Below are 62,238 nucleotides of genomic sequence, written 5' to 3'. Positions count from 1 at the left end.
CGGAAGGACTCCACAGTGTTGACTGGGGAGTCACACAGGGTGATGGGGGTGAGTGAGGCTGTGTTCTTCTTGAAGTCCACAACCATCTCCACTGTCTTAAGAGCATTGAGCTCTAAGTTGTTCTGGCTACACCAGGTCACCAGGTTGTCAGCTTCCCACCTGTAGTCAGACTCGTCCCCGTCAGAGATGACCCAATGAGGGTGGTGTCATCCGCAAACTTCAAGAGTTTGACAGACGGATGACTCGAGGTGCAGCTGTTGGTGTACAGGGAGAAGAGCAGAGGAGAAAGAACGCAGCCCTGAGGTGATGAGAGAGAGAGTCGTCACTGTAGAGGGGGGGAGGGGGGAGGCCTCATGGATGGGAAGGGGTAGTTCAGGACTTTCCAATTGTTTTTCAAATCTGCAGTCGAACTTGTTCAGGTCGTTGGCCAGGCGGGAGTCGTTGGTGGAGTGGGGGGCTCTGGGCTTGAAGTTGGTGATCTGCCTGAGCCCTCGTCGTTAGCAGAGAATTGACGCTTCAGTTTCTCTGAGTACAGTCGTTTAGCCTCTCTCACCGCCTTGCTAAACCTGTTCTTTGACTCCTTGAATCTGTCTCTATCCCCACTCCTAAAAACTTCCTCTTTCTCTGACCTCAACCTTCTCAGCTCTGCTGAGAACCAGGGCTTGTCGTTGTTGAAGCTCACCCTGGTGCGTGTTGGTATACAGCAGTCCTCACAGAAGCTGATGTATGATGTCACAGCCTCAGTGAGTTCATCCACTATTGGTAGCAGTCGTGAACATATGGCTAGAATTCCCACTAAATCTGCCGCTGGAAGCAGAAAAGTTGGAAATAAATCCACAGGAGTTGTGGTCCTTATGTTCAGAAGTACTTCTCTTGTTAGAGAACCCTGGAAATCTTGGCAGAACACTGAATTAACAGACAAAACAAGACAAAACTGAGCGCATCTAACAACCACGGCAGCCCTCACCGGCGCCATCTTAACATGAACAGTTGTCTGTTGTCTGTAAACATAAACAACTAACATGGCAGTGCGTAAAACTATCATTTCATTACACACACACCTACCCACACACTCATATACTGGGACTTAGTCGATATCACAATGCTGACCTGTAGTCTCTGGAAGGGAAGGCCAGGAGACCCTACCCCTGACCCCTGACTCTCTCCATGAACTCAGCTCCTCCCCAGGTCCAGCTTCCTGGATCAGTCCTACAGAGCAGGAACACCCGTCTGAATAACACAAATTCACACCAAAGCCAATGAGAGGAGGAGGGGGGGGGAGAGGAGGAGGAGCAGGAGGGGGAGGATGAGCCTTGCCTGCCTGCCTCCCCCACTCCTCCCCCTCGCCTCTTTCTCTCCCACTCTTCACCCTCGCCTCTCTCTCCCCTTCCCCCTCCCCTCCTGCAGTGGCTGAAGAAGCAGAGCAGGAGGACGGCGTTATTAATAGCTCTTTATTCTGGCCTTAAGCAGAATGGTGCTCCTCCTCAGGTAAAGGGCATGCTGGGGCTTCTATTGTCAGAGCTGGTGCTAACACACACACACACACACACATGGGGGCAAGAGGGGGAGAGGAGGAGGAGGAGGGGAGTGGAGGGGAGAGAAGGAGGCTGGGGAGGGGAGAGGAGAAGGAGGATGAAGAGAGGAGAGGAGGGGGAGAGGAGGAGGAGGAGGAAGAGAGGAGAGGAGGGGGAGAGGAGGAGGAAGAGGAAGAGGAAGAGGAGGGGGAGAGGAGGAGGAGGAGGAAGAGAGGAGAGGAGGGGAGAGAAGGAGGCTGGGGAGGGGAGAAGAGAAGGAGGATGAAGAGAGGAGAGGAGGGGGAGAGGAGGAGGAGGAGGAAGAGAGGAGAGGAGGGGGAGAGGAGGAGGAAGAGGAAGAGGAAGAGGAGGGGGAGAGGAGGAGGAGGAGGAAGAGAGGAGGGGAGAGGAGGAGGAAGAGGAGAGGTCTTCTCACTATCCTGCAGTAGTAGCTACATCACACCTTAGGGCAGAGCAGACTGGAGACATCACATCAGCACACAGTCAGTCAGTCTGCCTGTATGCCTGTCTGCCTGTCTGTCTGTCTGTCTGCCTGTCTGCCTGACACTAGATGGGGTGTCATTAAAGACAAACACGTAGTTATGATCATTAAGTGACATTTATTCTGTGTATGTATTGTGTATGTATTAAAAACATCATTTCTAGATCTGTGCCTGGGGTGGTTAGCTGCCAGCTCTGATCGGTGTCTCTTGGTTCGCTTCCAACAGAGTGTGTGTGTGTGTGTGTGAGTGTGTGGGGGGAACGTCTGTATGTGTGTGTATGTGTGTGTGTCTGTGAGAGAGAGAGAGAGAGAGAGAGAGAGAGAGAGAGAGAGAGAGAGAGAGAGAGAGAGAGAGAGAGAAGAGTAGCCTCATTGTTGAAACAAAACGAATACATTCGGCAGACTGGTGTAAAAATTGACCTAATCTCTATGACTTAAACGTCATTTAAGGCTTAACTTATAGTTCAGTGCAGCTTAATTGTTTTCCGTGATAATTAAATGGTAGCGTGATAATAAATGACCATTTCAAATCATACAAACTGTCAAAGTACATTATTTTGATGCAAGAATTTCTTCTAAAATAGTATCTGCTGGTTTACATGGACTAACATGAGAATATGATATGTGTTTGTGTAACTGAGTGTGAACCATGAAACTAGCTCCTCAGGTATGTAAAAGGCCAATGCGTCAAAAGCTAGCTTTTCTTTGGCGAAGCTGGTAGTGGTTGCCCTTGGAAGTCGAGAGGTGACAGGTTCGACTCCCAGTGGGGGTGGACATTGGCCAGATACCTCTGACGGAGCTTGTAAGACCACATCCGTTAAATACCTGTTACATTTGCAATGGGCGTATTTAGGCCAGGGAATTGGCTATAAAATGTTGAGCAACAGGCTGTATACAGTGTGATATAACACACACAGGCAACAGGCTGTATACAGTGTGATATAACACACACAGGCAACAGGCTGTATACAGTGTGATATAACACACACAGGCAACAGGCTGTATACAGGCCCGGTTCGTGCCAGCTCTGGAAGGGCGTTCTGGCAGATATCTGGAGTGAGATGGTGATAAATTATCCAGATTTGTATCCAGAAATTAAACCAGTTCCAGTGATGAAGCAATAAACCAAAAGAGGGTGTAGTATGTCTCTTTGATAGAACACCCCCCAAGCCATGTCACAGTTCCATGTAGGTTTACACAAACACAACATTTACTGTGGCAGAAAGGGGCAAACAATAAACCCATCCAGATCTTAAATTGCAGGTTCATTATTGTTCATTATTATCCACAGCGGCTTCCTATAACTCATTTGTGCGACCAAATCATATTTTGCGCCAGTAACTGAAAAAGTTAGTAGCGCAAGTGTCACCAGTGGAAAAGGTTATGTAGAGACCTGTAAGCTTCAAAGGGGGTTCTTTATTAATGAATGAATGCAATATGCTAAATGCCTGAAAATATCAGGAGAAGGGAAAAACATAAAATTAGTTTAAGTCATAGAGATTAGGTCAATTTTCTCACCGGTCTGCCAAATGTATTCGTTTTGATTCAACTATGAGGCTACTGATCACCATTCCCTATTGCAGGGGAAATGAGAAGACAACCATTTCATTCTACTCTTCACTCTTAATATTTTGAGTTGTAAATGATCAGAAAAAAATATGCTTTTAAATCTATGTACTCTTTATAAATAATAAGTAGCTATGCATTTTTTATATAAATTATACAGAAATATCAGTTGTAAAATTTTCATTAAAAAACGGACCTCTCTGCAACCGACTCAAGCAAGCAAACCCTACAATTTCCCCAGAAATTGTACCCTCTGTAGTTTGAAGTTGTAATTATATTCGCTGGTTAAATCGAGATCTCGATTTGCATTGCCCTCGCTTGGACAAACGTTAGGCTGTAGTCTCCACGGCATCGCCATCAGTCACAAGTAAATATAGAAACATTTGAAAACAGTCAAATTGTATCTGCTCCATAAATTCTAGAAACGCCTGCAGAAACGGTCAAATAGACAATGAGACGTTTGAAAAGACGGATTCTATTTTAGGTTACCAAGGTGAAATATCACCAAGCTTAAGAACAGACGAACACCAATCCGTGATGAGCAGTGCGTCATTGCTCAAGGTCTCGTGCCAGCACGCCTCCTGCCTCTATAAAAACTCCACAAGTTTCCCTTCGGCTCAGATCGCGCTCTCCTACAGTTACGCACGAAGTCTGCTTCCCTCCTCAAACAAATGGGTTTTTATTGACACCATTCCATAAATGTGCCATATTTCTGTTCACACCGACAAACGGGCTAATTTATAATTGTCTGTTTACATTGAAAATCATGGATTTTAACTTTACTCTGTCAGAGCGCGACTTTAAAAGCCTGCGCGCGCTGGCTCAGGAACCCGGGAATAACTCTCTGGCGCCCGTCGTTAACGGAACCGAGATTGCGTCGGAAGAAGATTTGGACGTGAATACCGACATCTATTCCAAGGTATTGGTTACCGTGATATACGTCGTTCTTTTCGCGGTCGGTTGCCTGGGAAACTCAATCACCCTGTACACGTTACTGACTAAGAAGTCCCTTCAAAACCTCCAGAGCACCGTCCACTACCACCTGGCCAGCCTTGCGGTGTCTGACCTGCTCATCCTCGTACTCAGCATGCCCATCGAACTGTACAACTTTATCTGGTTCCACCATCCCTGGGTGTTCGGACAGGCGGTGTGTAAAGGATACTACTTTCTCCGCGACGGCTGCTCCTATGCCACCGCGCTCAACATCGCAAGCCTGAGCGTGGAGCGGTACATGGCCATCTGCCACCCGTTCAAAGCTAAGAGCATCATGTCCCGCAGCCGCACGAGGAAGCTGATCAGCGGCATGTGGCTTGCGTCGTTCCTGCTCGCCACGCCAATGCTGTTCACCATGGGGCTCGTGGACAAGGGAGAGAGCATCTGCACCGCGATCGTGTCGTCCGTTACCATAAAGACCGTGCTGCAGGTGGGTGTGCTTATTTTACGCGCAGGTTTAATGTTGTACTACATGGGAGGTGATAAGCTGAAAGGTGATTGATTAGGATATGTCTTAGCTCATCGATGCCGTGGCAACTTGTTGATTATAGCCTGCATTAGAAACAAGTCAATTCAGTGTTGAGCTAACAAATGTTTTATAGATTCATTATTTTTATGTAGGTTTATTTTTGTGTAGTGTGTAGAGTTACATTTATTCATTGATCAACACTCTAAAAAGAGCCACCGTTTGAAAGAGTTAAATAACTCCTGTTGTGTTCGTTTCATCCAAACTACTTCTGTGTTCCCCGTACAAATGACAGCCCCAATTATACCTGATTATAAAACCATAACGTGATGTTTTTATCAACTTAATTTTGAGATGTTACAATAACTTATCTTGTATTTGCCATGTATTGCCTATAGGCCACATTGACCTGAGCTCATATAGCCTAACTAGGCCTATTTTTTTTTTTACCATAATACCTACTTAGATTAAACATATTTATGCTTGTATGCTAGTAGACTTGAGCCTGAATACTATTTTAATTCTAAAGTCACACTTGTCCCGGGAGTACAACGGTACTTAAGAAAGATTTGTTGTATCAGATGTTAGTGTATTTCCTCCAGGAACACTATCACACGTATTGAGGGACTTGCTGCACTTGCCCGGGTTTCCCAGATTCGATAAGAAGCTCTTAACGCGCTCTTAGAACATTCCTAAGAAGATCTTAGCGTAAAGAGCTTCTTAACGAATCTGGGAAACCCTGCCATTAATGTTACTCGCTTTCCTCCAGGTACACTCTAGTACTTTGAGGATTATGTTGGTTAACTGAAATTGCTCTTCTGGTTTTACCCGTTGGAACTTATTTCCTTATATGATTTGCATTTCTAGAGCTTGAGTAAAATAAGTAATCCTGTAACATGATCCAGATTGTTGTGTGTTTCCTGATGCCCAGGGTTCCACTGCTAAAGCACTCTAGCAGTGAGTTTATACACCTATAAACATCAACAGTGAGTTTATACACCCATATACATCAACAGTAAGTTCATACACCTATAAACATCAACAGTGTAATCAGTATCAATTTGGATTGGGCCTAACCGTTTGTAAACTCCGGATTGATTTTCCGTCCGTCTTCTGGACTCAGATTCAGAGCGTGCACGGACAGAGGGGGGCTGTTCACAGACGCTCTGTTGCAGTGAGAGAGAGAACGTGAGCGGGGCAAGAAGGGGCTGAGCAAATCAATTTGGCGGTCAATTGTTAATTGTGGCGGGCCTCTCAAAGTTTACATTTACATTTAGTTATTTAGCAGAAGCTCGTATCCACAGCGACTTACAGTAAGTACAGGGACATTTCCCCCCGAGTAGGGTGAAGTGCCTTGCCCAAGGACACAACGTCATTTTGCTTGGCCGGTAATTGAATTGGCAACCTCTTGAGTTATAGCCCGATTCCCGAACCACTCAGCCATCTGACTCCCTCTGACTCTCTACTGGTGTATAGATTCATGGTTGGTGTATTGACTCCCTGCAGGTGTATTGTCTTGGTGTATAGACTCCCTGTTGGTGTATAGACTCCCTGCTGGTGTATAGACTCCCTGTTGGTGTATAGACTCCCTGTTGGTGTATAGACTCCCTGTTGGTGTATAGACTCCCTGCCGGTGTATAGACTCCCTGTTGGTGTATAGACTCCGTGCTGGTGTATAGACTCCCTGTTGGTGTATAGACTTCCTGCTGGTGTACTGTATAGAATCATTGTTGGTGTATAGACTAAGCTCCAGTAGCTGGACAGTGTGGAGCTAGTCCACTAACACACCTCCTCCATGTCAATGTAATGACTCCATCAGAGTGTGTGTGCACGTGAGCATGCGCGTGTGTAAATTACATGTGGAGGGCAATTTCAGAAGCAGTTTACGTTTGTGTTTGTCCTCCTGCTGTTCTAGTGCCTCCGAACACTTAGTTTCCGCAGAGAGGGGGAGACAGAGGGGGGAGGCAGAGGGGGAGGCAGAGGGGGGGGCAGAGGGGGGGGCAGAGGGGGGAGACAGAGGAGGGAGGCAGAGGGGGGAGGCAGAGGGGGAGGCAGAGGGGGAGACAGGGGGGGGGTAGAGGGGGGAGACAAAGGGGGGAGGCAGAGGGGGGGGCAGAGGGGGGAGGCAGAGGGGGGAGACAGGGGGGGGGCAGAGGGGGGAGACGGGGGGGGGCAGAGGGGGGAGACAGAGGGGGGAGACAGAGGGGGGAGGCAGAGGGGGGAGACAGGGGGGAGGGCAGAGGGGGGAGACAGGGGGGGGGCAGAGGGGGGAGACAGAGGGGGGAGACAGGGGGGGGGCAGAGGGGGGAGGGGAACACTTAGCCTCTGTAAAGAGGGGGACACAGAAGTAGGAGATTTGCAGTCGGGTGGTGAGAGAGAGGTGGCCCTGGTGAGGGGCTTGGAGAAGAGAGAGAGGTGGAGAGAGACAAATGAGAGGTTTTCTGTTTTTCTCTCATGCATGACTGTACGACCAGGGAAGGTGACCATCACTCTCTCTGCTGGTGGTGCACAAACAGATGACCCTCAGCACTGTGGAGGTATTAAGAGGAGCGGAGGGATAGAGGAGAGGGGTAGAATAGAGAGGAGAGGGATGGAGGGATAGAGAGGAGGAGAGGTAGAGAGGAGGAGAGGTAGAGGGATAGAGAGGAGATGGGGTAGAGAGGAGGAGAGGGGTAGAGAGGAGGAGAGGTAGAGGGATAGAGAGGAGATGGGGAAGAGAGGAGGAGAGGGATAGAGAGGAGGAGAGGTAGAGGGATAGAGAGGAGGTGGGGAAGAGAGGAGGAGAGGGATAGAGAGGAGGAGAGGGGTAGAGAGGAGGAGAGGGATAGAGAGGAGGAGAGGTAGAGGGATAGAGAGGAGGTGGGGAAGAGAGGAGGAGAGGGATAGAGAGGAGGAGAGGTAGAGGGATAGAGAGGAGATGGGGTAGAGAGGAGGAGAGGGGTAGAGAGGAGGAGAGGTAGAGGGATAGAGAGGAGATGGGGTAGAGAGGAGGAGAGGGATAGAGAGGAGGAGAGGTAGAGGGATAGAGAGGAGGTGGGGAAGAGAGGAGGAGAGGGATAGAGAGGAGGAGAGGGGTAGAGAGGAGGAGAGGGATAGAGAGGAGGAGAGGTAGAGGGATAGAGAGGAGGTGGGGAAGAGAGGAGGAGAGGGATAGAGAGGAGGTGGGGAAGAGAGGAGGAGAGGGATAGAGAGGAGGAGAGGTAGAGGGATAGAGAGGAGGAGAGGTAGAGGGATAGAGAGGAGGAGAGGTAGAGGGATAGAGAGGAGGTGGGGAAGAGAGGAGGAGAGGGATAGAGAGGAGGTGGGGAAGAGAGGAGGAGAGGGATAGAGAGGAGGAGAGGTAGAGGGATAGAGAGGAGGAGAGGTAGAGGGATAGAGAGGAGGAGAGGTAGAGGGATAGAGAGGAGGAGAGGTAGAGGGATAGAGAGGAGGAGAGGTAGAGGGATAGAGAGGAGGAGAGGTAGAGGGATAGAGAGGAGGAGAGGTAGAGGGATAGAGAGGAGATGGGGTAGATGGATGGAGGAATAAAGGTAATAGTCAGTACCTGTGGTAAAGTGAGTGATCTTTAGCAGCACTGGGCTCCTGAATGTGTGTGTGTGTGAGAGAATGTGTGTAGTATATGTGCTACTGGCTGTCCTACAGGGAGTATGTGTGCCCTGTTGTGTATGTGTGGGTGTGCATGTGTGTTTGTTATGTAGGTAACAGTATAGACGGTGTTATGTAGGTAACAGTATAAACTGTTATGTAGGTAACAGTATAGACGGTGTTATGTAGGTAACAGTATAAACTGTTATGTAGGTAACAGTATAGACGGTGTTATGTAGGTAACAGTATAAACTGTTATGTAGGTAACAGTATAGACGGTGTTATGTAGGTAACAGTATAGACGGTGTTATGTAGGTAACAGTATAAACTGTTATGTAGGTAACAGTATAGACGGTGTTATGTAGGTAACAGTATAGACGGTGTTATGTAGCTAACAGTATAAACTGTTATGTAGGTAACAGTATAGACGGTGTTATGTAGCTAACAGTATAAACTGTTATGTAGGTAACAGTAGCCTGTAACTGTTCTGTGTGCATCAGAATGGCTCCACCGTGTTCCTCTAGACATGTCCTTGGGTCCTAGGTAAGTGTGTCTACTGTGAAAGCCGACCATCTGTCTCTAATAATACTTGCTTTCATACAGTCTCTCTCCCTCCTCTCAATTTCTCTCTCTTATGCTGGAGACACACTATACGATTTTTAAAATCTTATAAGATTTTAAAACCGTGAGAGACCACAAACATGAGGACTAAAAATCCTAGATTTAGCCGTTTTGCTCCTACAGTGTGTGGTCACTCTTAACACACCTCACACCACGGGAACATCTGATGAAATCTGCGGAACCATCAAGATTATCGGGACATATGTTACCTAGGATTGTGGGAAGGTGGTGTGTCCCCAGCACCACTCTCTCTCTCCCTTTCTCTCTCTTACTCTCTCTCTCCCTTTCTCTCTCTTACTCTCTCTCTCCCTTTCTCTCTCTTACTCTCTCTCTCCCTTTCTCTCTCTTACTCTCTCTCTCCCTTTCTCTCTCTTACTCTCTCTCTCCCTTTCTCTCTCTTACTCTCTCTCTCCCTTTCTCTCTCTTACTCTCTCTCTCCCTTTCTCTCTCTTACTCTCTCTCTCCCTTTCTCTCTCTTACTCTCTCTCTCCCTTCCTTCCTCATAGAACATACAGTATCATTTGTATAGCATCATTATCCAAAGTTCTTCACAGCAAATAAACAAAACACATTGTGTTTGATTTCTTAAAAATCCAACAGTAATAAACTAATGTAATACAGTAATGAAACAAATATAAGACAGACAATAAGACAGAAATTAAATGAAAATACTAGTTATTAAATGAATATATGGAAGTAATTAATCATATACTACAGTAATTACATTGATATACTACAATAATTAAATTACTGGCTGGTTATGTGGTTGGCTGGTTGTGTGCTTAGCTGGTTGTGTGGTTGTGTTACTGGCTGGTTGTGTGGTAGTCAGGCTGGTTGTGAGGTAGTCTGTCTGGTTGTGTTACTGGGTGGTTGTGTGGTAGTCAGGCTGGTTGTGAGGTAGTCTGGCTGGTTGTGTTACTGGCTGGTTGTGTGGTAGTCAGGCTGGTTGTGAGGTAGTCTGGCTGGTTGTGTTACTGGCTGGTTGTGTGGTAGTCTGGCTGGTTGTGTTACTGGCTGGTTGTGTGGTAGTCTGGCTGGTTGTGTTACTGGCTGGTTGTGTTACTGGCTGGTTGTGTTACTGGCTGGTTGTGTTACTGGATGGTTGTGTTACTGGCTGGTTGTGTTACTGGCTGGTTGTGTTACTGGATGGTTGTGTGGTAGTCTGGCTGGTTGTGTTACTGGGTGGTTGTGTGGTAGTCAGGCTGGTTGTGTGGTAGTCTGGCTGGTTGTGTGGTAGTCTGGCTGGTTGTGTGGTAGTCTGGCTGGTTGTGTGGTAGTCTGGCTGGTTGTGTGGTAGTCTGGCTGGTTGTGTGGTAGTCTGGCTGGTTGTGAGGTAGTCTGGCTGGGCCGCTGGCTCCACACCAGCAGGAGGGAGCTCTAAGCTGGACCGCTGCTGCTGTGTCTTAGCTGTCTGGTGATGGCTGGATGGTTCTGCGGTCTCTGGCTGCTGCACACACACATCATTTACACACACACAATATACTCACACACACGCAAAAAACACACACAATATACTCACACACGCAAAAAAAACACACAATATACTCACACACACGCAAAAAACACACACAATATACTCACACACACGCAAAAAACACACACAATATACTCACACACGCAAAAAAAACACACAATATACTCACACACACGCAAAAAAAACACACAATATACTCATACACACGCAAAAACACACACACGCTCACATAATATATTCACACACACACACATAATATACTGGCATACATAAACACACGCCCAGCAGGCATAGAACAGAAAGCTGGCGTTGTCTGGGTAATTGGTTTTGCAGTTATCTGGTGAGCCATCTTGAGGTTGAAACATTGGTGTTGTAATCTGAACTGTTCAACTAAAACATTCCTCATCTGTCTGTCCCTTCTCCTCTGTGCTGCAGAGTGCTGAGTGGTACACTCACTTCCTGGGACTAGAGCAGTGTTGGCGGAAGTTACTGAAAACAGTAATATATCAGTTATTACTTATTATTGTTCAGTAAGAGTAGTGTGAGTAGTGTCATGCAGTAACTTGGACAAATACTTTAATAAGTAACTGCAATAATATTAATCAATGTCAAAAACGAACGCGTTATATTACTTTGTTACTCACTTAAGTAATAATATTATGTAACGCGTTATATTACATAACGTGTTACCCCCAACAATGGACTAGAATGGTGTAACATCCTCCTCTCCTCCTCTCTTCTTCTGACCTGTGATGGAAGGGACATAGCTAGCAGTCAGATGGCTGAGCGGTTTGGAAATCGGCCTATTAATCAGAAGGTTGCCGGTTCGATTCCCAGCCGTGCCAATTGACGTGTCCTTGGGCAAGGCACTTCGCCCTACTTGCCTCAGGGGAATGTCTCTGTATTTACTGTAAGTCGCTCTGGATAAGAGTGTCTGCTAAATGTAAATGTACCCCAGCCTTTGCAATGTGTGGACAGGAGATAAGTTTATTTTGTGTGTGTGGAAGGTGCTGTGTGTGTGTGGAATGTGTGTGTGTGTGTGGAGGGTGCTGTGTGTGTTGAGGGTGTGTGTGTGTGTGTGGAGGGTGTGTGTGTGTGGAGGGTGTGTGTGTGGAGGGTGTGTGTGTGTGTGTGTGTGTGTGGGGGGGGGAGTCTGCTGAGTTGTGTGAGTGTGTGTAGAAGACTAAGAGGAAGTCTTGGCTGGTTGGGGGTCTGTGTTTCCCAGAACAGCGTGTCTAATAATACTCTGGAGGATGTCCTGCAGAGAGTACTGTAACCCCAAACCCTGCACACCAGCCTGTCTGTCTGCCCAACTGCCTGTCTGTCTGCGCGTCTGTCTCCAAGGTCAGAAATGCGTGTTTGAAAGAGCAGAGCATCTAATGCATGATGCTCCAGTTGGAACAACGCAGCATGTTATTATACTGCAGATGCATTTTATTTTTCTGCAGGAGCAGAAGAATGACCAGTCCTCCCCTCTCCCCCTCGCTCCTCTTCACTTCCCCTCCTCTCCCCCTCGCTCCTCTTCACTTCCCCTCCTCTCCCCCTCGCTCCTCTTCACTTCCCCTCCTCTCCCCCTCGCTCCTCTTCACTTCCCCTCCTCTCCCCCTCGCTCCTCTTCACTTCCCCTCCTCTCGCTCCTCTTCACTTCATCCCCTCTCCCCCTCGCTCCTGTCTTCACTTCCCCTCCTCTCCCCCTCGCTCCTGTCTTCACTTCTCCCCCTCGCTCCTCTTCACTTCCCCTCCTCTCCCCCTCGCTCCTCTTCACTTCCCCTCCTCTCCCCCTTGCTCCTGTCTTCACTTCCCCTCCTCTCCCCCTCGCTCCTCTTCACTTCCCCTCCTCTCCCCCTCGCTCCTGTCTTCACTTCTCCCCCTCGCTCCTCTTCACTTCCCCTCCTCTCCCCCTCGCTCCTCTTCACTTCCCCTCCTCTCCCCCTCGCTCCTGTCTTCACTTCCCCTCCTCTCCCCCTCGCTCCTCTTCACTTCCCCTCCTCTCCCCCTCGCTCCTCTTCACTTCCCCTCCTCTCCCCCTCGCTCCTCTTCACTTCCCCTCCTCTCCCCCTCGCTCCTGTCTTCACTTCCCCTCCTCTCCCCCTCGCTCCTGTCTTCACTTCCCCTCCTCTCCCCCTCGCTCCTCTTCACTTCCCCTCCTCTCCCCCTCGCTCCTGTCTTCACTTCCTCCCCTCTCCCCCTCGCTCCTGTCTTCACTTCCTCCACTCTCCCCCTCGCTCCTGTCTTCACTTCCTCCACTCTCCCCCTCGCTCCTGTCTTCACTTCCTTCCCTCTCCCCCTCGCTCCTCTCTTCACTTCCTCTCCCCCTCGCTCCTCTCTTCACTTCCTCCCCTCTCCTCCTCGCTCCTCTCTTCACTTCCTCTCCCCCTCGCTCGGCCTCTCCTCTAACCTCTCCCTCCCCCACTTTCTCCTCTCTCCAGTCTCCCCCAACTTCCTCTACCTTTGTATACATTTAAAGATATTAAAAAAAACGAATCAATGCCCCATTAGAGGACAGCAATAGGGAGAGCGAGCGAATGAGGACTACAGTAACGTAACCATGGCAATGGACGAACGATTAAAATTCTGAAGGCGTTTGTATTGGGCAACGTCAATAGCCTTATAAACTCTCCCCACACACAGAAATATGTTTTATGTTACTTTATTTGATTATTTTTATGTGATTATTAGGGCTGTCACCACTCAGTCGACTAGTCGATATGCTGTTGGTCGACTAAGATTTTTTTATTCGAGCTGCCGTATGGCAGATCTGATTCCCGCTTGTGTCATCATTGCTGAATTAACTAAATGTTCAACAGATATTGTAGATTATATTATTTAAGACAAATAAACCAACTCTGAAAATATATAATTTAAAAGGAAAGGTGTTTCTGTTTTCCCTTTCGTTAATCTGCGCTTTGTTTTGGTTTGGTATTTTGCACACAGCACAAGCACAATTGGCTGCAGAACTACAAACTCTGCCATAGCCTACTTTGACGGTGTTATTAGTCAAAATAGCAAAGAAATCTGTGGTATGGCAGCATTTCATGAAAGTACATTTACATTTACAAAGTACCGTGTGACTCAAAAAACGTTGAATGCAAACTCTGCCAACAATGGTTTATTTTTCATAGTTCTACGTGGAATATGATGTACCTTACCACCTGAAAAACGTAAGTTTGCCTAGCCCTACTTTGCTCATGCTAACGCGCTGGGTTGAAAAATGAATATGCCTATTATAAGAATCACATCCAAATCGAATGACATTATCTTCTCTGGCCAAGACAACAAAATCTTTCTCTGTTGCACCGTTCCCCACTCAGCTTCTACATTTGTTCGCATGCTGCAAGTTCAGGCAGTAATAAGCGCGTTCTGATGATTTGCATGTTAAACAAACAATATTTTTAATTTGTAGTACATTGTAAGAGATACTAAATACCATCGGTATTCGGCTACAACAGGACTGGTGATACGAGTCTTATTATTAGTAGGCTATTAGCGGCTGAATCAGATTGCGAAAATGTTTGTAAGTTTTTTTTTTTCTAAGTGTTTCAAAGTTCGATTAGGCGATTTCCAGACGTTTTAGTCGAGTTTTGATCGACCAAAGAAAATCTTAGGCGGGGACAGCCCTTGTGATTATATTATTTTCTAATTGACTGCAATTTATAACTGACTGTTATTTATATTGAAAGTTGTATCTGGAGATGGTAGACCGGTCTCCTCCAGCCTACCTTCTGCTGGGCGTGTCTGAGGACTGACAGGTAGCTGGAGTCCTGCTGGGCGTGTCTGAGGTCTGACAGGTAGCTGGAGTCCTGCTGGGCGTGTCTGAGGACTGACAGGTAGCTGGAGTCCTGCTGGGCGTGTCTGAGGTCTGACAGGTAGCTGGAGTCCTGCTGGGCGTGTCTGAGGACTGACAGCTAGCTGGAGTCCTGCTGGGCGTGTCTGAGGTCTGACAGGTAGCTGGAGTCCTGCTGGGCGTGTCTGAGGACTGACAGCTAGCTGGAGTCCTGCTGGGCGTGTCTGAGGACTGACAGCTAGCTGGAGTCCTGCTGGGCGTGTCTGAGGACTGACATCTAGCTGGAGTCCTGCTGGGCGTGTCTGAGGACTGACAGCTAGCTGGAGTCCTGTTGGTGAATGACTGGTTCAGGACCACAAACCAAAGGCTTCCATTTAGTATTGATGATACAGAACACAGACATAATCCCCTCAAAACACACTTCAGAAGGACAACATCACAGGAAGTATAAACATCTCGATTCGGGTCTAATAATGTACATCAGAAGAAGCCAGGGTGGAGTCTGCCCTGGAGGGTGGAGGGTATCTGTGTGTGAGAGTAGGTATCTGTGTGTGAGAGTAGGTATGTGTGTGTGAGAGTAGGTATGTGTGTGTGAGAGTAGGTATGTGTGTGTGAGAGTAGGTATGTGTGTGTGAGAGTAGGTATGTGTGTGTGAGAGTAGGTATGTGTGTGTGAGAGTAGGTATGTGTGTGTGAGAGTAGGTATGTGTGTGTGAGAGTAGGTATCTGTGTGTGAGAGTAGGTATGTGTCCGTCTATGTCGCTTCACTCCATCATCCCTTATTGTTTACAACGTTAACAGGGCTACTTGGTTGGTGTTGCCTTTTTAGCTTGAGATATACAAGGTGTGGCGTGAGAGTGTGTGAAATGGTTGAAATGCGTGTCTCACGGCCAATGCGTGAGAGTTGTCAGCCCTGTGTTTGTCAAAAGTTTTTTTTTTTTACCGTGTTTAATGGCTGCATCTCTTTGGCTATAGAGCGAGTTACGCTATCCGTGAGTGTGCGCCATTTCGCGCTGACATGTTTATATTTGCACTGTCGGGAAAAGGCATCTGTAACAGAACTGTATGGAAGACCCCTTTCCAGCTCCAGCTGCAGTTGTTGTTCACAGGTTCAAAAAATAGGTCAGATAGAAACTTATGTATTGCTAGGTGAGATGTTAGGTTAGCCAGTTGCCTCTTTTCGTTTCACCTAAACAAAGTTGACATACCGGCTCGTTCACGTTAATTGGCTCTCATCTCATTCGGCTTGAAGACAAAATGTTCCCACACCGGAGCTGAAGATTACGGCTTTGAAACCAAGTCCATTTTAACTTGTTCTTCCTAACTAGCTGTAGATGTCAGGAAACAGAATACTTTATAACACAGTGAGTTCACGCCTTCTCTTCACCTGTCGGTGTCCGCTCTGTGTGTGTGGAGACGCTAGTCCCGCCTACGCTTTCGACACAGAAAGCAGACAAGATGACTGAGGCAGCGGGATCGACTAAAATGTTGGTGACATTTGTTCTTATGTAAAATTGAATATAATCATTATTTATTATTATAAAAATGATCAGTTGCAATATATTGCAGCACCAAAAATTATTGCGCTCATTTCCATATACCGTGCGATAAGTCAATATATTGACTATCGCGACAGGCCTATGTGAGAGTAGGTATGTGTGTGTGTGAGTAGGTATGTGTGTGTGTGTGTAGGTATGTGTGTGTGTGTGTGTGTGTGTAGGTGCCACCATGAATCAGGCCCTGCCAGCAGCACATTCCATGGACTGGAATGCAAACAAACCAGAGGGTGTGTGAGTAACTCTCTCACACACACACACACACACACACACACACACACACTGTGTGTCCCTGTCATCACTGCATCTGTGGGGATGGCTACCTCTTCAGACACATCTTTTCTCTCACACACAGACTTTCCCACTGAAACACTCTTTCTTGCACACAGTCACACCAGCGCACACACACACACACACACACACACACAGCCTGCCTCTTATAATTTCTGTAATTTAGTGTAATGGTCTGAGTGCTTAGCTCAAAAATACAATTAAAAACTTCAATAACAAGATGTGTTCCGTCTGATGCTCGTTAGCGTGCATCTCCTCTAATTGGCTTTTCCAGCTTAGCCTCGTTTGGGTTAACAGGTCATGTTGTCCCAAAGCAAGCTCTGACCCTTCTCTGGGCCTGTCCATGAAGCAAACCTTACCCGTAGCCTGCTATCCTGCAGACTACACCCAACCAGACACTAACATACGCTGGTGTTAGGGAAGGAGGGGGAGAGGCTGTTAGCGAGGGAGGGAGGGGTAGAGGGAGGGAGGGTGTTAGGGAGGGAGAGAGGGTGTTAGGGAGTGAGGGAGAGAGGGTGTTACGGAGGGAGAGAGGGTGTTAGGGGGGGAGGGTGGTATGGAGGGTGGTATGGAGGAAGGGGGTGTTAGGGAGAGAGGGGGGAGGGTAGGAGGGGGGAGGAAGGGGGTGTTAGGGAGAGAGGGGGGAGGGTAGGAGGGAGGGTGTTAGGGAGGGAGGGGGAGAGGGTGGGTGTTAGGGAGTGAGGGGGAGAGGGTGGGTGTTAGGGAGGGAGGGGTGTTAGGGAGAGGGAGGGAGGGAGGGAGGGGGAGAGGGAGGGGGAGAGGGAGGGAGGAAGGGAGGGGGAGAAGAAGGGAGGAGGGGAGGGATGGGGAGAGGGAGGTATGGTGAGAGGGAGGGAGGGAGGGATGGGGAGAGGGAGGGAGGGAGGTAGGGCTCCTCTCTGGGGTGTGATCTCCGTGTGATGGCTCTCTTGCAGAGCTGCAGCTGGATGAACAGTTGCCACCATTCTTCTCGTCGAGCATTACAGCGAGCCTGCCGGCCGTCAGCTGCAGACAGGAGGATCTGTTCCAGACAGGGCTAATCATCCCCCTCACTCCAGCCCCAGCACAGCACCCTCACTGGGGCAGGGGGTGAGGGGCAGGGGGGGGGGTGAGGGCTGAGGGGCTGGGGTTAAGATGTAGCATGGGGGGAGACAAGGGAAAGATGGACAGAGGAGGAGGTAGAGGGGGAGAGAAAGGGGCAGAGTGAAACTGGGGTTAGGATGTTGCAGTGTTCTGCTGGAGAGGGACAAGAGGAGGGAGATCACTCGAGAAAGAGAAAGACAGAGAGAGAGAGAGAGAGAGAGAGAGAGGGTATAGTCTTCAATCCATATTGTTCCTTTATTAAACTGAGAAATAATCCATGTTTGTCTGTCAGGCCACAGCTGCTCAGATGAAACCGCATTACAGGAGGAGAGCAGTCACAACTCTCAATCCCCCTCTCTCCCCCTTCCTCCCTGTCATACTCCTGTCCTCTCTCTCTCTCCCCCTTCCTCCCTGTCTTACTCCCGTCCTCTCTCTCTCCCCCTTCCTCCCTGTCTTACTCCCGTCCTCTCTCTCTCTCCCCCTTCCTCCCTGTCTTACTCCCGTCCTCTCTCTCTCCCCCTTCCTCCCTGTCTTACTCCCGTCCTCTCTCTCTCTCCCCATCTCTCCACCTCTCCATCCCCCTCTCTCCCCTTCCTCCCTGTCTTACTCCCGTCCTCTCTCTCTCCCCATCTCTCCACCTCTCCATCCCCCTCTCTCCCCCTTCCTCCCTGTCTTACTCCCGTCCTCTCTCTCTCTCCCCCTTCCTCCCTGTCTTACTCCCGTCCTCTCTCTCTCTCCCCCTTCCTCCCTGTCTTACTCCTGTCCTCTCTCTCCCCCTTCCTCCCTGTCTTACTCCTGTCCTCTCTCTCTCTCCCCCTTCCTCCCTGTCTTACTCCCGTCCTCTCTCTCCCCCTTCCTCCCTGTCTTACTCCCGTCCTCTCTCTCTCTCCCCCTTCCTCCCTGTCTTACTCCCGTCCTCTCTCTCCCCCTTCCTCCCTGTCTTACTCCCGTCCTCTCTCTCTCCCCCTTCCTCCCTGTCTTACTCCCGTCCTCTCTCTCTCCCCCTTGCTCCCTGTCTTACTCCCGTCCTCTCTCTCTCCACCTCTTCTCTGTTTTTTGCATGTCAGGGAGACAGACTCTCCTCCTCCTCCTCCTCCTCCTCTCCACTGTCTCTCGTTCCCCAGACTCATCCTCACAGCAGCATCACACCAGACAGGAGGGTAAACACTAACCCTTCAGCACGTAAGCTCTGAAACATCCAGCACCCCAAGTAACCTCTCGATGCTAACCTGACCCCAGAGTGACCTGTGACCCCAGGGTAACCTCTCGATGCTAACCTGACCCCAGAGTGACCTGTGACCCCAGGGTAACCTCTCGATGCTAACCTGACCCCAGAGTGACCTGTGACCCCAGGGTAACCTCTCGATGCTAACCTGACCCCAGCGTGACCTGTGACCCCAGGGTAACCTCTCGATGCTAACCTGACCCCAGAGTGACCTGTGACCCCAGGGTAACCTCTCGATGCTAACCTGACCCCAGAGTGACCTGTGACCCCAGAGTAACTACTAGCAGCAGAAAATCAAGGACCAGAAGTGCAAAGTGCTAACTCTCCTCTTCCCTCCCCTCAACAGGTCAACGCCCTCCTGTCCTTCCTGGTTCCCATGGCAGCCATATCAGCTCTGAACGGAATCATAGCCAATCAGCTGCTGCGGATGTTCAAAGAGGCGGAGCAAGACAACCGTTTGTGTATCGTCGGGGGCAACCCCACAATGCTGAGTGTTACTGTGGAGCCCAACCGCGCCCAGTCACTGCGTCACGGAGTGCTGGTCCTACGTAAGCCCACACACACAATGACAACATCTAGTGTTAACCACATACATGAGCGCTACAGTGGGTGAAAGTCTTGAGTGCACCTCAAAGAGGCGTAGCGGTATAACACTTACCCTAAATACCCTCAAAAAAGATATGCTTACACAGTCACATAGTGAGAGAGTGCTTCTCAGTGCAGTGAGTGTCCTGTAGGGTAGCGCATTCACTCTGCTCTCCACTGGGCCCATCTCATAACAATCACTTTACATTTGACAGTCTATTTGTTTTGCAGATGCTTTTATCCAAAGCAACATTCAAATAGAAGATAGAAAGTGCAGCAGGAGGTAAAGGATCATAAGTGCAGAGATCGACTCTAACAGACGTCTGTACACAGAGTGCACAGAGCAGTGTGCAGCAGTGACCAAGGTACAGACCAGAGCCCCAAAAAGTGGAGCCACCGAACTGACGTCAGTTTGGTGTCTTTTTCAAAACCTACCGTTTTACAGCTACATTTTTTAATTGTGAGATTTGCATAGGAAAGAGGTGTCAATGGACTTTGGGGTTCACTGTATGTCCATTTTACCCACTGAACTGTCGTTATTCAACTGTGACAAGGTAAACTCGGTTTTACAGTCAATGACCCCTTTAAGAAATATTAACCTCTGGTCTATAAACTACCCTGGCCTTGTCACTATGGTAACCCTCCACCTAGCCTGGCCCTGTCACAACTCTCTCTTTCTCTCCCTCCCATCTACCTATCTCTCTCCTCTCTTTCTCTCTCTTATCTCACACACACCCAGCCTGGTCCTGTCACTACGGTAACGCCCCCCAGCCTGGTCCTGTCACTACGGTAACGCCCCCCAGCCTGGCCCTGTCACTACGGTAACGCCCCCCAGCCTGGCCCTGTCACTACGGTAACGCCCCCCAGCCTGGCCCTGTCACTACGGTAACGCCCCCCAGCCTGGCCCTGTCACTACGGTAACGCCCCCCAGCCTGGCCCTGTCACTACGGTAACGCCCCCCAGCCTGGCCCTGTCACTACGGTAACGCCCCCCAGCCTAGCCCTGTCACTACGGTAACGCCCCCCAGCCTGGCCGTGTCACTACGGTAACGCCCCCCAGCCTGGCCCTGTGCCCGGGGTCCCAGCGCTGGGGCCAGTGTTTGTGTTGGGCCGTCCTGTCCTAATGGACACCGTGAAGCGGAACTAAGGGGACTTAATGTGAGTTAACGTGTGTGAGAGCGCTGAAAATGTGTTTAGACGTGTGTGTGGAGTGGGGGAGAGGTCTCCTGTGTGTGTAGGAGTGTTGATGTGCATGTGTGTTGTCAGTGTGTCGCAGAGAGATGTGTGTGTGCAGTGGAAGGGTGGTATGTATCTGTGCGTGTTCATATCCTGTCGAGGGGTCAGTATGGGTGAAGCCCCCAGGTCAGTCCTTTCATCTAGAAGTTTCTACCAGAGTCACATAGTTTGAAAGCAGCTCTGGATCAGAAGGTCAGCTGGACTCTCTAATGACAATGCCTGAAGGACAGAAAGATTAGCGGCAGAGATGTTGTGGGACGATATTAACTGCAACATAGGCAGCAAAAGAAATGACACAAGAACATAAGTGTTGGCAGTAGCAGTCTGAGCATCAGCAGCTGTAACAGGAGGTATAATTAGGATCTACATGATCAATAAGCATGGCAACACATCAACTGTGCCCTGCCCTGATAAAGCTCACCGCAAGACAGCCTGCTAACCCTCTCACACACACAGTTATAGACAGCCTGCTAACCCTCTCACACACACACAGTTATAGACAGCCTGCTAACCCTCTCACACACACAGTTATAGACAGCCTGCTAACCCTCTCACACACACAGTTATAGACAGCCTGCTAACCCTCTCACACACACAGTTATAGACAGCCTGCTAACCCTCTCACACACACAGTTATAGACAGCCTGCTAACCCTCTCACACACACAGTTATAGACAGCCTGCTAACCCTCTCACACACACAGTTATAGACAGCCTGCTAACCCTCTCACACAGTTATAGACAGCCTGCTAACCCTCTCTGTTACGTACGCCTCTTGGAGGAGGGAACGCGACGCCCCGCTGCAAGTAGGCCCCCCCAGTGGAGTCAGAGAACGGATATGGGGTCGCAGGTGTGAGGACACAAAGACTGTGGTACCGTTCACGGGGATGTTTATTTGCCAAAACACGGTAATATGGGGGAATTCAGGGAATTCAGGGAAACAGATTTCTGCAAATACAAAGATAGAGGGAGGGAGAAAAGAAGGGAATGAAAAAGAGAAAGAGAGAGTGAAGGATCAAACAAAGACAGGGGTGGAGAAGGAGAGAGGGAGGAGGAAACAGGGACAGATTAAGTATTGATTGTTGGGTTCCCCAGACTAGAACAAGTTTACCTGAGTCTGTTGTGCCCCATGTGTGTGTCTGTGTGTGTTTGAGTGTGTGTGTGTTTGAGTGTGTGTGTGTTTGAGTGTGTGTGTGTTTGAGTGTGTGTGTGTTTGAGTGTGTGTGTGTTTGAGTGTGTATGCGTAGGTGTGTGTTTGAGTGTGTGTGCTAACCAGTGACGATTTCTTTAAGACTGCAAGGGCAGCTCGGCTTTCCCTAAAATGCCAAAAAAACATATACACCTTAAAACCAAGTAAGATCGGGAACTTACTTGAAACCTAGGGCTATGTGATTACTGCGCGACCGGCAACAATGGCGGCCAGATCATCCAGAGTCCTGAAAAATGTTATATTTTCGGCTTAATTAATTGATAAAAAAATTATGACAGTCTTGTTTTGTGTTATACACAGTCCTGAACATATATATTTGCAACCATTTTCCTAATTGAAACGTTTCTAAAAATCGCTAGCTTGCTACGCTAATGTTACAGTGCTGATTGCACCACAGTCCTGCATTTCTCTGACTAGCATGTCTACAGTTTAAAGTAAACTCCATTAGCAGCGAATTTCGTTTGATATCAGTGCATAACACTACTTGCTTTGGAGATATTGATACGTGCTAGATGACATACCTGTAACCAAGTGGTGTCCCATTTCTTAGGGATATGTAGCCCTTACCCCTCAGTTTCGAGGGCCAAGGGCTAGGGGTAAACTAAGGGCTAGGGGTAAGGGGAAGTATTGGGATTGGGCCTTAGGCTAGAAGTACTCCGGTGATAACTAAACTGAGCTTGACAGTCAGTACACAGCCTTAAGGCTGATTTATACTTCTCTGACTCCGTTACGGACAGACGCATGCATGGAGTCGGACAGATTGGTTGAATTTATACTACTCCGACGGCTCTGCGTGCTGAAAGCAATTCACTCGGTTATCGAAAAGTCGGAGCAAATTTACAAATGAGCTGTTTCATCAATAAAATAAGCACATTTTCAGCAACTACACTGCCCATTTCTCGTTACATTTTAATTCAGATTTACATGTACTGTTTAGTGAAAACTTACAACAATGGCGGTCAAAGGATTCTGTTCTCTTGTTGTTACAGCAACCCCGCCCCTGAAGCAAGCGGTTCTTAATATAGACCAATCACAGCCAAAGGGGTATCCGTAAAATGACGGACGGATAGTCAGGAAAATCAGGAGGTGAACGTAGAGCTCTGCGAGGGGCACGGAGAGGGAGTTCCTTGACGGAGAGGGCGTTCCCTGTGTGCGTGTCCGTAAAAACGCAGAAGTATAAATTGGCCTTAAGTTTTGTCAACCGAGCCGTCTCGCAACTTTTTGAAATGGAACTTCCCATCTAGCCCTCTCTCCATCAGCCACCGTCGGCAGTTGAAGTCATGTGACCACAGGTGATTCCCAGGGTCAAAAAGAAACCTGTGTTAACTGCATTTTTTTGTCGCGTTAAAGTGAGATTGCGTTAACGCGATATTAACTCATTAACTTTAACAGCCCTATTTAAACACGTTTAGAGTCAGCTACATATAGCAGGTTGACTGACTTGACTTCCTTCTCATACATCCCCGTAGTGCCACAGTGCATTTCCCTGTGGAAGCTCAGCTTCCATGGACTTCAATGGGGCTGCTTTGAACAGTTGTTTTCATTGCTTCGAAACTATACGGTCATTGGATGAATGCTGCGATTATGTCCCGCCCTGGACGCTCAGCGTCTCTGGGGGTGAATGGAGGAGGGGGCTGGCCTGGACGCTGGGCTTCCGCATGATGATTGGAGGGTCTGTAGAATGACTGCATCTCCTTTTGACTACAAAAAGTTTGTCCTACAAAAAAGTTGCCGAAGCTATTCGAGCTCAGTCCCATCGCAGATTTTGCGAGTGGAGTTGAAAGACAAACTGCTGCAACTTATTTCTTGCTATTTGCTTGGCGAATTGGCAAGCCAATTTTCATCATACATTTCATACAATTATACACCACATTTCTTGTTTCAGTTTAACCTAATTCCCACATACAGTACCAGTCAAAAGTTTGGACAGTTTTGAATGGGAAAATGTGTCCAACCCTCATCTGTCCAGCTCAGCTAGCAAGAAAAACAACATTCAAATTAGTTTTCAATTACTTTAGGTGTGCTTGGTTTCACTCTCTTGGCTCACTGAGTGGTCACTGCTTAGCGTCAGTTGATGGCACAACAGACAGTCTGTATTAAGCGCACCGTCAGCACTTAAATCTCTAGCGTATGTCCTCTCTCCTCTCTTCCAAACTTCCTGCTTCTCTCTGTTCTTATTGTTTTCTTCTCTTCCTCCTCCTCTCCAGGGGCGGTGGTGATAGCGTTCGTGGTGTGCTGGCTGCCCTATCACGCTCGGAGACTCATGTTCTGCTACGTCACTGAGTGGACGGAGTGAGTGATCTGACACACCCCTCACTTTCTCTCCCTCTCCTTCCCTCTCTCCTCCCGTCTCCTCTCCGTCCCCTCTCTCCTCCCGTCTCTCCTTCCCTCTCTCCTCCCGTCTCTCCTTCCCTCTCTCCTCCCGTCTCTCCTTCCCTCTCTCCTCCCGTCTCTCCTTCCCTCCCTCCTCCCGTCTCTCCTTCCCTCTCTCCTCCCGTCTCTCCTTCCCTCTCTCCTCCTGTCTCATCTCCCTTCCCTCTCTCCTCCCCTCTCTCCTCCCGTCTCTCCTTCCCTCTCTCCTCCCGTCTCTCCTTCCCTCTCTCCTCCTGTCTCATCTCCCTTCCCTCTCTCCTCCCGTCTCATCTCCCTTCCCTCTCTCCTCCTGTCTCTGATCATATAGATGAGACAGATATAAACAAAAGATAAAGACAAAGATAAACTGATATTTAGATATGCAGACAGGCAGATCTCACCTTTTTCACCTGACTAAATGTTCTAGCTGTGTTCACTGTCTGTTTTACCTGATTGTCTTCACAGTGAGCTGTATGACTGTTTTACCTGATTGTCTTCAGAGTGAGCTGTACGACTGTTTTACCTGACTGCCTGTCTTCACAGTGAGCTGTATGACTGTTTTACCTGATTGTCTTCAGAGTGAGCTGTACGACTGTTTTACCTGACTGCCTGTCTTCACAGTGAGCTGTACGACTGTTTTACCTGACTGCCTGTCTTCACAGTGAGCTGTACGACTGTTTTACCTGGCTGCCTGTCTTCACAGTGAGCTTTATGACTTGTACCACTACCTGTTCATGGTGACCAACGTCCTGTTCTACGTGAGCTCAGCCATCAACCCTGTCCTGTACAACTTGGTGTCGGCCAACTACCGGCAGACCTTCTTTTCCACGCTCCGACACTTCTGCCTGCCCTGCAACCCCCGTCACCATGGCAACCGCCACCGCAGCCATAGCAACCGCCGCACCTTCACACGCCATTCCATCAGCCTGTCCACCAACCACACCCTCGCCACTGGCAACGCCGTCAAGGAGACAGTCTATTGACCCGCCCCCCGATTCCTCCTCCTGGCCACCATGGCAACCAGGCGCCCTTGACAACAGTCGTGTATGACTATGAGCTCAAATGTGTGTGTGGGGGGAGGAGGGGGGGAGTGCGGGGAGGGAGAGACAGAGAGGGTGGGAAGGAGGGGGGAGGGAGAGACAGAGAGGGTGGGGAGGAGTGGGGGGAGGTAGAGACAGAGAGGGTGGGGAGGAGGGGGGGGAGGGAGAGACAGAGAGGGTGGGGAGGAGTGGGGGAGGGAGAGACAGAGAGGGTGGGGAGGAGTGGGGGGAGGTAGAGACAGAGAGGGTGGGGAGGAGGGGGGAGGGAGAGACAGAGAGGGTGGGGAGGAGTGGGGGGAGGTAGAGACAGAGAGGGTGGGGAGGAGGGGGGGAGGGAGAGACAGAGAGGGTGGGGAGGAGGGGGGAGGGAGAGACAGAGAGGGTGGGGAGGAGGGGGGGAGGGAGAGACAGAGAGGGTGGGGAGGAGGGGGGGGAGGTAGAGACAGAGAGGGTGGGGAGGAGGGGGGGGGAGTGGGGGGAGGGAGAGACAGAGAGGGTGGGGAGGAGGGGGGAGGAAGAGACAGAGAGGGTGGGGAGGAGGGGGGAGGGAGAGACAGAGAGGGTGGGAAGGAGGGGGGGAGGGAGAGACAGAGAGGGTGGGGAGGAGGGGGGAGGGAGAGACAGAGAGGGTGGGGAGGAGGGGGGGGGAGTGGGGGGAGGGTGAGACAGAGAGGGTGGGGAGGAGGGGGGGGAGTGGGGGGAGGGAGAGACAGAGAGGGTGGGGAGGAGGGGGGGAGGGAGAGACAGAGAGGGTGGGGAGGAGGGGGGGGGAGTGGGGGGAGGGAGAGACAGAGAGGGTGGGGAGGAGGGGGGGAGGAAGAGACAGAGAGGGTGGGGAGGAGGGGGGAGGGAGAGACAGAGAGGGTGGGAAGGAGGGGGGGGAGGGAGAGACAGAGAGGGGGGAAGGAGGGGGGAGGGAGAGACAGAGAGGGTGGGGAGGAGGGGGGGAGTGGGGGGAGGGTGAGACAGAGAGGGTGGGGAGGAGGGGGAGGGAGAGACAGAGAGGGTGGGGAGGAGGGGGGAGGGAGAGACAGAGAGGGTGGGGAGGAGGGGGGGAGTGGGGGGAGGGTGAGACAGAGAGGGTGGGGAGGAGGGGGGGAGGGAGAGACAGAGAGGGTGGGGAGGAGGGGGGGAGTGGGGGGAGGGAGAGACAGAGAGGGTGGGGAGGAGGGGGGGAGGGAGAGACAGAGAGGGTGGGGAGGAGGGGGGGAGGGAGAGACAGAGAGGGTGGGGAGGAGGGGGGGAGGGAGAGACAGAGAGGGTGGGGAGGAGGGGGGAGGGAGAGACAGAGAGGGTGGGGAGGAGGGGGGGAGTGGGGGGAGGGTGAGACAGAGAGGGTGGGGAGGAGGGGGGAGGGAGAGACAGAGAGGGTGGGGAGGAGGGGGGGAGGGAGAGACAGAGAGGGTGGGGAGGAGGGGGGGGAGTGGGGGGAGGGTGAGACAGAGAGGGTGGGGAGGAGGGGGGAGGGAGAGACAGAGAGGGTGGGGAGGAGGGGGGGGAGTGGGGGGAGGGTGAGACAGAGAGGGTGGGGAGGAGGGGGGAGGGAGAGACAGAGAGGGTGGGGAGGAGGGGGGGAGGGAGAGACAGAGAGGGTGGGGAGGAGGGGGGGAGTGGGGGGAGGGTGAGACAGAGAGGGTGGGGAGGAGGGGGGAGGGAGAGACAGAGAGGGTGGGGAGGAGGGGGGGGAGTGGGGGGAGGGAGAGACAGAGAGGGTGGGGAGGAGGGGGGGGGAGTGGGGGGAGGGAGAGACAGAGAGGGTGGGGAGGAGGGGGGGAGGGAGAGACAGAGAGGGTGGGAAGGAGGGGGGGGGAGTGGGGGGAGGGAGAGACAGAGAGGGGGGGGAGGAGTGGGGGGAGGTAGAGACAGAGAGGGTGGGAAGGAGGGGGGGAGGGAGAGACAGAGAGGGGGGGAAGGAGGGGGGAGGGAGAGACAGAGAGGGTGGGGAGGAGGGGGGGGAGTGGGGGGAGGGTGAGACAGAGAGGGTGGGGAGGAGGGGGGGAGGGAGAGACAGAGAGGGTGGGGAGGAGGGGGGGAGGGAGAGACAGAGAGGGTGGGGAGGAGGGGGGGGAGTGGGGGGAGGGTGAGACAGAGAGGGTGGGGAGGAGGGGGGGAGGGAGAGACAGAGAGGGTGGGGCGGAGGGGGGGGAGTGGGGGAGGGAGAGAGAGAGGGTGGGGAGGAGGGGGGGTGGTGGGGGTCAGGACAGGAGGGTGGGGAGGAGGGGGGTGGTGGGGGAGGGAGAGACAGAGAGGAGGGGGTGGTGGGGGTCAGGACAGGAGGGTTGTGGGGTCGTAGGATCATGTGGGGACATGTGACTTGGTGTCCAACATGACAGGTGCATACAGAAAAAAGAGGTGGTGTTAATACTGCAGGGAGGGAGGGGGAAGGAAGGACTAAAGTGAAGGACACAAAATATAGAATGCAAGAAAGAAAAACTGAATGTATTCAGATGTACATATTGTATACATGTTACTGTTCACTGTAGATATTTACTGTTTAAATTAAGAGTTCAGACCACATCTTCCTGAGACCATGTCTGTCTCTACCTGTTTCTCTCTCTACCTGTCTCTCTTTTTCTACCAGTCACTCTCTCTATCTGGATCATACTTGTCTCTTTCTCTACCTGGATCAGAAAAATAATAATAAAGAAAGACAGGTTTTTAATAAAATGTAAAAAGTTTCTGAGCTGAATGAAATTCACCATAACAACCAGAGTAGCTGTGGGCCAGCTGCTCTGGTGACACAGGGAAACCCAGCCAGCAGTATGTCATGTTGTGGCGTTACTGTGCTTCTCAAGGAGCTGAGGGCTGTGCTGAAAGGCTTTGATGTATTTCATGTTGTCGTCTTGGTTACCATGTTTCTGTTCTGACTGCTGTGAACACAGAGCACAGAGGAGCATGCATGAGTGTTCAACACTGCAGTGTACAGAAATAAAAGAGTCTACTAGGACCTTGTCTGTAGCTCAGGCTTTTATTCTTGTCACACACACACACACACACACACACACACACACACACACACAGAGCCAGCCAGAAAAGCAGGCATTTTATAGCCATGCACAAACACACACCGTCATTAAAGCAGACATTTGTTAGCCTGACATAACACACACACACACACTCTCACACACACACACACTACTTAGAGCAGACGTGCGTGACCTTTCAGAGGGCCACCCTGCAGGATTAGCACCTGAAGGCTTGATAAAGGACCTGTCAATCAGGACACACAACACATGTCTACAGGTGTGGGGGGGGGGCAGTGAGTACCCACACAAGGAGTAGAGGAGTGGTGAGGAGAGGAGGAGTGGTGAGGAGAGGAGGAGTGGTGAGGAGAGGAGGAGAGGAGGAGTGGAGGAGTGGTGAGGAGTGGAAGAGTGGTGAGGAGTGGAGGAGTGGTGAGGAGAGGAGGAGAGGTGAGGAGGAGTGGTGAGGAGAGGAGGAGTGGAGAGGAGTGGAGGAGTGGTGAGGAGAGGAGGAGTGGAGAGGAGTGGAGGAGTGGTGAGGAGAGGAGGAGAGGTGAGGAGAGGAGGTGAGGAGAGGAGGAGTGGTGAGGAGGAGTGGTGAGGAGAGGAGGAGTGGAGAGGAGGAGTGGAGAGGAGTGGAGGAGTGGTGAGGAGAGGAGGAGTGGTGAGGAGAGGAGGAGTGGTGAGGAGAGGAGGAGTGGTGAGGAGTGGAGGAGTGGTGAGGAGAGGAGGAGTGGTGAGGAGAGGAGGAGTGGAGAGGAGTGGAGGAGTGGTGAGGAGAGGAGGAGAGGTGAGGAGAGGAGGTGAGGAGAGGAGGAGTGGTGAGGAGGAGTGGTGAGGAGAGGAGGAGTGGAGAGGAGAGGAGGAGTGGAGAGGAGTGGAGGAGTGGTGAGGAGAGGAGGAGTGGTGAGGAGAGGAGGAGTGGTGAGGAGAGGAGGAGTGGTGAGGAGAGGAAGGGAGGGAGGAGAAAGGAGGGGGAGGGGAGGATTACCAACTCCATTCACGTCAGACAATCAGACATTGAGTTGTTTGGAGTCAGATCAGCAGGGTGGAGATAGTAGATGGTCCAGAGGTTGGGGGGGGGGGGGGGAGAGACAAAACTAGCAACATGTCTGTATCCTCTCTGATGTTGCAGCATTTCTTACATTTTCATTTTCTGCTCTGCTGGATTCCCATTGGTCAAATCCCCCCCTGGAGCAGGGAACTCTGGGTAAGCAGGCGGAAAATACCCCCGACACAGCCGGCGGGATGGAGGGAGGAGAGAGGGACAGAGGAACAGAAGAAGAGAGGAGAGAGTGAGGAGAGAGGGACAGAAGAAGGGAGGAGAGAGGGAGAGAAGGAGAGAGGAAGGAGAGGGACAGAAGAAGAGAGGAGAGAGGGACAGAAGAAGAGAGGAGAGAGGGAGGAGAGAGGGACAGAGGAACAGAAGAAGAGAGGAGAGAGTGAGAGAAGGAGGGAGGAGAGAGGGAGGAGAGAGGGACAGAAGAAGAGAGGAGAGAGGGACAGAAGAAGAGAGGGACAGAAGAAGAGAGGAGAGAGTGAGAGGAGGGAGGAGAGAGGGAGGAGAGAGGGACAGAAGAAGGGAGGGACAGAAGGGAGGAGAGATGGATGAAGAGAGGGAGAGAAGGAGGGAGGAGAGGCAGGCAGACCTAAGAGTTGGAGATGTAGTAGAGTGAAACGGCAAGGAAGAAAGAGAAAGAAAGAGGCAATTAGCGAAAAAGAGAGAGGGGAGGGAGAAAGAAAGAGAGACGCACATTCCAACCACACAACCACACACGCCACAACTCATCAGCATGCTGACCCTTACATGTTTGCAGGGGTGTAGAGCCAGCTCTAACAGGGCAGGGAGAGAAGGAAAGACACAGTTAGATCCTCTAATAACTTAGAAAGAGAGGGAGACAGAGAGAGGGAGAGACAAAGCAAGACAGAGAGAGGGGGAAAGGTAGAGACAGACAGAGAGACAGACAGAGAGAGACAGAGAGGGAGAAAGAGACAGGGAGAGAGAGAGACAGAGAGATGAAGCGTATAATATGTCATTATTATCCATCACCCAAGGCAGAACACTCAGGGTCCAGACTGTCTCCCTCCCTTTTTCTTTCTCATCCTCCTTCACTTCCTCTCTATCCCTCCCTCTCCTCTCTCTCTGTCCCTCCCTCCATGTCACTATCCATCCCTCCCCCTCTTCTATTAGAGGAAATTAATCTAGGAGATTAAAAGGTTGGTTCCCACAGTCTGTCTCAAGTAGAGGGGTAGTCTGTCTTCAGTAGAGGGGGATGGTCAGTCAACTGGAACAGAAGGACTGCCAAACTCAGAGGAGTTGCATTCCAGACTGACTCTCAGCTTCTGTCACTCTGTAGTATGAAGGGCGTGTGCATGCTGCAGGCCCCAGTGTGCATGCTGCAGGCCCCAGTGTGCATGCTGCAGGCCCCAGTGTGCATGCTGCAGGCCCCAGTGTGCATGCTGCAGGCCCCAGTGTGCATGCTGCAGGCCCCAGTGTGCATGCTGCAGGCCCCAGTGTGCATGCTGCAGGCCCCAGTGTGCATGCTGCAGGCCCCAGTGTGCATGCTGCAGGCCCCAGTGTGCATGCTGCAGGCCCCAGTGTGCATGCTGCAGGCCCCAGTGTGCATGCTGCAGGCCCCAGTGTGCATGCTGCAGGCCCCAGTGTGCATGTGTGTGTGTCTTTGAGTGTGTGATTTTGTGTTCTTAACTACCCTTGTTGGGACCAGAAGTCACAAGAACAGCTTAAGATGTTCCTCGGGCCCCACACATAATGTTACTTCCAGGGTTAGGGTTAGTTAGGGTTAGGGTTGTGTTTGACTGACATTGAGGGTCAAGGTTAGGGTTAGGGTTCAACACAATTTTGAAAGGGAGTGAATTGTCAGTCCTCACTAGGATAGCAAAACAAAAATGAGTGTGTTTGTCAAGTCAAGTCAATTATATTGATCCCACTAGGGGAAATTTGTTTCCTGTCTGCCCTGTTGTGAGGTTGTTGCACAGGTTGAGGGAGGAGCGTGTTGTCACAGCAACGGCCAGGTACTCTGAGGAGTCTGTGACATGGCAAGCTCATCTGTCACAACCAATCACAGCCTTTGTTTAATAACGCAGCCACTAACACGCTTCATTCATGCTAATGTGATTACCAAACACGCACGCACACCCCAACAACAGTGTAATGTAGCTATCAGTCCTGATCAGTCCTGACTCTGAGCAGCACTAGAGCTTGTTGTACTGAATTCAGAGTGTGTTCCAGCCATCACATCACACTGATAAGACAATGAGCTGACTCTGATCTCCCCAGACTGGGGGGAGGGGACAAGTGGAGCAGAGGAAAGGAAGGGAGGAATAGAGGAGAGGAACAGACTGCAGGAGAGGAACAGACTGCAGGAGAGGAACAGACTGCAGGAGAGGAACAGACTGCAGGAGAGGAACAGACTGCAGGAGAGGAACAGACTGCAGGAGAGGAACAGACTGCAGGAGATGAACAGACTGCAGAAGACTTTGTGCCAAAAGCAGATGTCACCAGTTCTTGTGTTGAACAACACTTCTATCACAAAGATATTATGAAAAGGTTGCATGTTCAGTTCAGTTCATCCAATTTTCGAAAGAACATGAAGTCCTAAATAATCAATCCCATGCGTGGCAGTACTGAAGCCAAATAAACAACAGGTTGTTAACTATCACAGCTAACTATCACAGTTACAGGAACTGTGATGACAACTGTGAGAAGTTTGAAACCTCAAACAGAGATAAAGTGAGTGAGAGAGAAGGAGAGAAAGAGAGAGAGTGAGATATAGGGAGAGGGAGAGAGAAAGAGAGGGAGTGAGAGAGAGTGAGTGAAAGATGCCAGAAAGATGACACTCATCACTAGTGAGGGAGAGTCACTCATCACTAGTGAGGGAGAGAGACACTCATCACTAGTGAGGGAGAGAGACACTCATCACTAGTGAGGGAGAGAGACACTCATCACTAGTGAGGGAGAGAGTCACTCATCACTAGTTGGGGAGAGAGTCACTCATCACTAGTGAGGGAGAGAGACACTCATCACTAGTGAGGGAGAGAGTCACTCATCACTAGTGAGGGAGAGAGTCACTCATCACTAGTGAGGGAGAGAGACACTCATCACTAGTGAGGGAGAGAGACACTCATCACTAGTGAGGGAGAGACCCAGGCAACACTAACACTTCTCACTAACATCTGACCTTTGACATATTAAACACCACAACTCAAGGTCAACAGATATCTACTCTAATGTCTTCCCGAACCATTAGATTAACGCACTCTGCTGCGTATTTACACTGAAATGATCTGTCCCAACCAACAGGACCAAACTACAAGTCTGAACACAACCGTTGTCCTGGCCCTGGTCCTGGCCCTGGCCCTGGTTCTGACCCTGTTTGATCCTGTTCCCTCCACATGCCTGATCAATGCAGTCTCCAGCACCACAGCAACAGCCACATGTCCCTGGTGACTGGACCGTCAGGTCCTGGGTGAACATTATGGGATGTTTCTGTTTATCTGACCTTCAATGCTCCCAGTTACACACTGTCTGACTGAAGAGGCAAGGAATCTGGCGGGAAACAGAGAGGATTCTGGGATCTGTGTGTGTTTCTGTGTCAGACCATATTCCGGCTTCTCACTGTCAGGAACCCTGCAATGCATTCTGGGATAGGAACATACGTCGACACAAGTCAGTTTGTTTTGACACTTTAAAGTGTTGTTCAGCTGAAATGTTCCTGGTGAGTTGACGTCAGTCAGTTCCCATGGTGACGTATGATGTTTCTTACAGGGGTGTGATATGGTCTGGCCCTCCCAGGACCTCCTCATACCTAGTAAATCAAAGCTGCGAGTGGTCATGCCACTTTCCAATCATACATCAGAAATGGGGAGCGTCTGGACTGGTGTGTGTTGGGGGGCGGGGCACAGAACATAAGTCGTTCATCACAATGTTCTTTACATCAGATCATTACACTATTACTATGCGGCATTGACCTACTGTACCTCAGGAGAGGAGGGGAGAGAAGGGGAGAGGAGAGGGAGAGGAGGGGGTGGGAAAAATAGCTGACAACACGCTTAGTTATCTCCCCTCCTCTAGATCATCTTCCCACACAGTCTTAATACACACACACAGAACTGTAGAGCCTTCATCTTGGAACCAGGGAGAGATGGAAGAGGAAGATAGATAGGAGAGGGGGAGGAAGGGGGGAAAAGAAGAGAGGGCAGACAGAGCAGTAGGAGTGAGTATCATGTGTTATAAAGGATAACATCAACTACACACACACTATTTTACTGCCCAATTCATCAGTTTGAAAGGCTAGTTTAGCAGGCCAGTCGTTCAGCTTGTGAAGGTGTTGGATCTCCAATGAGATGAAACTGCAGAATAAAGGTTAGCATTAGCATGCTATTAGATTAGCCTATTATGGTTAGCATTAGCATCCTTTGAGGTATTCATGTCTACTCACCTGAGACGACGTCACAATAAAACTTCAGCTCTACTCATCAACACTCAAATACAAAACTACATTCTACATTGATTTAGCAGAAGCATTTATCAATTTATTTATTATATAGTATTATTACATGGCAACGACGGTACAAGCTTTCCAATTGGCTAATGGGTAGTCATGCCAGCCGAGTATTGACCGCGGCCTGATAAGTATTCTTATTGCCCTCTGAAGTCATCTTCAAAATGAGCGATATCGACGAGTCAGCTGCTGAGTTTTACTATCCAGACGATACTGAAGACATCAACAGCGACGGAGAAATTGTTAACTTTCTAAAAGAGTCGTTATTTGGGTTGGAATTAAAGCCATTTTAGCAGAACCATGTTGTCCGCTTTCTATCAAAAGTAATGAGTTGCTAGGCAACACATGCAACACACCGTGAGAAGACTTGAGAGCTAGCTACTATTAGCCTAGAGGTACCATTTATTTTCGTTTACAAAATGAAAAGAAGCTAAAAATGCCATATAATAAACTACTTGCTAACCTCGACCATTCGGTTAATAAGTAGTTATTATTATATACTGACAGAAAAAGCATATAGATTAAAAAAGTACAGGAGAATATCCAGGATCAGAGGTCAGAGTTCTAACAGTGTTCCAGAGGTCAGAGTTCTAACAGTGTTCCAGAGGTCAGAGTTCTAACAGTGTTCCAGAGGTCAGAGTTCTAACAGTGTTCCAGAGGTCAGAGTTCTAACAGTGTTCCAGAGGTCAGAGTTCTAACAGTGTTCCAGAGGTCAGAGTTCTAACAGTGTTCCAGAGGTCAGAGTTCTAACAGTGTTCCAGAGGTCAGAGTTCTAACAGTGTTCCAGAGGTCAGAGTTCTAACAGTGTTCCAGAGGTCAGAGTTCTAACAGTGTTCCAGAGGTCAGAGTTCTAACAGTGTTCCAGAGGTCAGAGTTCTAACAGTGTTCCAGAGGTCAGAGTTCTAACAGTGTTCCAGAGGTCAAAGTTCTAACAGTGTTTCAGAGGTCAGAGAAAAGGAACAGTCTGTATTTACCAGGCAGTGTAAAATAACCACATCTCAGCTACCAGGCACTGTGAACATTAATAATATCAACTAGAGTGCAACCATAACAACATTTTATCGAAAGGTGCAGCTTAAACATTCCATGTGAAGTGCAACATCAGACGGTGATGTCAGGCACAGCGTGCAGAGAAAGGACACATGAAGTAACGAACCCCTGAGTGATGCTGCCTCCACGTCTGCAGGGCCAACACAAGAACTAAGCTGTTTTTGTTGGACTGTAGTCAAGATACTGTTAAGATGTGGTGTAGCTGAGATGTGGTTCCTTTGTGATGTGGCTAGAACAAAAATACTGTTCCTTGACTTTCACCACTGCCTCTCTCTCTGTCTGTCTATATCTCTCTTTACCCCCTTCTCCTCCCTCTCCCCCTCCCCCGGTCTCTCTCCCTCCCCCGGTCTCTCTCCCTCTCCCCCTCCCCCGGTCTCTCTCCCTCTCCCCCTCCCCCGGTCTCTCTCCCTCTCCCCCTCCCCCGGTCTCTCTCCCTCACTCTCTCCCAGTTCTAAAACAATGAAAAGGCAGGGATGACAGCTCACTTCTCTGTGGGGCATTTCATCAACCTGCTGATGAGCACCCTCCAGCTGAGAGGAGCGAGGGGGGAGAGGGGGGAGAGGGGGGAGGAGCAGGTTGGGTGTGTGGATGAGGAGCAGGTTGGGTGTGTCCAACAACCTCTCCCTCAGCGATGTCCAAGGCCACGATTAAAGATCTCAGTCAGACAGATATTTATTCATAGAGAACTGTGCCTTTATTAATAGAGCACTGTGCGTTTATATTAAACACAAGGGTTTCTGTCGCGTACATTTTTAGGTTTTTAGGTGGCAGCGTGAGGAGGGCTGTAGGCAGCGTGAGGAGAGCTGTAGGCAGCGTGAGGAGAGCTGTAGGCAGCGTGAGGAGGGCTGTAGGCAGCGTGAGGAGGGCTGTAGGCAGCGTGAGGAGGGCTGTAGGCAGCGTGAGGAGAGCTGTAGGCAGCGTGAGGAGGGCTGTAGGCAGCGTGAGGAGGGCTGTAGGCAGCGTGAGGAGAGCTGTAGGCAGCGTGAGGAGAGCTGTAGGCAGCGTGAGGAGGGCTGTAGGCAGCGTGAGGAGGGCTGTAGGCAGCGTGAGGAGAGCTGTAGGCAGCGTGAGGAGGGCTGTAGGCAGCGTGAGGAGGGCTGTAGGCAGCGTGAGGAGAGCTGTAGGCAGCGTGAGGAGGGCTGTAGGCAGCGTGAGGAGGGCTGTAGGCAGGAGGGCTGTAGGCAGCGTGAGGAGGGCTGTAGGCAGCGTGAGGAGGGCTGTAGGCAGCGTGAGGAGGGCTGTAGGCAGCGTGAGGAGGGCTGTAGGCAGCGTGAGGAGAGCTGTAGGCAGCGTGAGGAGGGCTGTAGGCAGCGTGAGGAGGGCTGTAGGCAGCGTGAGGAGAGCTGTAGGCAGCGTGAGGAGGGCTGTAGGCAGCGTGAGGAGGGCTGTAGGCAGCGTGAGGAGGGCTGTAGGCAGCGTGAGGAGAGCTGTAGGCAGCGTGAGGAGAGCTATGCAAGAAGGAGGCATACGACCACCTACAGCATGGGAAAATAGGTATTTGGCCGATAAGCTGTTTTACTTAAAGGGGCAATTGACTGTTTTTTGGGGGTATTTCACACTGTTCCTTAAGGTCTCCAAATAGGGTATGTAACATTGGTTCTGTTCTAGGCCCACTGACAGATCCTCTGAAATGTTCCCGGGAAAAAACACTAGCTTTTCTCCTTTTATGGTATGCTCATTAATATTTAGATGAGCTGCGCGCTGATTGGTTGGTTTTCAACGAGTGAAGCTGGGGAGCAAAAACGCAACACGGCCAACAGCAGCACTCGCTGAAACACCGAAGTGGGAGACTTGAAATAAAAACGCGCAAATAAATCTATTGTGTCTACACAACACTGTTTTCAACAGATTGACTATATATCATTTGAAATGATAACATTACTTGTTTCCACTTCTGTTGTTGAAGCAAACTGGATTGACTTGGGTGGGTAGAACGTTAGGCTACAGCTTAGCAACCAAACCAAATCCTGATTCTACTCGGCTTCAGTTAGCTAGGCTAGCTCTAAATAACATGCCCAAGATCTGGACAAACAGGCATCTTGAATTGTAGATTTACATTACACAGGTTATTTATTTGAATGAAACACAGTCAGGAACACGTATCAACGTTAGCCCCATTGCCAATAAACTAGGCTAAATTATCACACATTCTACCTATGCTCTTGCGTTAGCAAGCTAAACTTGTTTACATGCCTACAGTCTAGGTGTTACTAGTACCAGTTACTAGCAATGCTACCGTATCCTGTATCAAGCACCTGCCTTTCTCCAGTTCTTTCAAATAGATTATCTAGACAGGCGTTAGCAATAAGCCAGACTGCTGTTCGTTTTCTGGCTATTTTTCGGAAGCTTCCCTTCTAATGCCGACTACAGCTAGTCTAGCTAGAGTCATTTGATGTGTGTAGAAACATATTTAGATTCTACCTGGTATGCTATATTATACAGGAAACGTTAGCATTGCTAATAACTGTTAGCACATCATACTGTCCTTATAGGCGGTTGCAATGAGCATACGGTCGGGACAGCACCTCTTTCCAGGTTCAGCTTCCTAGCAAATCCTGCTTGCAATTGTCCAAGGTTGTCAAAACTGTCTTGGGTGAAATGTTCAGAGCAAATGAATGATTGAGTGTCAAACTTCGCCGGGATCTTCTCATAAAACAACAGCAGCCATGCCTGTTGAATGTTTGGCTCCTTGGGAAGACTGTGAGTGTTAGCCTTCCCTGTACAGCCTGGAACACAGCATTTATAACCGTGGTCCATTTTCAATATCCCTGTTATAATTCAAAACGTTCTTCTTTGTAATTCCTTATAAGTAGCTTACACAGAGCAGCGCGCAGCTAAACTAGTATCGGAGATAGACGCTACCTCGGGCTGGTCTGGATGTAAATTCGGGGGCGTGACAAAGATACAGACCAGAGCCAATAAGAGGGCAATCACCGGTCCTACGTAGGACCGGTAGCTTTGTTGAAAACCTGGCATTTTACAGCCAAATTTTTTCTTTTTGAGATTTGAATAGGAAAGAGGTGTCAATGGACTTTGATATTCACGGTATGTTCATTTTACCCACCCAACTGTCGTTATTCAACTATGACAAGGTAAAATCGGTTTTGCAGTCAATTGCCCCTTTAAGTGAATGCCCATAGAATGAGAACGTGAGAGAGAGGCAAAGGGAGAATGAGAGAGAAAAATAAGAGTGAGAAGAGAGGAGAAGAGAGAGAGAGGGATGAGCAAATGAAGAGGAGGAAAGGGGGTATATCTTGTTCTCTATGACTCACCAAGTGACACAACTGAAGAGACCGCCTTCTTGGCTCCAGACCTGCTCAGTGTCTCCATCTTGGCTCCAGACCTGCTCAGGATCTCCATCTTGGCTCCAGACCTGCTCAGGATCTCCATCTTGGCTCCAGACCTGCTCAGTGTCTCCCAGAGGGCCCAGTCATGGGCAGGGAGCCTGGGGGAGTGAGCTCCAGCCTGCAGCAACACACGTGATCCCCAAACAGCTCTGGGCTGATAAGAGCTTGAAGCACTCACGGCATCATCCCATCTGGCCTCTCTGAAGCTTTTATAAAGACGCCAGTGAGGCAGGGAGGAAATGATGTCCAGCCTTATCGCCCTCCACAACTCAGAGAAGAAAACCATCAGTTCCGTAACCCAGACATCTGTGATACCATCTACCACATCTCCTCCTCCAGAGGAAGCATCTCAGAGATCCCTTAAGAGAATTGCAGTACAGTAGCTGTCGGCCAGAACACAGTCGTACTGTCAGGTTACAGTCCTCCAAATCAAATCAAACTTTATTTCTAAAGCGCATTTCATACCAGAAGGCAACACAGTCCACTTCACAGAGGGCAGGGGGATACAAACACCTTTAGTTGGACACATGTTCCTGAGGGAAGAAAAGCACCAGATCCCCCATATGGGCCAGTAAAGGAGAACTGTAATCATTCTCCCCAGTTCTCTGAAATGAGACGATCGAGCACTCTCCTGGAGAGTGTGAAGTGCCAACGAGTTACAAAACACACACACAGGATAGCAGTGCACTGTGCCAGTGTTTTTAAAAGTGCAAATCTCTCAGTTTTTTCAACAAAAAACTCCTACACACCCTTAAACACACCTACACACCTCGTACACAGCCTTACACACTCCTACACACCCTTACACACTCCTACACACCCTTACACACCCTTACACACTCCTACACACTCCTACACACTCCTACACACTCCTACACACCCTTACACACCCTTACACACTCCTACACACCCTTCCACACTCCTACACAACCTTACACACTCCTACACAACCTTAGACACTCCTACACACCCTTACACACCCTTCCACACTCCTACACACCCTTCCACACTCCTACACACCCCTACACACTCCTACAGACCTCCCTGTCTCGCCCACACTTGCCAGCTGAGAGCTCATGACTGTGTTACCCTCAGTCAAAAGGTCAGAGTTCAGAGATGACCATAGATAGTCCTGATCGGGACGTCAGGGTGATCAGACAATGTCTACACTGGAGTTTTCCAGTAGACGCCAAATAGCTTTCTCTGGTGGACTGTGTCAAGGCAGCTGGCTTGGTCACGCTTCAAAACACTTTCATAGTGTCAGCACCATGGTCAAAAGACTACACAACGAAAGTCACATTCATCACAAATTGTTCCATGTTCGGTGGGAACACACCAGACCAAATATCTATCCCCTGGGCATTGGTGTGGTGGCTCATTAAGAGAGCTGTAACTCTGCTGTCATTAAGTGTGTTTCACAGCATCTTTACCAGTCTACAAGAATCAGCTGTTCTGTTAATGATTGCTCTGATGAATCCAGACTGTGTTAGCGTCGGACGACGAGCTAAAGGCTGGTGTTCCCATGATCAGACTCTACTGAAAGGCTGGTGTTCCCATGATCAGACTCTACTGAAAGGCTGGTGTTCCCATGATCATACCCAGCCTCCCAGCCCGGGGGCTCAGGCCCCGCCCCCCAGCCTCCCAGCCCGGGGGCTCAGGCCCCGCCCCCCAGCCTCCCAGCCCGGGGGCTCAGGCCACGCCCCCCGGCCACGCATGTTCTACATGTTAACAGCTTCTGGGGTACAAAGGCCTCTGGGGGAGGAAGAGGTCAACGCTGGGGCCTCAACTGAACGGTGGAGTGGGTTTGGGTTAGACAGGGTCACAACAAGATGGAGAGAGAGACAAAGACAGAGAGAGAGAGGAGAGAGTCAGACAGACAAACAGAGGAGAAAGAGACAAAGAGGGACAGAGAGGAACAAAGGATAGGATAGAGAGAAGACAGAGAATAAAAACAATTGGTGATTCAAGTTAGCTAGTAAAAACACTCTCCCCCCTTCACGCACTCACACCCCCACAAACAAAGTATAAATTACAATAATCATCAGTCCATTCATGTCTCACAACCACACAAGCTTTGACATCACAGCCTCCCCTGATGACAAGTACAGGTTCCATCTCCAACCTCCAACCAGTCGAGATTCATCCACACACACCAGATTCATCCACACACACCAGATTCATCCACACACACCAGATTCATACACACACAAGATTCATCCACAAATTCTCACCACATCACACCAGCCTGTCTCACCTCTCCAGCCTGTCTCACCACACCAGCATGTCTCACCTCTCCAGCCTGTCTCACCTCTCCAGCCTGTCTCACCACACCAGCATGTCTCACCACACCAGCCTGTCTCACCACACCAGCCTGTCTCACCAGCCTGTCTCACCACACCAGCCTGTCTCACCACACCAGCATGTCTCACCTGTCCAGCCTGTCTCACCACACCAGCCTGTCTCACCACACCAGCATGTCTCACTTCTCCAGCCTGTCTCACCTGTCCAGCCTGTCTCACCACACCAGCCTGTCTCACCACACCAGCCTGTCTCACCACACCAGCATGTCTCACTTCTCCAGCCTGTCTCACCACACCAGCCTGTCTCACCACACCAGCATGTCTCACTTCTCCAGCCTGTCTCACCTGTCCAGCCTGTCTCACCACACCAGCCTGTCTCACCACACCAGCATGTCTCACTTCTCCAGCCTGTCTCACCACACCAGCCTGTCTCACCACACCAGCCTGTCTTGCCACATCTCTCTAGCCGGCCTCCATCATCAGCATTTAGGGTTCTGCCTTCCAAACATCTGAAAAGGAGATCAATAAATCACCTGGTCTTCAGCACAACCAGGAAAGTCGTCATCCACAGAACTTTAATCCCAGAACTTGTTTTATGTTTCTCTCATTCATCACTCTCTCCATCTGCCGTCCTCTCTTATCTCCCCCTCCCTCTCTTATCTCCCCCTCCCTCTCTTATCTCCCCCCTCCCTCTCAGCAGATGTGCAGGGAGGGTTGTCTTGTCCAGGAGGGTGGGAGAGGAGGGGAGACTTGGTCAGTGTGTGTTATAGGTGCTGTGGTCAGTGTGTGTTAGAGGTGGTGTGGTCAGTGTGTGTTAGAGGTGCTGTGGTCAGTGTGTGTTAGAGGTGGTGTGGTCAGTGTGTGTTAGAGGTGCTGTGGTCAGTGTGTGTTAGAGGTGGTGTGGTCAGTGTGTGTTAGAGGTGCTGTGGTCAGTGTGTGTTAGAGGTGCTGTGGTCAGTGTGTGTTAGAGGTGCTGTGGTCAGTGTGTGTTAGAGGTGGTGCTCTGGTCAGTGTGTGTTAGAGGTGGTGTGGTCAGTGTGTGTTAGAGGTGGTGTGGTCAGTGTGTGTTAGAGGTGGTGTGGTCAGTGTGTGTTAGAGGTGCTGTGGTCAGTGTGTGTTAGAGGTGCTGTGGTCAGTGTGTGTTAGAGGTGGTGTGGTCAGTGTGTGTTAGAGGTGCTGTGGTCAGTGTGTGTTAGAGGTGGTGTGGTCAGTGTGTGTTAGAGGTGCTGTGGTCAGTGTGTGTTAGAGGTGCTGTGGTCAGTGTGTGTTAGAGGTGGTGCTCTGGTCAGTGTGTGTTAGAGGTGGTGTGGTCAGTGTGTGTTAGAGGTGGTGTGGTCAGTGTATGTTAGAGGTGGTGTGGTCAGTGTGTGTTAGAGGTGCTGTGGTCAGTGTGTGTTAGAGGTGGTGTGGTCAGTGTGTGTTAGAGGTGCTGTGGTCAGTGTGTGTTAGAGGTGGTGTGGTCAGTGTGTGTTAGAGGTGCTGTGGTCAGTGTGTGTTAGAGGTGGTGTGGTCAGTGTGTGTTAGAGGTGCTGTGGTCAGTGTGTGTTAGAGGTGCTGTGGTCAGTGTGTGTTAGAGGTGCTGTGGTCAGTGTGTGTTAGAGGTGGTGTGGTCAGTGTGTGTTAGAGGTGGTTCTCTGGTCAGTGTGTGTTAGAGGTGGTGTGGTCAGTGTGTGTTAGAGGTGGTGTGGTCAGTGTGTGTTAGAGGTGGTGCTCTGGTCAGTGTGTGTTAGAGGTGGTGCTCTGGTCAGTGTGTGTTAGAGGTGGTGTGGTCAGTGTGTGTTAGAGGTGGTGCTCTGGTCAGTGTGTGTTAGAGGTGCTGTGGTCAGTGTGTGTTAGAGGTGGTGTAGTCAGTGTGTGTTAGAGGTGGTGTGGTCAGTGTGTGTTAGAGGTGCTGTGGTCAGTGTGTGTTAGAGGTGGTGTGGTCAGTGTGTGTTAGAGGTGCTGTGGTCAGTGTGTGTTAGAGGTGCTGTGGTCAGTGTGTGTTAGAGGTGCTGTGGTCAGTGTGTGTTAGAGGTGCTGTGGTCAGTGTGTGTTAGAGGTGCTGTGGTCAGTGTGTGTTAGAGGTGCTGTGGTCAGTGTGTGTTAGAGGTGCTGTGGTCAGTGTGTGTTAGAGGTGCTGTGGTCAGTGTGTGTTAGAGGTGCTGTGGTCAGTGTGTGTTAGAGGTGGTGCTCTGGTCCAACAACTAAACGGATGGTCCGCGTCAGTGACCTGCTGAGTGTTGACACAGGCCTGCACGCACGCACACAGGAGGCACTGAGAGGGCAGATGCAGGGCAGACAGTAACATTCTCCACTATCACACAACACCACTACTACAATACTACCACAACAACAGTACACCAAAACACCACCACTACTGGCATACTATTATGCTAAATGTGCATTACAAATACATTTTAATTGCAAACGTAAGCACCACATTCCACATATATAATCTTAAGCCTATTGTATTATAGCCAAAATGTGCATTAAGTTTTCAAGGCATTAGAGACAGAAGAACCCAGTAGAACCCAGTAGAACCCAGTAGAACCCAGTAGAACTCAGTAAGTGTGACTATAAAACCCAGTAGAAGACAGTAGATGAGAGAATAAGTGGGAAACACAGTAGAACAGACATCTGAGACATTAAGCAGCTGACATCACAGACAGAGAGAGACAGAGACAGAGAGAGACAAAGAGAGAGACAAAGAGAGCGAGACAGAGGGAGAGAGAGACAAAGAGAGCGAGACAGAGAGAGACAGAGAGAGAAACCGAGGGCCTCATGTACGTACAAACGTAGCGTTATCAGCACCATGGCCAACCCGCAGATTACGCACGCTGTGATACTTCAGTTTACGTTGTATTTACGAAACCTGCAGGTCATCAAGTAATCAGCGCCTTTCTTCGCTATACCGTACTTTGCGAGCATTTAAACGCATAATTGAATGGGCCTCCTTCTCTCTTTCTATCATGGATCAGCCACCAAAGTCAAAACAGCGAAGACTGTTTGAAATTATCCTGATGCCAATATTTGTAATGTAGCGAGTAGTGATGGGAAATTTGGATCATTTTACTGACTCGGTTTTTTGAATCTCGTTCAGTAAAACGAACAAATCTTTTTTCGAGTCATTCGTTCATTTCAAGGGGGTAGGGGGGGGGAGTTAAAATAACAAAACTTATAATTATCACTTGTGAACGAATATCATTCACGTCTTACTAAACCAAGTCACGCGAAAGTGAATGAAGTTAACAAATACTTTCTGTTTACTCATCTGAGCCTCCACAAGTCACGTGAAAAATTATCCAAAGACTCGTACCTGAAGACCCAGTCAAAATGAACGAATAATTTCTGTTATTCAGGTCACGTGGAAAACTATCCAAAGAATTCCGGCAGATGAACGAATCATTGACTTCCCAACCGTGTCGTCGGATCAATGATTCGTTCATCTGCCGGGTATGAGTTTTTGGATAATTTTTCACGTGACTGAGGTTGTTGGTTAATGATATTTGTTCACAAGTGATAATTATAGGTTTTGTTATTTTTACTTCTTTTTTTTCTTGGACTCAACACTTCACACACACAACCAACGGTCCCTAACCCTAACCCTAACCCTGCAGCATGGGCCTCCCTGCTTATCAGTAGGACCTGTGTCGCTGTGAGTTCAGACTCATTAGCACTTCAATGCTGCTGATACACCATCGACAGAGACAAGGGAAAAGTCATAGATCACTCCAAATCTCACACACATTAACACCTGCACATACACACACTGACACACATGCACATCACGACACACACATCAACATCAAAGCTACAAGACTTTTAAGACAGTTCCCTGATCAAAGCTGCACACTAGCTCTGACAAAAGCAGGTGGAGAAGATGGCAGGGTAGGAGGTAGGAGACAGGAGGCAGGAGACAGGAGGTAGGAGACAGGAGGTAGGAGGTAGGAGACAGGAGGCGGGAGACAGGAGGTAGGAGACAGGAGGCAGGAGGTAGGAGACAAGAGGCAGGAGACAAGAGGCAGGAGGCAGGAGGTAGGAGACAGGAGGCAAGAGACACGAGGCAGGAGGCAGGAGGCAGGAAGCAGGAGACAGGAGACAGGAGGCAGGAGGCAGGAGGCAGGAGACAGGAGGCAGGAAGCAGGAGGTAGGAGACAAGAGGCAGGAGGCAGGAGACAAGAGGCAGGAGGTAGGAGACAAGAGGCAGGAGGTAGGAGACAAGAGGCAGGAGGCAGGAGGCAGGAGACAAGAGGCAGGAGGCAGGAGACAGGAGGCAGGAGACAGGAGGCAGGAAGCAGGAGGTAGGAGACAAGAGCCAGGAGACAGGAGGCAGGAGACAAGAGGCAGGAGACAGGAGGCAGGAGACAGGAGGCAGGAGACAGGAGGCACCTAGCGGGTCTCTCCTCCAGCTCCACACCAGGTCCGCTCATAGCCGTCATGATCCAAGTGGAGCCTTCTTATTTGGTTTTCGCTTATTTAGATTTCTTTACTAAGCTGATGGAGCCAGAGGGAGAGAGGGGAAGGGAGGGAGAGAAAAAACAACATTACCTTCATTTTTTTTGCCATGTCTTCATGTGTGATGTAGTCTGTTGCTAAGGAGACCAACATTACTGTACTTTCTGTGTTTGTGTGTGTGTGTGGCTGTGTGGTGTGTGTGGTGTGTGTGTGAGGCTGCGTGGTGTGTGTGTGTGTGTGTGAGGCTGCGTGGTGTTTGTGTGTGTGTGTGTGTGAGGCTGTGTGGTGTGTGTGTGTTTTCTCAAATAGATCTGAGGTACTCTCTACCTCTTCCTCCCTCTCCATCCAGAAGGGGGTGACACATTAATATGAGGGCTGGGAGGTCAGCAACCTCCATCTACCCAAGTACATGCAGGAGAACACTCAGAACACGCAGGAGAACACCAAGGAGAACACTCAGGAGAACACCCAGGAGAACACCCAGGAGAACACTCAGGAGAACACTCAGGAGAACACTCAGGAGAACACTCAGGAGAACACCCAGGAGAACACTCAGGAGAACACTCAGGAGAACACTCAGGAGAACACTCAGGAGAACATGCAGGAGAACACTCAGGAGAACACTCAGAAGAACACTCAGAAGAACACTCAGGAGAACACCCAGGAGAACACTCAGGAGAACACTCAGGAGAACACCCAGGAGAACACTCAGGAGAACATGCAGGAGAACACTCAGGAGAACATGCAGGAGAACACTCAGGAGAACACTCAGAAGAACACTCAGAAGAACACTCAGGAGAACATGCAGGAGAACACTCAGGAGAACACTCAGAAGAACACTCAGGAGAACATGCAGGAGAGTAAGTGTGTGAGGATAGAATCAACCAAGAAAGTGACCAGGAAGTTGAATGTTTTAATTTATACGTATGGTAGACTATACTCCCAGCCTGTGAAAACAAAGTGGGAATACGGCAAAACAGCTGTCGTGTAGCACCCTCTGCTGGCAGGACCTCAGTACTGCACCCTCCTGCATTCGTCTTCACCCTGTCTGCACATACAGTAGGCCTACTGGAGATTCAGATTTTATATTCTATGATTCTTTATATATTAAGAAAGTGTAAAAAAAAAAAGTATGGCTAAGGATCCATTTCAATTTACACCTCTGCCTCCTCAGATAATTCCAACACCAGCTGCCGCTGGTAGAAAGTGTGAAAAAGTGAAAAACCCTTCAAGGGGATTTTGTTCGCTAGTTGATTTAAGAAGAATGATCGTATAATCACTGAACAATACAACCTATAAAGACTTGACTGACAACACTAAGTCGTTCCCATCACCAACACTTGTCAAAGTAGGGCATTTTTAGAACAAGTGTTGTCTACAGATTATTAGACTGATTATATACAGATTATTATCAATCCAATCCAATAATTTGTGTAAGTAAGAATGGAGGGCCCCATTCGGTCTAAAATACTCACCTGTTTGTATCGTTCATTGAATTGATGATCACATTCATTTTTTCTGTAGACATCACGACAGAAGTTTTTTGGACGGAAACAAATGGCTGCAATATTTGAACTTCCATTCTGATTGGTCAATTTAGTAACGATAGGAGCCCAAATGTTTTTCAGCATACTTCTTGCCGGAGTACAGCCAGAGCCTGTCCACTCCCTATTAAGTTCCACCAGAGTTCCACTGGGGGTGATCGCGAGGGATTACATGCTGAATGGGAGTCTATGGAGCTAAACGGCTAAATTAGTTTCTTTTGCCTGATTGTCTTTGAGAAATCTCAGATTTGATTGTAGTTTTTGCATGTTCAACATGAATTATAGATCGAAAGTTGAGTACTTATGTCCTTTCGATTTCTTACAGGGTGAGTCGTTGTTGCCCATAACACGCTAGCATTCTGCATGCTGATAGTGAAGGACTGACCCCGCTTGATGGCATCCAAAGCAGAATCAGAATATCGGAGCATTAGCAACATTAGCAACAACATTAACAAGCCAAAACTCTTTCTAGCATGTGTATTGACAGGGAGAGTCTAACCTGTCAGCTGTGTTGTCAATGCATAGAGTTAATATAACTAGAGACAGCTATTTCTGTCTTCCAAGATGGCGTCCCCATTCATTTCTATGAAAAGTGCTCAGTGGCGCAGTGAGGCCAAGCCCCCGCCCCTCGGCTTGAAGCAACGGCCCCGGTGGATGTAGGTGGTATTGCATTAGGGTTAGGTTTCCGACTCTTCCGGTCGTTTTTATTCTATTAACTCCAGTCAACATTTACAAAACTATCTCCCCCAATAATTTTTGTTCGATTCTCGAACCTGGCTCATACTACTAGCTTTTTCATAGAATAATTTTTCCCGATTTTTGCTAAGTTTGAGACCAATCCGAAATGGGTAAACTAGCACCCCATTTATTTGCTTACGTCAATAAAAATTGCCTGCAAATGTGCTCGCGGATACTAACAGGGCACGAGCACAAAAGTTCACATTGGCCGATAGCCGATTTACATTGAGCTGAATGAGCCATAGACTTATATTGAATGAGCACAGGGAAAAATGGCTTGAGTTGCCTGCCTTGTTGTAGCAAGTTTAGCAAATCGTTGTCACACATACATGAAATGTTGTTAATATAGTTTATTTCCGTTATTTTAAAACGGATTTGATTTTTCGTAAAAACGTTCATGACATGATGGCCAAAATATTATGTTAAGCGCGAGCATAGATTGTTGACATGTCCATCTGGAGCAAAGACGAAGATTAATACTTTAACTGATAACAATCATATTTTTATAGTTATGCTACATTAGGTTGGGTATCACCACAACAATGGCATACAATAGGTTGTAATAATAGTATTAATAATAATAAAGCAGCAATAGGCTACTCATCATCATCATCATAACAGTAACAACATAACACAAGTCTATATACTGTACGGTATGTGTGTATATATATATATATACATATATATATAGGCTATGTACTGTGTGTCTATTTATATAAACAGGTCAGGCACTTTGCAAAAGAAAAATCATACTCATATCACGAAGAAAAAAAGCAACATATGTGATGAGTTCCATCTAGAATAGCCCTATATTTAGCCCTATAGCCTATTTCTAAAAAACAAGTAGAAGGAATACTAGTTTGCATCATGTCTGATTCTTATCGGACTTTCTGCCCATAGATTCTGCCTTAGCTCACACGCTCGTAACATAGAGTTAGGCTCGTAACCATATAAATCTATGCTCGCGACTGGTTGTCGCAAAGTATGACGTGTACAGCTAGTTGCAAGCGTGCACAAAGTCTCGGAGCTAGGGAAAAAAGAGCCACTGTTTAAAGCTTAAACGGAAGACAAAGAAGTGGAAATATGGCCGCGTCCAGTCTCGCGCTCTCGCTTGCCTCACTGCGCCACTGAGCACTTTTCATAGAAAAATGGGGACGCCATCTTGGAAGACAAAAGTAGCTTACTCTAGTTATATTAACTCTATGAGTGAGTCAAGCGAGAGCTCCTAATGGACCGCGCCATCTTTCCAGACCGACTCGTCCGGTCTTGCGCAGAAGCTTGTTCCTAGCTCCGAAACTCATGCATGCTTGCAACTAGCTGTATACGTCATACTTTGCGACAACCAGTCGCGAGCTTGTGAGCTGGAGCTAAGGCATTGCAGAAAACTGTCAGAATGTGGTACAAGTCCGATCAAGAAGCAGATAGCGTACATGTGAACTTTACGAAAATCAATACTATTAGTACTGTAGTATTATACGTGCAGGGCCTATACGTTGTTCTTTTTGCTTTGTGTTTATAGTTTAACTGCTTATGTATTGTGTCAGATAAATAAACTTTAAACCTGAATATCTGGCTCCGTTGTTGTTCTAGCTTTGCAAAGCAAATTAAGCCTATACCTTTACTATTATAATGATGATGAGTGTTGTTTACAATTACTAGCATATTGTTAATGCCATCGTTGTGGTGTTAACTGACTTAAAGTTCTAACAATATCACGACCATAACAATATTGACGTTATCAGACATGATTTACTGATCTTTGTCTTTGCCTCAGAATAACATGTCAACAATATATAATGAAGCCGTAACATGCCACGATATTATAACTAATTAGATTTGGCTATAATTACGTTTGTCATGCCATGTGCACAATAGCGTTCATTACAAAATGGTTAAATCTGCTTTAAAATAACTTAAATTAACTCTACAAACAACCGTCATGTATGTGCAACCATTTGTAAAACTACAATAAAGGCAGGCAGCTGTAGATGATCAAATCCTTTCTCTTTGTTCTCATTCAGCTCAGGTAAATCAGCGATTTGCTGATGCTCCTTTTTGTGCTCGTTCATTGTTCGTATCCGCGAGCAAGTTTCCAGGCAACTTTTCTAGACGTAAGCAAATAAATGGGCTGCTAGTTTACCCATTTCGGATTGGTTTCAATCTTTGCAAAAATCAGGAAAAATTCATCTATGAAAAAGCTAGTAGTATGAGCCAGGTTCGAGAATCGAACAAAAATTATTGGGGGAGATAGTTTTCGACGAGTCGGGTAGAAAATCGGAAATGCAATACCAACTACATCCACCGGGGCTGTTGCCTCAAGCCGAGAGTCGAGGGGTGGGGGCTTGTGTCAATGCCTCGAGAGAAAAAAGGAAGTGACCACAGCTTGCCGTAAAGCAGTATATCTGGTCGTACGATATGTATGACGTCATTGACATAAAAAGAGCGACTTTAAATGTTTTTAACACCCAGCAGTGTGTATTTTTTTGCCTCCCCTTTTGAATTCAACATTCAAATTACTAGACAAAAAATTATATCCTGAGAAAATTGGATTTTGAGGGGTATATAGACGAAAGCTGTGTCTACTACCGCGCACTTGTGCAATTCGAGCACTGACTTTCAGTGCTTAGGGCGCTTCACTCACAAAACCATTAGAATTCAGTGCACTGAAAGTACCCGGATGGCGCACTGCAAACGGTCCAAAAAAACAGTGTACAATGATGGACACACCATCTTAGCTACGTAGCGGAAGAGGAGGAGCCCTTTCGGCAGCTTTTTCCACTTGGGGTGGAGAAGCGCGTTCATTTTGGCAGGTTTTGCGGGTGTCGCGAGCAGATTTCCGTCCGTCACTTCCACCAAGTGTTTAACGTAAGTGTTCCATTTCAGACAGCACTTATCAGCGACTGACTGCACTGAATATGTAAGTGCACTGTTTTGCAGTGCACTGTATTGCAGTGTACTTCGTAAAGTGTGCGGTAGTAGACACAGCCATAGACCTGGAGGTCTATGCGCCATTGACCTCCATTCATCCTGCACTTGCTCGTTAGAGACCTCATATGGAACTAGAGTGGATCTGCAACCAGTTCAGAATCCGGAAGTTTCCTGAGAGTGAGAGTTCTCCCTATATTATTACTCACAGGGGCACAGGCCCCCCCTCACAGGGGCACAGGCCCCCCTCACAGGGTTACAGGCCCCCCCTCACTGGGGCACAGGCCCCCCCTCACAGGGTCACAGGCCCCCCCTCACAGGGGCATAGGCCCCCCCTCACAGGGGCACAGGCCCCCCCTCACAGGGTCACAGGCCCCCCCTCACTGGGGCACAGGTCCCCCCTCACAGGGTCACAGGCCCCCCCTCACTGGGGCATAGGCCCCCCTCACTGGGGCATAGGCCCCCCCTCACAGGGGCACAGGCCCCCCCTCACAGGGGCACAGGCCCCTATTCATATCCCTTTTTTTTCTTCCAAGCTTGCTGCGCACAATGCACTACTAGGCTATAGAAACTCCCATTGCTTAACCCACTATACAACAGTTCAAGGACGCAAATTTGATATCAGCTTTAGCAGGGACATCAATAGTTAATGCAACGCAAATTTTTTTTTGCATTCATTTGGGCGCAAATACTGTGTTTTTTAGCTTCATGTAATATTGTTTTTATGTTTTAGTCAAAATAAGATGATCGGTAGGCCTATCATTTAAAAACTTTTAGTTTTGTAATGTTTTCTTCACATACCTCAATTCTGACTTGTCGGCGAGCTGACATGGAATTCTGCGGTTTGTGTTTTAGGTTAAACTGCTTTAATTTTACAAATATTGATTGGGATACAGCGTAATTTTTTTCCGGGATTATCAATGGAAATGACTGCACTGACTAATAAAGTAAGGTGTTAAAACTCAAACTTGAGATTTTACTGGGCACAGCAGATTTATGCTGGGGCACGTGCCCCAGTAAAAATGGTATAACAATTCCCCTGTCCCCAACCATACGGACATCAGCGTTGCAACTGCGCTGGCTAGCTAGCATAGCTAACAACAAAGCTAACAGCATAGAAGTCTTACACACTCATGGCTGTCTACTCTCTGCCTGTTTAGCACATGGCAGCAACAGTAAACACGAACATGCGTGCTTACATATAGGCTAGCTAGATGATAACACACACAGGAAAGAGGAGAGCAGGCTATGTGGGCAAAATAACCAGAATTAAGGCCAGCCAACTTCCGTTTACAGACAGTAGGTTAGCGGTACTTTTCGTGTTGATATCCCAGCCTGAAAACATAGCTAGCTACATAAGTTGTTATCACTCTGGCAGGGCTCTCAAGTTTTGAAGACAGGTAATAGTGACATTCCCCCCCACCCCTCCCCCGTCAGGGGGTCACAATTAATGAATTAATTGCTTTTTACCTGACATCTTTGAAAGGCAGCAATGATTAATGCATCCATGGCCAGGATATAATGACAAAGTATGACATGATTTTAAAAGTGACCTATAACATCAACTATGCAACACTTAAATGTATTTAGTGCTAATAAAATTATTAAGCCTATTTGGAAAAATATTCATATGTGTGTCGCCTGAAGGAGCTTGAATTTATTGAATTTAGCAACAACAGCAATACTAGATAAATCAATTGCAGATATCAGAACAAACCTACCTGCAGTGTTTTATGTGTTACTTTGTCTTTGCATCGTACCAGCTGAGTAACAGAATGCAACCGTCTGAGATCTGACGTAGATAGGTCGCTGTGACGGAGATCAGTCGGGGTTTGGCTCTGCCTATACAAAACCTGAGCTGAAAACGGAAGAGAAACTGTTCAATGATCCAACTCTACTTTTCAGTGCGACTAAGTCTTCGCTCTGCACATGTTTTCAGGAACTAATTTCTCACATATATTATGTACTGAGAAGCAAATCATGGAATTTGCTTTACAGGATCTTTAAGGTAAAAAAAACGATGAAATAATTTTAGAACATTTTTAAGTGATGTTAAAACTGTATGTTCTATCATGGTGTGTTGTACTGTAATGATTAATTTAACATTTTAAAATCTACTATACATTTTGAGCATGTTTTTGTAAGCAAAAAGGAATATTCACTACCCTTTGCCCCCCAGTTTTAAAACCTAGAATTGCCTATGGTTACATGTACTCAATTATCTGATTGTCATCTTGCCTGCTAGTTGTTAAAGTAACATCTCAGCTACCAGACACAGTGTAAAGTAACATCTCAGCTACCAGACACAGTGTAAAGTAACCACTTCTCACCAGACACAGTAAAACAATAATACAATATCTGATTCCAGGTCAGTTGGTCCCAGAAAGTGCAATAGGGCCCAGAAGGTGTGGTCCTGCAGGCTGATCTGAGCACAGCTGTTCTGAGGTACAGTCCTGTTTATTTTCGCCTCACTGGCTCTCCTCTGAGGGAACTCGGAAGAGATCCTATTAGGATCCATATTACAGCAATGCAGTGTGTGTGTGTGTGTGTACCTTTGTGTGTATGTGTTTGTACCTCTGCGTGTGTGTGTGTGTGTGTGTGTTCATACCCTGCAATGAATATTCTCACTGTGTGAAATCTGATATTTCAGTTTAGTCTTTACATAGTACAATGAAAGGTGTCCCTCCCTCCCTCCCTCCCTCCCTCCCTCCCTCCCTCCCTCCCTCCCTCCCTCCCTCCCTCCCTCCCTCCCTCCCTCCCTCCCTCCCTCCCTCCCTCCCTCCCTCCCTCCCTCCCTCCCTCCCTCCCTCCCTCCCTCCCTCCCTCCCTCCTTCCTTCCTTCCTTCCTTCCTTCCTTCCTTTCTTTCTTTCTTTTTTTCTTTCTTTCTTTCTTTCTTTCTTCCTTCCTTCCTGTTAGAAGATGGTCCACTCAGTGTCTTTGTCCGCAGTCTAAATGCAGAGGGTGTCGTTTCCCTTTAAGAAGCAACGTAACACGACGCATCTGCTTCCATCAGTGCCCTCGTCTCTCCTCACGCAGCTCGCTAACGCACCTCCCGTCCCCGCCCCGGGCGCGCGAGCGAGCTAGGAACGCCGCTTCAGCGGAGTCCCTAAAGAAATAAAGAGGAATCACGGCAAAATCTGAGATCGGGCCGTTCAGAAATAAAATCGTGAGAATCAACACAGATGGGAGTAATAGGTACGTGTTGTCTAGAGAACGCTGTTTGTTGTTAGTGAGGATATTGTAGTGCAATGAGTGTATGGGGCTGCCTGGGACTAAATGAATGAATGGAGTGATGTAGTGATAAGAAATTCGTTGTACACCACGCAGCAGAATAACCAACGGTGTTTCGTTTATTTGGCAAACTGCGGGCTTTCAACTCGCCACTGCAATGTACGCACCGGTGATTGTTTATGTTTAGGTGTGTTTAATTGCTGGTGTAAGCAAAGATTCTGCGCACTGCGCGCAGAGGTTGTCCTGCCTTGTCATCTCGTGCTGCTGTGCCACGGAGAATTTCCCCGTTAGTGCGCGCGGCCTCTCCAGTGGTTGGTTCACGCGTCAGTGTCAATACGTGAATCAGCTCTTCCGTAGACTGTTTCTGAGACCGTATTTCCTATCCAGTGTTTTCAGCTCCATATCTTGTGTGTATCTTGCGGCTAAGATCGATTTAGCGCGAGACAGCGTGCACGGTAAGACTCAGCGACACCTGCCACTCGGTAGACGGAGTCGTGACTGCTTGCCAGACAGAGCAATTTGACCTTGCAGTATTTTATTTCATGCCTCCAAATATGAACAGAAGTGTTTGAGAAAGGCGAGTAGGTTCAGGCGTTATCTGTTTTATGTACTCGTGTTTATGTTATCGGTCTTGGCTGTGGTCCCGCGCTCATAAGCAGTTGTAACAGGCATCAATTATGGATGTATATTATTCTCGGCTTCATGCTGCATGCTCGCAGAGGGCATCCCTGTTAGGCCTAATCTGTCCTTACCAGGGTTCAAGATGTCCTCTCCACCACAGCCATCTAGTAACCTCCTCCCTCCTGTCCTCTCCACCATGGCCATCTAGTAACCTCCTCCCTCCTGTCCTCTCCACCATGGCCATCTAGTAACCTCCTCCCTCCTGTCCTCTCCACCATGGTTATCTAGTAACCTCCTCCCTCCTGTCCTCTCCACCATGGTTATCTAGTAACCTCCTCCCTCCTGTCCTCTCCACCATGGCCATCTAGTAACCTCCTCCCTCCTGTCCTCTCCACCATGGTTATCTAGTAACCTCCTCCCTCCTGTCCTCTCCACCATGGTTATCTAGTAACCTCCCTGCTGTCCTCTCCACCATGGTTATCTAGTAACCTCCTCCCTCCTGTCCTCTCCACCATGGCCATCTAGTAACCTCCTCCCTGCTGTCCTTCCTGTCCTTGCATCACAGCGTCTCACGAGAGCCGGTCACGTTCCAGATAAGTGGCGGAATGCCTGTCTCCATAGTGACCTGGCCACTGTTTCCACGTCGCCCTGCTGGTTATCCATCACTGCGATGTGAGTCCACATCTCGTCTCCTTGGAAACCTCTCCTTGGTGACGGGGTGCTTCCGTATCGTGTAAGGATGTCATGGCGACGATAACAACTCCGTAGCTAAACTGCAGGAACCTAGTCTGATCTCTGAAACGTGTTATATCCACCTGATATCCTGCCCTGAATCTTAGATTGATCCTAGTTAATCTTGTGTTTGTGTGTGTGTGTGACTCAGTGGTCAGGGCCTCTGGATTTCTGACCCTGGATGATACTGATGGTGCTGTGTTAGTGTGTGCTGAGTCAAGGTCACCCCCCCTCCCCCGCCCCCCAGGTTTATGTGCAGGCATTCAGTAGTTTAGAGATGCTGGTCTGATAGAGATTACTGGGGACAGCTGAGAAGGGATTTTCCTCTCTCTGTCTCTCTTTCTCTCTATTGTATTCATCTTTGAAGCTGCTTGCGTGTGTGTGAGTGTGTATGAGTGTGTGTGTGAGAGAGAGAGAGAGAGAGAGAGAGAGAGAGAGAGAGAGAGAGAGAGAGAGAGAGAGAGAGAGAGAGAGAGAGAGAGAGAGAGAGAGAGAGAGAGAGAGAGAGAGAGAGAGAGAGAGAGAGGGCTGGTAGCAGAGGGAAAGAGGGAGGAGGGAGAGGGCTGGGTGTGATCTTCTAGAAGGTTCCACACACCTGAACACCTGTTCTCCGCTTTACTCTGCTCCCTGTGTGTGTGTTCACTTATTATGGGATCAAAGGACCGGGATTGGCCCAGAGGATTGATTGAGAAGGGAGGAGAGAAGAGAGGGAGGAGGGGTTGGGAGGAGAGAAGAGAAGAGAGGGGGAGAGAGAGGAAGGAAAGGAGTGGAGGAGGAGCTTGCCTGACTGTGTCTACTGTGCACTAATTCTTGTTTGTGTGTGTATATATATATATGCTGGTGTAAGTGTGTATATATGCTGGTGTGTGTGTAACATGAACATGTTTGTCTGTCCAAGGCTGGCTGTCACTTAAAGCCTGAATCGAGAGAGACAGAGAGAGAGACGAATCCAGAATGTCAGCCCCTACCCCAGCCAATCGGAGGTCGGCATCTGGCTCACGCAGGTAACTTTCTTTTTTATACACTTTTCTCCTCTTTTCTTCTTTGTTTCTTTTCTGTCCTCCTGAGAGTGTGTGTGAGTCTGTGTATGCGTTTCTATATTTACCTTGCTGCTGCAGGGTGTCCGGTCCACCTGGGAGAAGTTTGCCTCAGTTTCCACATCTGCTGCACTCAATAACCACTAAACACACACACTGTAGTATTGTGTGTGTGGTGTGGTGGATCAGATGTTAACAACCTCACCCTTTACAGATGAACCCATGCATCATTGAGCTGGACTACACACACAGACCTCTACATTGTACTTCTCTCTCTCTGGTCGCTCTTTTTCTCTCTGGTCTTTCTCTATTTGGTCACTATCTCCCTCCTCTGGTCTCTCCTCATCTCTGGTCTCTCCTCATCTCTACCTCCTCTGGTCTCTACCTCCTCTGGTCTCTCCTCATCTCTACCTCCTCTGGTCTCTCCTCATCTCTGGTCTCTCCTCATCTCTACCTCCTCTGGTCTCTACCTCCTCTGGTCTCTCCTCATCTCTCCCTCCTCTGGTCTCTCCTCATCTCTGGTCTCTCCTCATCTCTACCTCCTCTGGTCTCTACCTCCTCTGGTCTCTCCTCATCTCTCCCTCCTCTGGTCTCTCCCTCCTCTGGTCTCTCCTCATCTCTACCTCCTCTGGTCTCTCCTCATCTCTGGTCTCTCCTCATCTCTACCTCCTCTGGTCTCTCCCTCCTCTGGTCTCTCCTCATCTCTACCTCCTCTGGTCTCTCCTCATCTCTGGTCTCTCCTCATCTCTACCTCCTCTGGTCTCTCCTCATCTCTGGTCTCTCCTCATCTCTACCTCCTCTGGTCTCTCCTCATCTCTGGTCTCTCCTCATCTCTGGTCTCTCCCTCCTCTCTCCCTCCTCTGGTGTCTCTCAGATTCAACCCTCTGAGGGTTCTGCAGCCGAAGCGTCGCTTGCAGCAGATGCTCTCATCCTCAGCCCCGCCAAAGCCGGCACCCGCGGCAACGGCACCAGTAAAGGCGGGGGTAACCACGGCTACCGTGACAGTTCCGGTGCCAGCACCCCCTGCGTGAGACCTGCTATAGTTACCCCACCCCTGCCCCACTCGTAGACACAGCAGGAGCAGAGAGCATGCTGGCTAGCTGTTCTCTGCACAACTCTACTGGTGGTTCACCCACCAGCTTCATAGAACCATGCTTGTGGTTCTATGTGAAGTACCTTGGTTGTAGATCTGTGGAACCATGCTTGTAGCTCCACGTGTGGAACCTTGCTTGAGGTTCTAGCAAGGTCCCAGATCCAGAGGTTTGTGAATCTCTGTGGCTAGAGGTGTGTTAGTAGTCACATTGTAGCAGATCCCAGCTGTGGATCCTCATATACAGGACCCCTCTGCTCCAACACGGCTCCTCATCCACCAGCCTGGGACTAACCCTAACCCTGGGACTAACCCTAACCCTGGGACTAACCCTAACCCTGGGACTAACCCTAACCCTGGGACTAACCTTAACCATGGGACTAACCCTAACCCTGGGACTATAGAAGAGCTGGGACATTGACATGACAGATTAACAACCATAGGTCACTCTTAGACTCTTAGACTCCTCTTAGGTCCCAGTTGTGAGGGAGCCATGTTTCTGTTCCACTTTCCTCCTCCTTTTTCTGTGTTTCCAATCACACTAAGCTTTCACTCCCTGGCCCTGCCCACAACCCCGCCCCCAAGTGATGTCACCACACACCATCAGCAGACTCTTCTCACTCACTAAAGACACTTAGATCCATCCTGAAGATGGATGGTTGATTTTGATGCACGATTCTTTTCAGGCTTGATTCTGCTGCTCCCCTCCTCTCCCTCCCCTCCTCTCCCTCTCCCCCACCCTCCCTCCCCCCCTCTCCCTCTCCCTCTCCCCCACCCTCCCTCCCCCCTCTCCCTCTCCCTCTCCCCCACCCTCCCCTCCTCTCCCTCTGTCCTTTCCTCCCTCCCTTCTTCTCTCCCTGTCCCACTCCCTCCCTCCTCTCCCTCTTTCCCATTCTCCTACTCTCCCCTTCCTTCCCTCCCTCCCTCGCTCCCTTCCTCTCCCCCTCCCTTCCTCTCTCCCTCTCCCTCTCTCTTTCCTGCTTGATACTGCTTTCTGTCATGGCTTCATCATAACCTGCCCTTCACAGCAGCTGCCCCCCTCCGCCCCATCTCAGTCACATGACAGGACATGACATCACAGGAAGAACAAAGACAGATTTTTCTGACTGTGAGATGTGTAGTGATACTGGGTTGCTGTGTAGTATATGTACTCTGGTTCTATGCAGTCTATATGATCCGTGGTTCTATACCAGGCTGTAGAACCAGGCTACAGAAGCTGTAGAACCAGGCTGTAGAACCAGGTTGTGGGTTTCTGGTAGGGCTGGGCGGTATGGCCTAAAATGTTCACGGTATAATTCGTAAGCACTGACGGTATCGGTATTTATCACGATATATTAGTTATTCTTAAAATGTCATAACAATGCAATCCGCACTCCAGCGGCTAATCTACCGTAAACTCGTAAGCTATAAGCTATAAACAATGATTACATGGCTGAATACTCGATTCTGTTGGCATACAATAAACATACATTTCACAATTCTAACCAATATGGCATTGAATTTGTCAAACGCATTCTGGTAGATTCATTTTCGCGCACATGCATGGTTTTCAGGTGGTGAAAGAGATTGCTAGTGTTTCCACCTTTGGCTAGCACAATTCGACGACACAACGTACAGAGTAGGTTACTGTTTGTTTGTCGATGTTGGATAACTTGAAACCAAATAATTTCCAAATGACAGAGGGCTCAATTTTTGTACCAATTCTATTTTGTCCGGCAAATCAACCCCACCGGGGTTATTTTCAGACATTATTAACGCTTGCTTACACTTGCCAACAAAAGTAGTTTAGTCATATCAGAGCCTGTTTAAGGATAGCCTTGCCACTCCCTATTAAACCCCATTGTACCGAATTTGGCTGCAGTTCCACCAGAGTTCCACTGGATGTGATTGCGAGCGAGTGCATGTTTAATGGGAGTCAATGGAGCGAAACGGCTACATTTGTCTCTTTCGCCTGATTGTCGTTGAGAAATCTCCGATTTGAATGTAGTTTTTGCATGTTCAACATGGATTATACGTCGAAAGTTGAATGAACGAGTACTAATGTCCTTTTGATTTCGAATCAGATTTCAAAGCGGAATCAGAATGTCAGAGAATTAGCAACATTAGCAACAACATTAGCAAGCCAAAACTCTTTCTAGCATGTGTATTGACAGGAAGAGCCTAACCTGTCAGCTGTGTTGAGAGAAAAAAGTAAGTGACCAGAGCTTGCCGTAAAGCAGTAGCTCTGGTCGTACGATGTGTATGACGTCAATGAAGCTTTTTAGAACAGAAAGGCGACTTTAAAACAATCTAACAGCCAGCAGTGTGTATTTTTTTGCCTCCTCTTTCGAATTCAGAATTCAAATTACTAGACAAAAAATTATATCCTGAGAAAAGTGCATTTTGACCTTCATTCATTCTGCACTCGTTCGTTAGCGCCCTCACATGGAACTTCAACCAGTTCAGAACCCGGAAGTTTCCCGAGAGTGGCAGTTGTATCTATAGTAGACATTCTCTGCTCATATGAATGTTTGCTTCCTCTGGAGTTGCGCTAGCTTGTTGACTTTCATTGGCTGGAACAATGCGTGCAGCGTCCATGCTGCATGTTTTTTGTAAAAGATACAAATTTGAACTAGCCCACTAGGCAGTATCACTTGACTTATATTTTATACCAAATAGAAACACTTTACAAATACATTTATTAATATATTGTGATATCCATGATATGGCACAACGCAATACCGGTATTCGCGTTCATACCGCCCACCCCTAGTTTCTGGCTAGCATGTTTCTCCCAGGTCAGTGACTCAGCACTTTTGGAACAGGGGTATCCAGTCTAAGATTAGCAGCTGAAGGTTGGGAGGGGGGAGGGGCTAGCAGCTAAGGTCATAGAGGTATATATGACATCACCTCGACTTCCTGTGGCATCATCTCCACCTCACCATTTTCCTGCCCCCAACTTCCTCCTGATCCTAATGTAACTTCCTGTTGTCTCCGATTGGTCAGGTTCGACTACTGCAGGTTTATAGAGCTAGACTACGTTCCCATGGAAACCGGCTATATGGTGTCGATGCGTCCGACTAAAGGATGTGCCCCAAAGTCTCCTGAGCGTCACTGTCGGTCAGCAAACTCCGCCCCCTGCCCCCCCATCCCTCTGCATGTGGCCCCCACCCCCCTGGCCCCCCCGGCTAACCCCCCCACTCTCCCCCCCAGCATGTGGCCCCCACCCCCTGGCCCCCCTTGCCAACCCCCCCCCTCTCCCCCATAGCATGTGGTCCCCATATCCTGGCCACGCCCTCTTCCTGTTTCATTCTCACCCACTGGTATCTGTTCTCTTTTTCCTGTGTTTGGTTCTGAACCTGGGCACATGAGCACTAGCGCTCCCCCTTGTGGTGGAGTCTGGATGTACAGGATGTAGCTGGCCACTCAGGACCTCTCCTTAGCATGCACACGCCCCCCCGCCATACTCCAGCTCTGTGATTGGCTGCTTCCCACTCATCACTGCTCGTCCTCTGCTGGCTCCTCCCCTGGCCCCTCCCCCCTCTACAGACAGTCTCTGAGCGTGTGTGAGATCATCACCTGTCCACCAGTGTCAGCGAGGCTGTTTCCTCCATAGAAATTCTCTGTTTCTATGCTGGCCTGTCTGACCCCACAACCTCCTCCTGGCCTGCTGCTGCTGCGTGGCCTCTCCTGGAGCCGTGTGGTGTGGTGTTTTCCTTTGTACTGTGTGTGTTAGTTTACCAGCTTCGCTGCGTTCTCACTATAGGATTTGCACTGACTTCAGAGTGCCTAGGGACGCGTATGACCAATCAGAGCATGGAGGCTTCAAAACTCCTCCATGGTAGCCTATCGGTACGTGGCACAGTAATACGGACCCTTACCCCCTGTGTGGACAAGTGCCTAGCAACACACTGTTATGACAACAAGTCCTGAGCAACACGCTGTAGTGACAACAGGTCCCTAACAAAATGCTGTATTGACAACAAGTCCCTAGCAACACGCTGTAATGACAACAGGTCCCTAGCAACCCGCTGTAGTGACAACGCAGAGCATGTGAGTCTGGTTCCAGGTCCTGTTTAACATCCTGATGTATGTGATAGAGTGACCATGCCCCTCCCTCCTCTTTTAATTTTATATTGTAAATGATTTGACCACTTTATATTTTTTATTAGTATTAGGTAGATTTGTACCTTTAGTACAGTTAGACCACATATTTAAGTTTTAGGATTCTTATTTGTTTAATGTATGCACCTTCCTGCCAAAGTAAATTCCTTGTCTATGCAAACTTTCATGGAAAATAAACCTTTTTCTGATTCTGATTGGAACAGGCGTACAGTGGCCCCGCCCAGCGGGAGGGATCCCTATGGCAACGCCTCCCTCAGCAGTAGCAGCAGCTCCTGCAAAGGCAGCGACTGTAGTCCCACCAAGTAAGACCTGTCAGCCTGTCTGTCTGTTTAACTGTTTACCTGTCTGTCTGTTTACCTGACTGTCTGTCTGTCTGTTTACCTGTCTGTCTGTATATGTCTTTCTCCCAGAACATTGTGTGTAAACAGTTTCCCCCCCTTCTCCCAGGCGTCAGACTAAGTACACGTCATGCACAGATAACCACGGCATCCGCCCCCCCGCCCCGGAGCAGTACCTCACTCCCCTGCAGCAGAAGGAGGTGTGCATCCGACACCTGCGGGCGCGCCTCAAAGAGACCATCAACCGACTGCAGGACAGGTGGGTCACTTCCTGTCCTACAGCGGACCACTTCCTGTCCTACAGCGGACCACATCCTGTCCTACAGCGGACCATTTTGAGCTGACCTGGTCATCCCCTGTGATGGATCAGAGCTGGCTCCATGTTCATCTCTAAGTTAAAGAAGCAAAATACACTAAAAACCGCTCTAAAGCTGCCTGTCATCCTGTCACACAGGCTGCGGTTTGGCGGTGTGCCAATAATCTACAGATGCACCCTTCCTGTCCTTCATGCTGTCATTGGGACATGACCCAATGGGGGAAAGAGTGTGCTTAAACTACTGATTCTGCATGAAGGGAAGAGTAGAGAGAAGGAAGGAATGGAGGGAGGGACAGAGAGAGAGAGAGACAGAGAGAGAGAGAGAGAGAGAGAGACAGAGAGAGAGAAAGACAGAGAGAGACAGAGAGAGAGACAGAGAGAGAGACACAGAGAGAGACACAGAGAGAGACACAGAGAGAGAGAGAGAGAGAGAGAGAGAGAGAGAGAGAGAGAGAGAGAGAGAGAGAGGTGGAAGGATGCATTCTAGGAGTTCAGACAGGTGTCATTGTTAGTTCCTGTATTTTTAATGCAACAGGATTGATCTACTTAAATGATATTTGATTAAGCTTGCTCTCCACACATGTATACAGTACTAATGTAAAAGGAATGATTCTGTTGTCTTTTGTAGCTGAAATTGGTGGTTATTTGCATTAAGATGAGGTTTTAACAGCGGTCTGTTCACATCAAACCCTCCTTGGATTCTTTCAGTTTGTAATGATGTTGACATGATGATAACGGCTCCTGATTGGCTGAATATATCAACTCATCAACAAGCCATGAATGAGTCCACCTCTCTGATGGTCTCATTCTGGTTGTCCTTCTAATTTCTGTTGTCTCCTTTTTTTCTTTTGTCTCTCTCTCCTCC

General features: G+C 49.0%; 2 protein-coding genes across 2 annotated transcripts in view; both read left to right on the top strand.

Annotated features, from left to right (window-relative positions):
- Positions 1 to 4,209: 4,209 nt before the first annotated feature.
- On the top strand, positions 4,210 to 25,122 carry ntsr1 (neurotensin receptor 1 (high affinity)). The gene is made up of 4 exons (XM_084680403.1): positions 4,210 to 5,005; positions 19,006 to 19,207; positions 23,896 to 23,980; positions 24,744 to 25,122. The coding sequence occupies exons 1-4, from the start codon at positions 4,349 to 4,351 to the stop codon at positions 25,021 to 25,023; spliced, it is 1,224 nt and encodes a 407-aa protein (XP_084536529.1). The 5' UTR covers positions 4,210 to 4,348; the 3' UTR covers positions 25,024 to 25,122.
- Positions 25,123 to 55,442: 30,320 nt separating this feature from the next.
- Positions 55,443 to 62,238, top strand: part of snphb (syntaphilin b) — a 9,135-nt gene continuing 2,339 nt past the window's right edge. The window contains exons 1-5 of the mRNA XM_084679116.1: positions 55,443 to 55,492; positions 56,400 to 56,552; positions 59,601 to 59,740; positions 60,916 to 61,021; positions 61,167 to 61,316. Coding sequence (XP_084535242.1) covers positions 55,443 to 55,492; positions 56,400 to 56,552; positions 59,601 to 59,740; positions 60,916 to 61,021; positions 61,167 to 61,316 — 599 coding nt within the window. The remainder of the gene's footprint in view (positions 55,493 to 56,399; positions 56,553 to 59,600; positions 59,741 to 60,915; positions 61,022 to 61,166; positions 61,317 to 62,238) is intronic.

This window comes from Hypomesus nipponensis, chromosome 18 (assembly GCF_054491055.1).
Source record: "Hypomesus nipponensis isolate SF chromosome 18, ASM5449105v1, whole genome shotgun sequence".
Lineage (NCBI taxonomy): Eukaryota > Metazoa > Chordata > Actinopteri > Osmeriformes > Osmeridae > Hypomesus > Hypomesus nipponensis.
This window is presented reverse-complemented; position numbering and strand designations above follow the sequence as displayed.

Bases quoted from the DNA above. Each gene is read 5' to 3' on its own strand.
- ntsr1 (XM_084680403.1), top strand. From the start codon at position 4,349: ATGGATTTTAACTTTACTCTGTCAGAGCGCGACTTTAAAAGCCTGCGC. The intron at 19,208-23,895 runs GTAAGCCCACAC...CCTCCTCTCCAG, and splicing joins TCACGGAGTGCTGGTCCTAC to GGGCGGTGGTGATAGCGTTC. The intron at 23,981-24,743 runs GTGAGTGATCTG...CTGTCTTCACAG, and splicing joins TACGTCACTGAGTGGACGGA to TGAGCTTTATGACTTGTACC.